Below are 69,439 nucleotides of genomic sequence, written 5' to 3' on the forward strand. Positions count from 1 at the left end.
GCACTAAGAGCAGGTATCACACATTGTTCTCAGATATGGCATAAGAGGTTGGGTCATTTGAATGAGAGAAGTCTCAAGGTACTTGAAGAACAGGGGTTGGTGCATGGATTACCTAAACTAGAAATGTCCCAAAGTGTGTGTGAAGGTTGCATGTTGGGTAAACAACACAGAGACTCATTCCCTTCTCAATCGACTTGGAGAGCTAAAGATCCACTGGAGTTGATTCATACAGATATCTGTGGTCCAATGCAAGTAGAGTCTCATTCTGGAAACAAATATTTTTTGTTGTTTACAGATGACTGCACAAGGATGTCATGGGTGTATTTTTTGAGAAACAAGTCTGAAGCGTTTGAATGTTTCAAAAAGTTCAAGGCAATGACTGAGTTACAATGTGGATATAAGGTTAAATGTCTCAGGAGTGATCGAGGAGGAGAATTCCTTTCTGCAGAGTTTGACAAATACTGTAATGGACAAGGAATTCAGAGACAATTGACTATGGCCTACACTCCTCAACAAAATGGAGTGTCCGAAAGAAAGAATAGGACTGTGGTAGAGATGGCAAAGTCAATGCTACATGAAAAAAACCTTCCATATGCATTTTGGGCAGAAGCAGTGAATACTGCAGTCTATTTGATCAATAGGTGTCCTACCAAAGCTTTGAAGAAGTCAACCCCATTTGAAGCTTACAGTGGTAGAAAACCTGGAATAGCTCATTTGAAGATATTTGGCTCATTGTGCTATGTGCATATACCTTCTAATCTCAGACATAAACTGGAAGAAAACAGTCACAAGTGTATCTTTGTAGGCTATGGTTCAAGTGAGAAGGGCTACAGATTGTTTGATCCCATTTCAAGAAAGATTGTTCTCTCAAGGGATGTCACATTTGATGAGGATAATTTTTGGGATTGGAACTGCAATATAGATACTGGAGTGACATTTCCAGTTATCACTGAACATAAGAATGCTAATGAAATCTGTGAGGTTGATGAAAATTCTCAGTTTGAAGAATACAATGTTTCTCAAAGTGAGAATGTGCCTGAGAGATCTCCAACTTATGATGATACACCGAAGAAATGGAGAAGTATCAATGAAATCATGGCTCAATGCAACATGTGTGTTATTGAACCAGAAAGTTATGAGGATGCAGCTAAAGATGATTCATGGAGGAGTGCAATGAAAACTGAATTGGACATGATTGAGAAGAACAACACATGGCAGCTTGTTGAGAGACCATATGACAAGTCTGTTATTGGTGTTAAATGGGTCTATAAGACCAAACTTAATCTAGATGGCACTGTGCAGAAGAATAAAGCTCGGCTGGTGGCTAAAGGCTATTCACAAAAGCCCGGAATCGACTATAATGAAACTTTTGCCCCTGTGGCAAGGTTGGATACGATTAGAACTTTAATTGCCCTTGCTGCACAGAAGAAATGGAACTTGTATCAATTAGATGTAAAGTCTGCATTTCTCAATGGGGTACTGAAAGAAGAAGTGTATGTTGAGCAACCTCAAGGCTTTCTGAAGGAAAGTGAAGAAACAAAGGTGTACAAGTTAAACAAGGCTCTATACGGCTTGAAACAAGCACCAAGAGCCTGGTATGACGAGATTAATGCATACTTCAATAGTGCAGGGTTTGAGAAGAGTTCAAGTGAGGCAACTTTGTATGTTAAGACAAGTAAGGACTCAGGTATCATTATTGTCTCTCTATATGTAGATGACATTGTATATACTGGTAGCAGTCCACAAATGCTTGAAGAATTTAGAAATGACATGATGAAACACTATGAGATCACTGACTTGGGTTTATTACATCATTTCCTTGGAATGGGTGTGCTGCAAACTGAGAACAGCATTTTTATACACCAAAAGAAATATGCACAGAAACTAATTGAGAAGTTTGGTCTGAAAGAATGCAAATCAGTTGCTACTCCACTTGCAATGAATGAGAGGTTGAGCAAAGTTGATGGAAGTGAACCTGCGGATGAAGGAGAATATAGGCAGCTTGTTGGAAGTCTGCTCTATTTAACTGCAACTAGACCTGATGTGATGTTTGCAGCAAGTATATTGGCAAGGTTCATGCATAATCCCACTAAGAAACATATGGGAACAGCTAAGAGGGTACTGAGATACATCCAGGGAACAATCGATTTTGGTATTGTCTTTGAAAGGGGAAAAAGTACTACCCTAATCGGCTACTGTGATAGTGATTGGGCTGGAAGTGAGGATGATATGAGAAGTACTTCAGGGTATGCATTCACACTAGGATCTGGTATGTTCTCATGGGCTTCAATCAAACAAAATACTGTGGCACTGTCTACTGCAGAAGCAGAATATGTTAGTGCAGCAGAGGCTACATCACAAGCAAAGTGGCTGAGATTTGTTCTAGAAGACTTTGGAGAAGAACAAGTGGAAGGAACTCAGATCTTGTGTGATAATACATCAGCCATTGCTATGGCAAAGAATCCAGTCTTTCATCAAAAGACAAGACACATCAACAGGAAGTTCCACTTTATCCGAGAAGCAATTCAAGCCAAAGAGATTGAGTTAGTGTACTGCAGGACAGAGGAGCAGATTGCAGATATACTTACTAAGGCTTTACCTAAAGATCGATTTGTGTATCTAAGGGAGCTACTTGGAGTTAAATCAGCCAAAGGGTTAGAAGGGAGTGTTGGTGTATAACCCTTTAGCTGAAGCTTGGCAGCAAGAATCATGTCTCTATGTTTTGTTTCTGTTTAAATGTGAGCCATTAGATCATAGTCCACATGGCACTTTAATCTTGTATCTAGCCTAAGTAATAGAATAAGCCAAGTGGCATCATCTCATAGGATGATAGCAATGAATGGCTAAGATTGTATTGTATGTTGAAGAGTGAAGGATCTCCCTTCCTTCTTCATATAACGGTTAGATTGTATTGTGTAAAATGTCAATGAAATTCGAAGAGACATCTTTGCAGCTTCTTCTCTCTGAAACTCTCTCCATCTTTGAAGACAACCTTCATTGAAACACATACTGAAAACACACACACAAACACTAACAGTCTTTTGTGTGTACAATGATCTTGCATCAGCATTGAATGTGATATTGCATTATACCTTCTTTTTTTTCCTGCTTGTGGTTTGATTTACCCGTTTTGTTTACATGTTTGATCTTTTAGGTTGAACTTAAAGGGGAACAGTGCAGTTTATACATCAGGATTTTGCTTTGATGATGAATGTTGGAGATTGTATGAGCAGAAGGTGCAGAGTGTTTTAATTCAAGGGTTGAGTGACAGAGTGAAGACTGTACGTGTTACCTGGAGAAATATTTTATCAGACCACATCATAAAAAATGTACGTCATCCGGTGTTTTACTTTATCATCTTTTATCAAACATATGTTTATGTAGCAGATCAATTTGTTTAAATTTGACTTGTCACTCCAGGGATTGTCAACCCTGAATTGGAATTTCCGAGAGCTCTCTGGAGAAAGCTTTTAGGCTTGTTGATATTGGTCCAGATGCTGATAATAAAGAGGAGGTATATGAGTACCTGTTTGGAATCATATGTCGATTTCTTCTTTTGTTGCATGTATTCAGTTTACTATGTTCTGTGTAGGCTCTCTAATTCTGCAAGTTATGGGGGGAAAAGTCGGAGCTCAGGAGATTTAAAGATGGTAAAATTGCAGAAAGCACAGGTTAGTCATTTGTTTTGGCTTTTTTCGTTCTTCTGTACTTGACCTTAGTTGTATCAGTATCATTTACGTGCTTTCCTTACTCTTGCTAAAATCAATTGTCAAGATGACTAAAATGTTGACACTGTTTCCTTAGTTTGGGAAAGTGAGCAATGGAGAAGACATATTATCTTAAAAAGGATTTCCCAGTATGTGCTTCAGCGACATCTTTCTGTATCAAAAGAGAATATAATGCACATCGTGGATCAACTTGATTTCTCTTTGCTATATGGTGCTGGAGGTAAACTAGAATAATTCGTTATTGTCTTTGTATGTGATTTCAATATAATTCTCATCTTTGTTTTATTTTTTGCTTTATGGTAACATTTCAATTCTTTCAGATCCTATATCATCTTCTGGGAATTTGCTTGGGGTATTTGAAATTCTATTGAAGCGCTTGCGGCTTCTTGAAGACATTCCACTGAAGGTTTCTACTGTGCAGCCCCTAGATTCAGGTATAATTGCATGGCTGGAAAAATCAATTTTAAATGACTAGCTTCAATTGTCAATTCCAAATATTTGATTATGCGTTGTTTTTTCATTATTATATTATGAGATTTGTGGATGTGATATTATGTTTGTTTGGGATATGAAAGTTTTTAACTTCTGCTGCATTTTGCCTTAGATCAGTTTGTTGTTACATGTTGTGATCATTAAAATCGATCCTCTTGTTTTCATAATTTTACTTTGAATTTTTTTTTCTGGAATGCACTCATTATCTTATCCCTTTTCCTTCTCTGTATAACTCGTCAAAAGTTTTGAGAAGAATGATAATATAATTTGATTTTCAACTGGATTTTCCATGACCCTCTTCACCCCTATATGCAGCTTTCAGGTTTTCATCTGTCTTCCCACCTGAACCTCATCTGCTTGCTAATGAGAAGGGTGCTTTTGTAAGCCTACATAGGTTCACTCCTTCCTGCATTCATCCGCTGGAAGTTATGATCCAGGCACGTCACAACACACAATAACTGTTAATAACTTTTTTATTTATTATTTTTCAGTCAGTTAATGAAGCCTTATTACTTGATCTAATTTAGTTGGAAGGTTCTGGAAACTGGTCAATGGATGATGTAGCAATTGAGAAAACTAAATCTGCCTTCCTTCTCAAGATTGGAGAGAGGTGGGCAAACTAGGATTACTAATACTCAATTTGATTTTACTTTCTATTGAATAGTTATCTGATGATACTATTTTACTTTCTATTGAATAGTTATCTGATGATACTATCATATAGCAGTCTCCAGAATAATTGGGGGATGACATGTACAGCTACAGAGGATGATGTGGATGTTTTTGTTTCTGGATATGCATTTCGCCTGAAAATTTGGCATGAGAGAGGCCCGACTTTGTTGAGACAGGAAAGTAAGAACTCTTGACTCATGTATCATTACATATTCACCACTGGGATGTTAGATTCTTTTTCCCTTTTTGAGAAGGATGATGTCTTCTTTTGATGCTGACCCCTTCGACTTCTTACTGGCTACAGCGGGAAATGATCAAGTGAAGCACGTCTATAATACAGACAGAGAACTTTATTTCCGGAGTCAACATTCCAGCATGATTAATGGATTACAGGGTTTTTATGCAGCATATGGGCCAGTTGTTAGGTGAGTTATAGCATTTGCATTCTCATTTATTTCTTATTGTTTTATCTGTTGCTGCATATAACTTTTTTTGGTTTCATGTGAAGGCTTGCTAAGCAGTGCGTAGCTTCACATCTGTTTTCGGCTTGCTTGAGGGAGGAGGCAATTGAACTATTGGTTGCATACGTCTTTTTGAAGCCTTTACCATTCAGTGCTCCGTGCTCACGAATCACTGGATTTTTGAGGTTGATATTTATATAACTCATTTCCAGGGCATTTTGGATAGTTCTCACCGACACTTCTGCTTTAAAAGATGGATTCTCTAAATGGCTTGATTTCACTTTTGAATTATGAACATCAAGTTACATAATTCCAAATTAACTGGCAATTAGATAAACACTATGATGTAGCACATACACTTGCAAACAATAATTATTGTCAAACTTTAATAGTGTATTTCACGCTCTCATATGCATGGTAATTCTGTCAACAGGTTCCTGCGATTACTATCAGATTATGACTGGAATTTTTCTGCACTAGTTGTTGACATAAGCAATGATTTGACTCCCAAAGATATGAAAGAGATAAATGTAAGTTCTTCAGCTAAGTAATAAACTCTGATCCATGTCGATCTCTTGCTTTCTTGATTTTATTATTTTCTTTTTTTGGTTACAATTTTATTATTTTCTTGACTGCTACTATTTGGCGTTCAATTTCAGGAGAATTTTATGTCAAGTAGAAAAACTAATGAAGAAAATGTGCAAAGTGTAAATCCAGCAATGTTCTTGGCTACAACTTACGACAGGGCATCCGAGGCCTGGACCAGATTCTCAGTGAACTCAATGGTAGTTTAATTGGTGTCTTTTTCAACACTGTTAATTTTCTTTAGTAAATTCTTGACGCTCCCTCTAGTAATCAGGCCTGTGATACTTTTCCCCTGAGCCGATCCTGGTTTTTTTAAATTTTACCGGCATTTCAATGCATTCCTTTTCTATAAGAGTGCATTCTCATTTCTTCAGTCATGTCAGAATACTAGTTTGAAACTCAATTCCATGAAATTGTTAATTATTGACATAGAGGACTTTCTTTTGTTATTTTGATGATTGTAATAAAAATTAAGATTTGTTGATACCATTGGTCGACAGAACATTCAAACGAATAATCTCCCATAGAATTTTTTATTGCTGGCACTCTAGAAATCCAAGTGCAGCAACTCCTTTTATAGATATGTTATTTAGCATTGCTTATACATTTTGATCTTGTTGAATACGTAGGAGTTAAAAAGGTTGATGGCTTATGCTGGAAGCAGTGCAAACTTGTTGACCAAACTGATTTCGGAGGATCATAATGATAATTATAGATGGGAGGTGAGCCTGATAAATTTTATTGATAGTGATCCGCGAATTGTTTTACCTTGATGTGTATTTGATGTATGCAAAATATTAATGTTTAGTTTTTGATTTGCAGTGCCTTTTTCGAACTCCTTTGAACAGTTACGATGCGGTTATTCTTCTCCACAGAGAAAAATTACCTTACCCCCAACATCTTCTCTTCCCATCTGAATTAAATCAAGGTATATTCTTTACGTTAACCCCGGTGTTTGCATGTCCTCAGCATTATGTTGTTCTCTCTCCTTTTCTAACAATGCCATACTCAAATTTTAGTATATCCGCAGAGTTTTAATGAGCATATTTACACAGGCACAGGGGTACATGTGGCACGTGGGAATGCGAGCATGGTTTTCCACCCATTTCTGTTGCCTGGAGACATGAAAGGAAACTCGGAGGCACTACGAAATAAGCTATTGGTAGACTTTGATCCACTGAGGTGCTTTGTTGGGGATCTAGAGGCATGTATTATGTGATGCCTTAGTTTTGACCATGACGCCATTGCTTTCAGTTTTATGTTTCTGGTCACTGTCGTCTTTGCTTACATCCTTGTGTCTTGAATGTAGAAAGAGTACCCCAACACCTTCAAGCTGTGGAATGATTCTCTGGGTGGTGATGCTGTTGGCATAACGTGGGCGAGATATGGTTCAAAGGTATAATTGGATCCGTTGTAACTGAATAAATGTGCATTCCAAAACGACATTGAAAGCTTTAAAAAAATCGTTTGCTATCTAGACTTCCTAATCAGTTTTATTTTCGGATCCTAATATTTGCAGAAACGAGGGCGGGAAGAAGCAGAGGAAGTAAAAGATCCAACTGATTTATTAAAAGACATCGGTAAAGTGGGAACAGGGTTTGTGAGGGGGGTTTATCTTCTCAAAGCCCCAAGGCTCACTAGTTAACTCTGTTTATATTCTAAAATGCTCAAAGCTTCACGGGTGACAACACTTTTCTCGTGAGCTACTGCTGCTTTTCGACATGAAGAGCAATCCTCGGTGCGCCCCTACAATACTCGCAACAGAGATAACTTCCCCAGTTAAGGAATCTTGTTTGTAACATGTGTATTATTTGGTTGACTGGTAAATGCAATATTCGTAATGAAAGTAAAGGAAATTATTTGTATAGTTGTATGTGTGCCATGAGAATTGCACTATCTGAAACTGTATCACGTTACAATTAACGCCTTGAGAGCGGCATTTTTGTTGATGAGAAGTTCGATTGAACTGTTCGTTACAAAGGTTATACTCGTATTCTTATTCTTTTTTGAAAGAAGATATTACTCTCTGAAATAATGTATGTAGTCTTTTGACTGGGTAAAGTAGAAAGAGCGTTTACACTAGTACTCGAGGTGGAAAGAGCGTTTACCCTTGCACTCGAGGTGGGCATTTTCACTAACGATTAACCATGATACTCAAGAGAAGAATGATATATAAAAAATGACCGGGTGAAGAGTTTTCGGAAATTGTAGATTCATCAGCAGCAGCCATGTTTCGAATAAGAACCCGATCACAACTCCACCACAATAGTTAGACTGCTTCCTGAATGAGTTTTTCTGTGAGTTGTTTAGGCAATCCCATAGCCGTTTCAGTCGTTCCTATCTGCAGCAAACCAAATGAAGCACATTGCAAACGAATTTGGATGGACAGATGAAGACACAGCTGAGGTCAACTACTTTGATCGACAAAATGGTATATGGAGGCCAAAACTCGAGCATGTTTGGTTGTTAGTTCAATCTCGGAATAAGAAAGAAAATTTAGAACCCATTAGCAAAAGCGAACAAGGCTGAAAGAAAACGTGCTTCGGCCTCAGCTTGAACCATGACCAATTCGTTGGGCTTATCCGTCCTTATACTTTTTTCATCAATATCTGCAGTCTAAAACCCACAAACCAAATCAGCAATTTCAAAAGCTAACCCATTTAACCAAGAAAAAAGATTGATTCTTTGATATAATTACAATGTACCATCCATGACTGTGAACCCGTATCCCATCTCCGCCTCTTAAATTTCAGGTAGACGGGTCATGAGCCCACTCTAACAACACCGATACTGTCCCTACTTGATTACCTGCTCAATCCGTCAGGTGTGGAGTTTTAATACAAAAAGCCTCGGTGTTAGTTAGAGTGGGGTAATTCTATATAAATGGCTTGTTCTCAAGCCTTATGGCCGATGTGGGACAAAAGAATTCTAACACTCCCCCGCACATGAGACCCCATTTTATGGGTCACACGTGGAGTTCCACACATCGGCAACCACGTGGAGCCAAGCCGGGGCTCACCCGTTCGTGTTGGGCCAATGCATGTGGCATCTCTTGGCCTACGTAGAGCCAAGTCGAGGCTCACCCATTTGCGCGAAGCCAAAGGGGACCCACCCGTTCACGTGGATGTATGGATCCGTCCCCTAGCTCTGATACCATCTTAAATTTCAGTTAGACGGGGCATCGGCCCACTCCAACAACACCGATACTGTCCCCACTTGACCACCTGCTCATTCCGTCAGATGTGGGATTTTAATACAAAATATCTCAGTGTTAGTTAGAGTGAGGTAATTCTATATAAATGGTTTGTTCTCAAACCTTTTGGCTGATGTGGGACAAAGGAATTCTAACACCACCAATATTTGCCGACGCGCCGCTGACGCCGACCGGAGTATTATATGTCGCAAAAAAGATCAAAAATTGCCGCTAATTTTCACTTCCCTTAAACACCGAATCTAACCCTTTAAGCTAGATGGCAAAGGGGATTGTCATTTATTCGGGATTTAGCGACGAACCTGAAATGACATATTTGTCCGTCTGCTTTCACTTTCTGCTTTCTCGGAGAGGGAAGAATTTGCAACAGTATTGCCATGACTGTGCACTTTCCGTTTTGGGCCTAACGGGTTCAAGTTGGCCCGGTTCAATTCGAATCTTCCACCGAATATATCCTACAGAAGAAACGACGTCGTTTTTATCCGTTGCCGCCTTTACATTCCGCCCCAAGTCTGCGTCAGTTTATAGTTTTTACCTCCTTTTTAACCTTCTCTCACCTTTCTGCTCAGCTCCTTTGTGCTCCAAACACCGCACCGACGTCGTTTTCGGGTGAAATCAAGGGCGCCGATGAGTTCTTGTAGCAGGAAGAAGAATTTCGGGAGCGGCAGCTTCGTATCGAATTTGAGGGATCACATTCATGAATTTCTTCATGCTTCCTTGGATGAGCACAGAACTTGCTTGAAAGAGACGGTGCGGAAGGTACGATTTTACCCTCACTCTCTCTTGTTTGCATTGCAATGGCAGATTCCTGTTTGTGAATTATTGGGCAATTTGGGAAAAAAATTTGATGTTTGGGTTTTGGTCCAAAGCAGATGTTTGAAAGGGCAAAACTTTACAGAGAAAAGAGTGGCAGCGGACCAAACGAAGGAGAAAAGCCCCTGCCTTTGCAAACCACTACAGATTAGGAAGAATTTGCAAGCTTTTCTATTTTCTGGGTTGCAGAGAAAAAAGAGTACTGTAAGACAAATTTGATATCTTTATCTTTAGCATCTGTATAGGTTCTGTTTGAAACAATAGTTTGACGAATGACATTGAAATGCTAGCGTCAGTTACTCATGCGTTGGAGTTTCATTGATGTAGGTCTCACATTGACTTCATATTTCATTCAATTGCTAGAAATTGTCCATGCGAATGTGAGTGACCGGAGCAAACTTTTTGATGACTCGAATAGTCGTTCGTTGGATGGCATTGAATTTGATTTAACCGGTTATTTACACCCTTGCGATACTAGTGTTTGGTGTGAATCTAATTTATTGTTTTTTTTTTTTTTTGAGCAAAAATTTATTGTATTAAGTTAAGGATTTGGTAGCCACTAGCCAATTATAGTTATATGCTATTTAATGCTTCCTTTCTTTAATTTTTAACCTGAGATTTCTAGCCCCTAATCCCACCCCACCTTGTGCAACTGGGGCTAATGATCATGTGCTAATACATGCTCTCTTTAATTAATGATGATTATAAATAAATAAATAAATAAGCAATTGCATCTGTGGTGATTCTTACTTGTTACATGTGCAAACAAGACAAAGAAAAGTATGCTACATTTAGAAGTTACGGGAAAAAAATAGGAGGGAATGGGAAGGGAGTAGAGATATAGGTTAATTGCTAATTTGCTAGATCCACTTCAAGAGGAAATTGGTGCCGTGTCTACTGCTGGAGGGCGTCTTCCTTTAGAGCTTTAGGGCCTTTAGCCTGTAGAAGGTAAACGGAAGTTATTATACAGGATGCTTATAAATTTTTCTGAATTAAGTGCTTTCTAGTGCTGAAAATTAATTATCATCGGTGCACAGATTTTCTGCCAGTATAGGAACAAATGATATGAGCGAGGGAGAATAGGAACAAATGATATGAGTGAGGGGTAAGGAGTGAGTAGCTGAATAATGTCATTGTCATGTACCCTCATCAAATTGAGAAATAGATATTGGGATTGACATTATATTCATGCTATTACATCATTGGCAGTGAGTTAATAATGCATGTTGATAGTGCAACTCTCCTATGAAGAGTGAGGGCAATGCAAAATGAAGAATGAGAATGTTAGTATCAAATTGTAGCCTGAGAGGTTTATGACCAGAAATTATTATATTTATATTTTGAGTATGGATTTAATACAGAAGTGAGCTTCACTGATTTTGTTGGTTATATATCTCGTGGACATGAATACCTTAAGGTCTGTATATGGTCAATTAAGGACTTACAAGCAGTAATTCTATTCTTCATCTTATCAAGTAATAAGGAGAAAAAAGTGTATTACCTCTTTTCTTCACCACTGATGCTGCTTTCTCTGGCTTTCCTATACTTAGGAAGGGGAACTTTGCCTGACTCAATGCGGTTGATGTCCGCTAGAAGGATCTCATACTGCCTCTTCACTTCCTCCTCAGTCGTCCCTCCAACAACCCTGGCAATATTATGCCAACGATCAGGGGTTTCCCTATCATATGTTGCCAGAGCGATTTCAAATGATTTGTTTTGTTTGGCTGTCCAAGTTGAATTGGAGTGTGGAGAAGAAGGCGTGCTAGGTGCCATTTTTATGAGATATTAGAGCAAGATTAGTAGGGTGGAGCTGGAAGTGACGAGAACCAAGTTTCAGTAGGATATTTAAGAGAGAACGAATTTGGGCGATGAAAGGGATCAAAGAAATTTAAAGAGAAAGCCGGAGGCAGAGAAAACAAATAGTGTAGAAAGTAAAATATGAATAAAGGTAGTATGGTACTCTAAGTCAAGCGATTAGCTAAGATGAGACCAAAGAATTACAGTTCGTACAAATGAGATGATGCAAGTTGGCAAGGATAGCATATTATAAAACTTTATGTGCTTAGAATAAGCAGCAGAAACTAGGAACAGATAGATCTCTAAGGACAGTAATTTGCTTCCCCTTCAAGTTTTTACTTTTTTATGAGTGGAAGTACGATGATCTAATATAAATATTATATAAGCATGTGTGATTTCATAAGTAGAAAGAATCATTAAACATAGTCAAAAGAAGTGAACCCTCTAACTTTTTGAGAATTCTTAGATGTCAGCGTGAAGCCTTTTTTTTATAATTAAAAAATGCAATCCTATATCGAAAACTTGACAGAATAAATTAAAGCTTATATTGAATCATTCTTCTCTTAATCGTATCAAGGTCTTTTGTGATAAAACTCAACATTTGCAGGGATGTGCAGATGGTTAGGTTGGGATAGTATCAGTGTTATTAGTAGTGGGTTGCTTGACTGACTGAAATCTTGAAATTCTTTCCTTAAATTTATATCATTGCAAAACAGTGTTGGTTAAGAGAATTTGGATATACCTGCTTAGTTAATTTCTGATGTCTTAGTTTCCTAGGAAATGAATGTAGAGCTGTAAAATCCAGTTGTGTGTTCCAAACAACTTCTTTCTTGATATTTATTGATACAAAAGAAGCAACTGTTATAAACATGTGTATGTGTGCATCCTTGAAGCATTTGTTTCCAAGACATTTCCACTTCTTAGCTCAAATCTTCCGCATGTTTATGTCATTAAATAACTTCTTCCTGGTTTTCTGGAAGTGGCAGGACCACATTGTGGTTACTTACAAGAATCAAACCACTTCTTTTTCCTAGCTACTATATAAAATTTGATGCACTCTAGTCCTACCTAAACATGTATTCTAGTTTCAGTGGAGAAAGACTTTCGTGCAACAGGGGTACTATTGTAGCGGTAACCCAAGTCAAAAAGGCATTGCCTTGTGGGAATGTTAAAACGCATGGCAGTTCGTGATTGACTTGAATTATGGCATCTCCGTTGCAGGTAAGTTCGATCCTCTTTGTCACTCTACAGCCTAGAATTTGGTTTTTTGATTCACCAATGAGTTTAAAAAAAATGTGGAAGTGGTCCAAAAATGGACACAAATAAAACTTAAGAAAAATGATGTTTCTTTGTCAAGCTGCAGGTTTATAATATATACCATTTGATCAAGTGTGGAACAAATCTTTTAAACCCCATGTGAAGTTTAATCACATTTTGCTAAACTTTTCTTAGCCACCTTCCAAATCGGCGGATTTGGTAAAGGAAGTACTTCCTTTGTGTTTTTAACTTGTTCTTATGGGGTATTTTTATGCTCTTTTGAAGCAAATCGATTAGTTTAATTAGTAAAAGATAATCATGTTTAGAGAAGGTTAATTAAAATTATGTGATATGTCCTTTTGTGCTTATCTTGGGGCAATTCCCCATGAAAGCATCTTTTGGCTTGACTAAACTCTAAACATGTGAAACTGTGTACCCTAGGCGTAGCCCTGAAGGAAACTAAAACCAAAAGTGATGATCTCCTTTGTAATTTACTTTCAGCCTTTCAGGCTTTTTACCAACTAGGAAGATACTTAATGCTTAAGAATTAGTCATTTGATAAGTTCAAACTAAACTCTATGAGAATGCATCAACATTTTCTAGCTCACAAGGAGATTCAAAGGATGAAAAAGTAAGCGGGTCGTTTATCTCGTATCGATTCGCTTTTATTTTCACTCATTCTCATATCTATTCCTTTTTATCCCCTCCATGTGTTGGTAAACGCATGGGAAGTGAAAATTCTAATTACTTTTACGCTCATCTTCTTAAAGGAGAAGGGTTTGTGTTTAAATAACTTTACTTCATACATCCATTTTTACTTCAAACATACCTCTTAATTTTCAGCTGTCAGATTGAATGAATTGAAGAAGATCAATGGCTACAATTAACAAGGGTGTGTGGGAGGTAAAAATTGGTGCGTGAATAGAACTTTCCTTTATAAATTAAGGATAAATTAATAACTGTAAGGCCTACAAATGGTGGATTGCTTCGGTAGATAGAGCGTTTCTCTTCATGTCTGGTTCGAACGCACCTGTCATGGTGTAATTCAGAGTAAAATATTGCTTGTATTAAAAAAAAAGTTATGGCTTTACAGAAGCAAACATAAGAAATACTAGTACCTGGATTGAGTTTGTACTTGTTAACTAATGGATATCATTCAATACATAGCTAGTGTACACAAGAGCCTCCTGGAAGCCTGCAAATTATTCCAAATGCAACATCTTATTGAATCGAAAAATGACGGAGAGATGCGAGGGTATCTGAACTGGGAAGAGCCTCTAGCTTGGGGCAACGACTCATTTCCAGATGCTCAAGACAAGTACAAGACTGAAGCCCGTCAACCGGTAAACGCCTCAAATTTTGAGAGTCATGGATATGCAGCGAGCGAAGAGAAGTACAAGATCGTAGTCCGCTCAGCATGCTTGTGAATCCATGGCACTCTACAATGTTCACACGATGGAGGGATGCGCAACCGTGCAAATATAACTCCTCCTCGTCAAGAAACGTTGTTTGTAGATTCTTTGAACCACGCCAATTCGAAATATGCAACTCGCAGAGGGAAGGTAAGTTGCGAATTGAAAGGGATGTGATCTTTGGACAATTTGCTATTGCCAAATCCTGAAGAGATGTGCAATGTTCAAGACCACTTGGTAGGCTTGATAATTCATCACAACCTTCAATATCCAGTGCAAGGAGGGATGGTGAAATTGGAATGGATGTCAGATTGGGGCAACAACTTATTCTCAACATCTCAAGAGCGGTGCAGTCTTCTAACCCGCTCAGCGAGCTCGACAATGTCTTGCAATCCTCAATCACCAATTCGCGGAGACATGTCTTGCCGCGCGTAACTGGAATCAACTCTAAACAAGGACAATTCCTTACAGTTAGCTTCGCAAGAAGAGGGAGTGTGTCCAGCCCCTTGTGCAATTGCCTCAGCTTTTCACAATTCCTCATAAGCAGTGACTGAAGATTGTGGTTCTCTTCCACCATCCCTGCTGGCAGACAAGTAAGCGCATTGGCGCCATGCATTTCGAGGGAAGTGAGAGTAGTTAGTCGACTGCTTATATTTTCTATTGATGCGACGCTGCCAATACAATCTAACTTCAACTTTTGGAGAGATGGAAAATGAGCAGGAGCATTTCTGAATTCTGTACAAGAAGAGAGTCAACTGCTCGAGGCAGGGAAACACCACTGGCGCTACTTTCTCATCGGTTGGCAATGGCATCACAACAACCGCTTCCTTCCATTCAATCAGAGCTGGACATTCAAGAATGTTTAAGCCTTTCAATGCGGGAAACAAAGCTGCCCCAGTCGTCCTACAACCATAAAATTCAGCTCCCAAAGATTTAAGCTTATGCATCCTGTGAGACTCAACGCTTACAAGATATGGTAAGTGGCCAAGTGCTGGGACTTGTTGGCATTGCCGGCAATTGTCTAGCCGAATCTCTTGTAAATAGAGGGTCAACAAACCACTCATCATCCACGATGCAAATATAGTACCCAGGAAGTGGACGAGCTTCAAGCTTTCTAACTTCGGGTGCGGTTGGAGGCCTACGAGTACATCATTGTAAGCATTTACGTTCCTGAAAGAATACCCCCATTCAAGCGTCAACCTTCGTATGTTTGCTTTCTCCACTGAGTTTGATTTCCTCGCCTCGTCTCCGTCCCTCACATATTCCAAATTTCGAATAGTTAGTTCACCTTTCAATTGGTTTAAGCCACCCAGCTAATCAATTCCATGACTCCTCGCGCTATCCAAAGTAAAGAAACGTAACGTTTGAAGACGAGTCAATCGTCTCATCCCAAACAGAACTTCTAGACCCTCATGGAAATAAACATGTCGCAAGTTGATCAAATTTTCCAGCTCTATTGGAAACATTGAACTCTCGAGATATCACGTCGGAGTCAACATTCTTAAAGTCTGGAGGTTATAGAGCTTGCCAATAGATTTGGAAAGTACCCTGATTTTTGTTCTGAAATGTTGAGATACCTCAAGTATCTTAGCTCACCAATTGAACTGGGCAACTCCTTAAGATCATAACAGAATAGATTTAACACATGTAAAGCCTTGAAGCTTGAGAAGAAGTTACAAAGTTCACCATTTGAAAATAGGGAGCGCACTTTCTCAACATTTCTTTCTGAAAGTCTTTGTTGTATTGAAGGAATATGTGGCTCCTTTAGGAGGTTCAGTTTATCTTCTCGATCAGATTTTGACACTAGTTCTGCAAGATCATGTATGAGATCATGCATCTTGCATCTGATGATAAACCCGTAGCGATCCTTCGTAACATTTTGAAAAAAAGGAGTTCTCTAATAGACTGTTGAAATATTCATTACCTATATCCTCATCTCTCGATTACTTGGAGAGCGGAGCAATCCTTGAGCCATCCACAGTTGGATCAAATCATCCCTTTCAAAGTTGAAATCTTTTTCGAATATGGAGCAATATGCAAAACATTGTTTCAGAGGTGGTGATTTCAGATTATCACAACTCAGCTTCAAAACCGACATGATTCTCTCATCTCCTTCCGGTAATTCGCATATTTTACTTTCTTGAATTGATAACCATTCATGTGCACTTTTTTTAGAACGCATCATGCTTTCCAAAACCTATTTGCACGTGAGTCCGAATTTCAATTAATGAAGATTACAAGAAGGTGCATAAGCAACATATAATTAATGGAGTAGATTCTCTCCCCTCTATTTTTTCCTCCCCTTTCTTCCCCTCATATTTGAACAGTCATGGTTAAGTCACATCAATTATTATATTAATTTTTTATAACAAGAGAAAGACAAAATAAGAGAACATGAGAGGAGTGGATGGAAAAGGATGGGAAGAAGATGGAAGAGAATCATAGTTCATAATTAATAGCAGTAGGAGTAAAAAGTTAATCGAAAGTGAATAATTAATCTGCTTTATCGAAACTATATTTAATTAGTGGTAATATATGGATCAGTGCATACCTTTGCCACTAATGGTACACCAGCACACTTTTGAGCAATCGTTCTTCCAAATTTTTGTAACTCTGAATCTGTTTGAGCATTGCCATCTGAAAATGCTTCACCCTTTAATATGGACCAACAATCATCTGCCGATAGTTGCCCCAAGTCACACCTCAGAAGTGTTTCTGTAATCAGTGCAACGTTTGTATTGCGAGTGGTTACGATCACAACACTGCCGCGAGCAGAATTGAGTTTCGATAAACAACTAATCAAGCTGCTCCATAGTATGTCATTTTCATTCCAAACGTCATCAAGTACTAGAACATATCTCCTCCCTGTCAACTCTTCTTCGAGGCTATTCAACAATGCCTCTTAACTTTCGAGTCTTGTTTTTTTCAAATCAAGGGATTCAAACATTCGGCTTAAAATCGAATTAACTTTTAAGATACACACACCCATATCTTTTTGTCAAAGCATCTGTCGATATCACGCTTGTCGTTGAATATTGATTTAGCCAAAGTTGTCTTTCCGAGGCCTGGCATGCCCACAACTGCCATAACCGAAAGATACTTTTCCTGGTTGTTGGAGTTTGTCAAGGCTGCAATTATACCACACACAACCTCCTCCCTTCCGAAGGTCTTTTCATCAAAATCAAACCGTCAGACGGTTTCCCTGTTCCCCGTACCTGGAGGGGTTGCATCTAATTTTTTTGCAACTAATCCAATGAAAGACGCCTCGCTCTTGAGATCGGCCAAAGATGCGTTGATTTTTTCGATTTTATGGGACTTCTTTTGACGAAATAAGGCAGGGTTGGAAGCAGAGAAGATGTTGAGTAGCTTTTTCTTTGTATCGTTTTGCAGTTCTACTTCACCCCGGAGAATGTCGTAGTTGATTTCTGTTGGAATTTATTAGGTTTATTTAGGAAATTAATTAGAGATTTGTTTTGATTTTGTAGTAGGGTATTTTTGGCATTTACGCATTAGGGTTTCTTAGGTTTATTGCTCTATAAATAGAGCTTGTAATTTAGTTTGAGGAACAAGTTAGTCATAATGTAGTCTCTAGGGTTTTTGTAGCCATCTTGGCATTCTCAGTTTGTTCAATAAAATTCCTATTATTTTGTAACCTTGTTTATTCCGCACTCTGATATTCAACTTGGTATCAAAGCCAGGTTCGATCCTTAGGGTTCAATCCGTTCTTGTTGGTATCAATTTGTTTTGTCGCATTTTGTTTTTGGGTTTACTTTTGGTCTCGTTTAGGCTTCGCTTCCGCTTTGCTCTGTGTCCCTTGTTCTTGGTCACTCTGTTTGGTCTCGTTTAGGCTTTCCCTTCTGCAGTTTGACTTTTCACTAGAGTTGTTCTGTCGGCTGCAATCCCTTTATTTGGCAAAACTTGTTTGCTGCATCATTTGGTTTTGCGATCTGGAGAAGACCCCAGGTCATAAGAAAAGGAAAAAAGTATGGCTGGTTTGAGGCTTAGGCCCACACGGGCAAAGAAAAAATATGGTTTTGAATATGATTTTTTGTTTGTTTGTTCGGAAGTTGGAATTTGCACTGGCATTGGAATCTTGCACTTGCATCGGTGAAATTTCGTATTGAAATTGGCATCGGAAATTGGAATCGGCATCGGCATCGGCATTGGAATCGGCATCGGCATCGGCATTAGAATTTGGAGGCTTGCATCTACATCTGCTTGTTGGCAAACTCATGTCGTGTACCGCCATGAGTTTGACGGGGGTGTTGGAATTTATTAGGTTTATTTAGGAAATTAATTAGAGATTTGTTTTGATTTTGTAGTAGGGTATTTTTGGCATTTACGCATTAGGGTTTCTTAGGTTTATTGCTCTATAAATAGAGCTTGTAATTTAGTTTGAGGAACAAGTTAGTCATAATGTAGTCTCTAGGGTTTTTGTAGCCGTCTTGGCATTCTCAGTTTGTTCAATAAAATTCCTATTATTTTGTAACCTTATTTGTTCCGCACTCTGATATTCAACTTTTCGTCCTAGACATGATCGGCATCTTGAGCTGTGTCCTTAAGCTTGTTCACCCACGCTTCGACTGCCGTACCCTGGCCTTGGAGTGCCTGCTCGGCTGCACCAAGTAAGAATTCTCGCACTGGAAGTAATGATCGACGAAGCTTCGTTAGTTCTCCTTTGAATCCCCAGGCGAGCACGACTTCCTGAGCGGCACGAGAAGCCACCTTAGTTGAATTTACGGGGGATAAATTTAGAGATTATTTTTAACGATTTTCAAGGTAAGAATGATGCCAAATTCAAAATTTATTTTAACTAAAAAGCTATTTTCTTTTTGGAGCTTTTAGATTCAAGTCCAAAAACATAAATTATTTTTAGGAGTAAGTATCTAATTACATGTTTTTATTTCTTTTATACTTATTTTTTATTTTCTAAAAAATTAAAAATCAATTAAATTTTTCTAAAATTATGCATTGCCAACTCCAAAAAATCTAATTAATATTTTATAACAAAAAACTAATATATCTGTAAAATATTCTACCTTAATTCAAGTAACAAATATATGTCTCGAGTTCAAAACCTCTTGTAGAAGCCAAACTTATGGCCAAAGAGGTTGAAATGCCTCTACGAGACTTCCTGGCATCCGAAAAGAGTAGATAGCCGTAGTTTACCATCATTTATTCCTTTAATATATATATGAAAATGCTACTAGTTTTCAAAATTAAAGGTTGAGTTTTCGCCTTTTTGGAACGAAAGCAAAAGCCAGTCCCAGTAGGGGAAAAAAATGTGGCGGAGGAGCTTTAGCAGCAGCAGCAGCACCGGCACCGCCGCTGCTACAACTGCTTTGAAGAACAAGAAATGGGACGCTCTGGTCATTGGAGGCGGCCACAACGGCCTCACAGCAGCCGCATACCTTGCACGCTCCGGCCTATCCGTCGCCGTCCTTGAGCGGCGGCACGTGATTGGCGGCGCCGCCGTTACCGAGGAGCTCGTTCCCGGGTTCAAGTTCTCTCGGTGTAGCTACCTCCAGAGCCTCCTCCGCCCGTCCATCATCAAGTAAAACACATTTGTTCATCTCTTCATTTGTCTATTTGTGCATTTGCATCGTAGAAATGTTTGAATAATTTAATTTTCTACCAAACAATGCCTTACGCCTCCTTCTAACAGAGAATTAGAGCTGCCGCGGCACGGATTGAAGCTGCTGAAGGGGAGTCATTCGTCCTTTACACCCTGTTTGGATGGAAGATATCTTCTTTTGGGACCAAACAAGGACCATAACCACTCTGAGATTTCCAAGTTCTCCAAAAGAGACGCCGATGCTTATCCAAGGTCTATACTTATACTATCTGTATTCCGTATCCTGTATTTTGTGTTTTGTATTCTGCATTTGGTATTCGATTCGCTCTGGTTTGGTATTGAATAAATTGATTGTACAGATATGGGAATCAGCTAGGGAATTTTTGTGAATTTATGGACCCCTTGTTGGATTCAGCTCCCCCTGAATCTTTGCAATGCGAGTCATCTTGCAGTGTTAGTGATCGGTTTAAGAATAAGATGCACAATTCGATGTTTTGGGCTCGGTGTCTGAGACAAGCGGCCGCCTTAGGCCAAAAGGACTTTGTGTAAGAATCATTAATTTTCCTAACAATGTTATAGCTAGAACCAGCATGAATTACTATGGTTATGGAGGTAGGCTAATTGATTTCGGTTTATGATTATGTGATTATTGGGTTTGACAGGGAGTTTACGGACCTTTTGTTATCCCCGGCTTCCAAGGTTTTGAATAACTGGTTTGAGGTGATCAACTCATTTCTACATGAGAGTTATCATTGATGATTCGTCCAAAGTTCATACATTGTGAAGTTTTTGCATATTATTTTGTTGGTCTTCTCTCTTGTTGATTTTGCTGTTTACAGTCAGATGTTCTGAAGGCAACCCTCGCAATGGATTCTGTAATAGGAACTACGGTAAGACTTCTCATGAATGGTGGGAGATTCATCGCTTCAAATTTTTTAGTACTTGTCGTATATACTGGACATTTTGTGTTTTTTTTATTTCTTTTTCTCAAAAGGACTTTCCTACTGTTGTTTAGTCATTTTTCCACACTGTTTCTTATCTAGGGAAGTGTCCATACACCTGGGAGTGGATATGTTCTGCTACATCATGTGATGGGAGAAACTGACGGTGAGCGTGGAATTTGGTCGTAAGTTACTCTATTGCTTGCTTGACATATTTCTGCCCCCTTTTTTTTTTTCCAAAATTAGTTTCACATGATACTTTGATAGAAATTCTTGAGATATTCTTTGTTCTTTTCTTGTCGGCTTTCATTTTCTACTATATCTTTCATTAAACATTTTTGGTTTATCCCTATTTAGACTTGCTCTTAGTATTGGAAACCCAATTTTCCCTATAGGTTTGTTGAAGGTGGGATGGGTTCAGTATCCTTGGCTATCGCTAATGCCGCTAAGGAAGCTGGCGCTCATATTGTAACATGTGCAGAGGTATTTATGTCCAGAAAGGAGCTAGCTTTAGTTTGTGCTTCAGTTCTCAAACTTTTTGCGTTGGACAATTCTTTTATATTGTCTGTCTGTATGACTTTATACATTATGCGGTTGTCTTGTCTATAGCTACCTTTAACTTTTCAATTTTTGTTGGTCAGGTTCAGCAATTGTTGATTAATGACTCTGGCACTGCGGACGGGGTTAGTTTCTTCTTGCTTCCTGAATGAGGTAGTCTTGAAACTTAAATCTAACTTGTTCGATAGTTTTCATGTCTTGTTGTAGGTTTTGCTGACTGATGGCTCACAGGTGCATTCTTCAATTGTTTTATCAAATGCAACCCCTTACAAAACCTTCAAGGTAAAATACTGGGCCTGCATATGTAAATTCAAATATATAGAGAAGACTTGGGCTGTGAGAAATTAGATGGGAAATAACACCTGTGTAAACCTTCAAATTTTTTATAGTAAATGCATTTTTAATCTATAGACTATAGGTTTCCATTATATATGACACAGGAGTTGGTACCAGATAATGCTCTTCCTGATAGTTTCGTCCGTGCAATTAAGTATTCTGATTACAGCTCCGTAAGCTCCTTTTATTACTTCTTTTGCGGGGTCGTTCGTCTTAAATTTTCCATTTATAATCTTCCCCTTAACTTGAGGTTACTTACCTATCTGCAGGGAACTACAAAAATAAATTTAGCGGTTGATAAATTGCCCCAGTTCAAAAGTTGCAAGATGGGTCATCCGGATGCAGGTCCTCAGCATGTGGGCAGCATTCATATTGGTTCTGAGAGGTATGCTTTTATCTCACCATTATCATTTCTTTGATTCCACATGATGTGCTTTCTCATATTGTTTCCGTCTCTATTCTAAAGCATGGAGGAGTTTCAATTAGCCTGGCAAGATGCTGTCAATGGATTGCCATCGAACAGACCAGTTATTGAGATGACAATTCCCTCTGTACTTGACAAAACTATTTCTCCCCCTGGTACATAAAACTTCTTTGCCTTGAACGTGTGTATCATATGTCTCGTTCCTCTAGAAAGCATTCTAGTTCTCATACGACATAATTCAACTCTTTGTAGGCAAGCATGTGATCAACTTGTTTACTCAATATACACCATATAGCCCATCAGATGGCCACTGGGGAGATACTGTTTACAGAGTGAGTTTTTAATTTCTGTGCAAAAAGATGAGGGGGAAACTCTGTAAGATGTCGGAGAAGCGAAATATCTATCTTTTTCTTTCTAGACGAGGCATCAACTCTTTTTGCTTTCTTTTTTGTGGCAACTTTACTTCTGATGGAATACTTTTGTGGGGACACAGAAATCTTGCTCTGGGCCTCTGACTAATTATTTCAAAATGGCATGGTGCCTTTGCAGGAATTGTTCGCACAAAAATGTTTTAGCTTGGTTGATGAATATGCGCCTGGGTTTAGTTCATCAATCATTGGTTACGACATGTTGACTCCGCCAGACCTTGAAAGGGAAATTGGTTTGACAGGTACTTCAAAACTCAAATCTTTGTAGAAATGTAAGCAGAAGGTTCAGCCAAATTTAGTTCACCATAAATGATATTAAGGGTTTTGGCCGGAAATGGCAGCCGTTGAACATCACAATACGGAGATGGGAAGTTTGTCAAACAAGCTTGATCTAACTCAAAATGTAGCGAAAGTGTGAAATGTTAAAATAGACCAAACATTTTCTTCATTCTATGCATAATCGATGAGATGGCTCATCGTCTCAGCATGATTGCAGCACCGAAAAACTCACACCGACTTGTAAATGTTTTTTGACAGGAGGGAATATCTTCCATGGTGCTATGGGATTGGATTCGCTCTTCCTCATGCGACCTGTGAAAGGATGGTATATCTTCTGACATCTGATTTTACCTGTGACAAAATCTTTCCTGCTATAGCGAATCAGCGATGCCTTATGTTGACTAGTGTGAAAAGTCTATATCTGTTTATGTTAATTTGGCATACACGATCCAGGTCAAATTACAGAACGCCGCTGAAAGGGCTGTATTTGTGCGGGAGCGGAACCCACCCAGGGGGCGGTGTGATGGGTGCACCCGGGCGAAATGCTGCACGCGTAGTTCTTGTAGATGTGAACAAGCCATTAAAATGATTACTAATCTGACTGGTTTCAATTTGTAGCGGGTGTGCTCCGAAATTTCCAGGCATACGTCGTCGTGTTTGCATCTTGTATCTTCATCCAGCATAGAAAGCGAACAATATGAGACTGCATTATACCTGTTCGTGTAAATTATCTTTTGATCCCTCAAAATTCTTTGGTTTTCCTGCTAATCATGTTGACAAGAAATAGTAGTTTGAAATAATGGAGCCGAGAAAACCGAGCGCACAACCATACTAAACCGACGCTCCGTTTTGGTGGCATATGCTGCCTCCTTGGACTGTACAAGGTGTCTCCAAGGCTCGAAACCGAAAAACATACATGCTCAACAGCTCAAGAAAACAGAATATATATATATATAACATCGATAACTCAAGCTTGTCACGCGTTTCTTTTTCCTTTTTCCATCAAGCATCCAAATATTCACAAACATCGCACTAATATTGCAAGAGCTCTGCAGTGATTCCTATCAAAGAAACTTGGAGGATCGGTGTGTAATCAAAAGACAGACATTATAACGAATCATTCTAAACTGCAAAGTGCAAACTATCGACTCTGCCAGGCGGAAACAGATTTTGGGACCAGTGAGATGGCATTTGAGGCAGATTCTAACCTGCACCAAAAGTTAAGAGAATCTGTTAACTTTTCAGATGAAAATAAGGAAGCGGACATTCAAAATAGTCAGCAAAAGAATATTGACAGATACGAGGGGAGAGGGAGAGCACCTTGAGATTTCTTCAACGGCCTTCATAACTTCAGTAGAACTTGTTTCCAGCACTTGACCTCCAAAAATGATCTCATCCAATACGGTATGCATCTGTGAAAGAAGAAGAAGATAGTTACCATAAACATATATTGACATTTGGTTTACATAAATGATCATTTTTCAGTAATGACGACATATTAATCATATATCAACGACACAACGATGACTTAATGACAATACATCGATGATATAATAACGACATAGTAAACACTCATCACTTATGCAACAAAATGTCAAAATATGTTTATTGTGGCTAATTGCCCAAAAAATAATTGAAGCACAGTTTGAGGGAAATGGTTTCACGAATCAAAGACCACAAACATTTTGATTCAGCTACATCTCCTAAACAATAATGAAGTAATCTAACACCCACTCTTTTACTCGAAGTATCAAAGTACATGCAACAAATCACAAGTAAACAATAGTCACGCCAAAACAAAGGGAGTAATTTACCTTGCTGTAATTGAGGACCACATCAAGCTCGCATACATTTTTGAAGCATTTGTCCAATGTTTCCACAAAAACTGAAATAATGAGAATCGAAGTAAGCAAATCATTCAATCAAAGCAACCCGTAGCACAAGAAAGCACAAGTATTAACTTTGAGAAATAAGCTAATCATTGCCATGTTCGGTTTTAATATAGGGAGGTGATGACTTAGTCTATTGTTCAAGTCAGGACCATATACACAGTAATCCCCATTTCTCATCGAGTCGCGACAAATTAACTGTAACCATAAGGTTTCTGCAAGCAAATTCTCTCCTATTTCACACATTGCATTTCCAATTAGCAATAAACATCTCGAAATTCCAATTTCCAAAACTAAAAAGCTTTCCCAATGCATTCGGATTTCAACTAAAATTGCAAGCAATCAATTTGAGAATTCTCTACTAGCCAAAGGTGTGGTAACTTGTAAATTCGAAACTTTGCAATTCAGTAGCAGCTCCATAAATAGGGATAACGCTAGGTACCTTGAATGAGGTCGAGCATGGCAAGCTCGTTTTCAGAACTATCGAATACAAAGACGAAGTACAAAGTTGCAAAGTGCTTGTACACAAGGCGAGTATCCTGCACAAGAACAAAAAATGATTCATACACAATTTGAGTAATCATTGAGAAAGGAGTAGGAAGAAACGGAGACATAAAAATTAGGAAGAATTTGAGGGAAGATCAGCAAAATACCGCGCCGAAAATAGACTCGGCGTCCACGAAATTGCTCACATTCTCAGCTCTACTGGATAACACTGCAGAAGAGGAAACCAAACATGAAACCCTAATTTGAATATAAAGATCACAACAAATTGAGTGTCAAGCTAACATCCACATGATTTATGCAGTAAATGAAGCATAAATCACAGTAGACCCAGAGAGAGAACCTCCATAGACGCTGCGTATAAGCTCCTGTTGCTTCTCCACAGGCTGACCTTAAACACTGTAAAGTCAGCCATTTTTATACAACGATCGTAATAATAAATAAATAAATTTTTACAGAAAAAAATAAATAAATATTGAAAATTGGAAGGAGCAGGTGACCTGAAATTCGTAGAACTTGGCAAGGCGAGGCTTCCCCTGCGTGTTTATCACCATCACCGATCGTATCATCTTTTCCAGAAATAATAAGCAAAAAAACGTTTCTTTCTTTTTTTTAGTGAATTTCCACACTACAAAAAATGAGATTTGATTTGAGATCCATGTTGGTCCCGTCCCTTGTAATTATGTAAATATGTAGGGGCCTACTCGTAAATTCGTATGCGGGAACGCATAGCAGGAGATCCAAATCCGCGCAACTAGGTGGTTTAAAAAGTATAAATATCAAATAGTGCGCCAAACAAGCCCTACACCACCCTAGTCCAATTGAAGTCAAACCGCAACCAGAATCGTCGGCGGCGCATCAATGGCGGATCAAGAAGGTGGTGATTCTGAAGACGATGCAATACTGATCCCCGAGACCGCAACGCTCCTTCCATCGACTCAACATTGCCTCCACTCCATCAACTCAGTCGTCTTTATCCGGGAGCTCCGGTCTCAAGGCCTCTCTTTCCAGCTGTGGCCGGCCGCCACCACGCTCCTCACTCTCCTCGACGGCTACCACGGCGACCCTAGCACCAGTCCCCTGGGACCCACACTCTCGGCCTTGGACATGCGGAAGCGCCCTCTCAAAATCCTCGAGCTCGGCTCCGGAACCGGCCTCGTCGGAATCGCCGCCGCAGCCACGCTCGGGGCTACCGTCACGGTCACTGACCTCCAACACGTCATCCCTAACCTTTTATTCAACGTGGAAGCGAACGTCTCCGTATTGGAAGCCAACGGCGGCATTGTCCACGTGGCGGCGCTGGGGTGGGGGGAAGCGGCGGACGTGGAGGTGATTGGGCGGGAATTTGATCTTATTCTGGCGTCGGATGTAGTGTATCACGATCATCTCTACGAGCCGTTGCTCAAAACGTTGCGTTTGCTGATATTAGGTGAGGCGGAGGAGAATGAGGAGGGAAAGGTTTTCGTGATGGCCCACCTGAGGCGGTGGAAGAAGGAGTCGGCTTTCTTCAAGAAGGCCAGGAAGGTTTTTGAGGTGGAGGTCTTGCACGTGGACCCCCCGTGCCATGGCTCCAGGGTTGGAGTTACTGTTTTCCGTTTTACCGCGAAGAAGTCGGGTCGGAAAATGTTGAATTCTACCGGCAATACCAATGTCACGGCCTAACCATCAAATTCCATCTTAGTTATTCTTGCGTTTTTGCACTTTTTAAATTCTAAACGAGTCTAAATTACAGGAGTTGAATTGGAATTCAACCTCATATGCAAAGTGACGGAAACCTGACGTCACTAAATTACAGGAGAGAAACTGAATTCAACATCGGATGCAAAGTAACGGAAACACTGACGTTATTAAATTATGGGAGAGAAACTAGAATTCAACCTCGGATGCAAATTGATGAAACACTGACGTTACTAACTGGCGTAACTCATTTTTGCTTGGGTTTATATTCTCAGTTGCCACAGAAAGCTATAAATAACCAACAAAGAAAGCTCACAACTTCACTCTCACACAATCTACCATGAACCTCTGCCGAACATCGCGCACGGTGGCCACTTAAGCAAAACTAGCGAAACCCAGAATGCTTGGAGTGCCCGGCAAAGTGCAGAGTTAAACCACCGCCTTAAAGCTGAGACTTGTGCATGAATTTCAGCATCTGCTAACCGAAAGTTGAGGAAAGCGTTTCTCTTAGCCACATATGAATGCTTGATTTTCATCGCTTCCATAGCGGCGATCCTCTGCCCACGGTTTTCATACTTTGCGAGTCTCTAAAGCACACAAAGTGCACTAGTGTTTTCCCGTTTGGATACACGGCAAAGACACTTGTTCCTATTTTCTTCCTGCAAAGGGAGCACATGCTATCACTGGTGATCTTCACCACCCCTTTCCTTTGTTCATAGAGTTCATCTTTAACCTGTTTCAGATGATCATTTATTTATTAGTTCAGGTGAACCACGTTTAAAATCGTTGACATAAATAACTCGTTGGGGAATCTCAACCTCATCAAAGAGCAATTTAAATGAGCACTTTAAGATGGGACTAAACAAACGAAAGGACATGCGCAAAGGAGAAAAGGAGACTAAAGTAGAACACAGAACTAGGAGTTCAGTATCATCTGCAACAAGATCAAGCCTAAGATACCTACTCACTGCCGAACAAGATTCCAAGCACGATATATTCATACCTGCAGGTTCTCACTTTGCCTCAAACTCTTGATCACCGAAAGGTTCCTGTACGCTTCACTGGATTTTCTCAACAGAGGTCCCATAAATGGAAGCAAGTGCTGCAGATCAACATAGACAAGCATGAACAAACCAGATTAAAGAGACATCGACACCAATGCGTTAATCGAATATTTAAAAAACAGAATTCAAATATTCATTTCCTCAAACTCTTGATCACTATTTGCAAACACATTGCGTTGTGGTTGATAAAATCATATTCTATGAGAATTAATATGATGAATACCTGTAGCTTAGTTTCCCTTGGCAAAAGTTTAAGTGCCTGAGCTCCATTAATTCTGTCCCACCTTCGGCTCAACAAATCGAGGACCTCATCAAGCATGATTGTTGACCCTCCTTCCTCGCTATATTCCTCTGCATCTCCATCACTCCTGCTACTGTCAGTGCTACTTTGACTGACTCTTATGTCAGGTGCCACCTCTATTGCAGCAATTTTTTTAGCACCACGACCTCCTTTACTTTTAACTGTATTTGCAGAACCAACCTTTGGTGTACCGATATTCTGAGGTGATACTAAATTTGTAATTCGCTTCTCAAAGTTCTTGGTTGTTTTCCTCGGATTAAGATAAATTTGTAATAGAGTTAGGTATATATTGCCGGAAGATCTTGAAGATGGTTGATGAACTAAGGACTCGTACATGCGATCACAATAGGACAGTGCCAGCTCAGGAACATGAAGCTACAAAAGTCAGGAACTTAATCAACTCAAACAGGATTCATATAATATACATACGTATTCTTTCTAGGATGTGAACATATAGAAAATACCTTATGAACATAGAGAGATAAGGCAAGCTCATGTTGGTTCATTTTTCCCAACAAAATTGCACGCTCTTCGTATAAAGCATCCGCTGGAAGACGTTTCAACAAAACCTCCGGACTATATCCTGAGATACTCTCTAAAGCAGACAATAATTTCTTTCTTGTTGAGGAGTAAGTTTGCTCATCCCATTTCTGCTGAGCGCTTAAATCTGCATACCAATCAAGTACTTCTGATAGATAGATATGTACCTGCCATGCAGTTTTGACTGGTAAATACCAGCATACTACTTGCATCACCAATTTACAGAAATTACAACAGAGTAGCTGAAATTGGCAACAGATATTTTGTTTCTGACAACTCTACCTTTTTAGCTTCTTGGCGAATCCAAATGACCCTTAATCCCAACTTATAATTGGTCTTACCATTTACATTTTGTAGATTATATTTGTGCACCATGCGTACATCTTACCATTTCATTTTGCAGATTTCCGGAGACCCCGTTTTCATCCATTGCAAGCATAAGCTCTAAGTATGTGGCCTGCAAGTTTGGAGCATGCTGCTTCAAGTAAGAGTTGACCAGGTCTGCTGGAATATTCCCATTCAGAAAGAGCTGAATTGTTTGTGTTGGACAACTTTCAAGAACAAGCATTGAATACTCCAGGACAAGCATGGGATCAGTCCCACACAGAGGCTGCACATAAGAAAACCGGTCATATCTATTTACGTATTTCACGTATATTTTGGTTCCTAATCCTAATAAAACAAGTAATCTGATCAGATAACCAAGTTCCTAAAACAATACATTTTCCAAAAAAAATAAAAAATTATGCTGGATGCTAAGAAATAAAACTCCATCCGTTGTATGAAACATTAAAATATAGTTCTATACTTCTGAAATAAACCCTACATCACAATTCTCAGTTCTATATTCCAAAGTATATGGAAAAACATCTGATGATAGTAATGCTGAAAAAAATTGTAGTGTCCAGTGATATGAAAAATTTTAAATGGTCCGGCAACTTATGGTTGACTTAGCATTCATAATATACACCACGGATTTCTGTAATGCTACCATCTGGTTCCAGAGTCCAAATTCCAGTTATTGATGAATGTAAATCTTTCAAATCAATAACATACTCCAATTTCTAGAATATGACTAGCATATTCAAGATCAAAGTCATCAAACAGATTGAGAAAACCTACCTTGAGATATTCAACAATTGACTCAGGCTTTAACTTTTGGATCAGTTCAGTTTGCACTTGGTTAGATTTAGAATCTTCTACCAATTGATGCAAAAGTTTTAGAGCTTCATGGTGCATTGAATTGCACCTGTAAAGTTCTAACAAAGCAGCGTAATGATTATTTTTCTGGAGTATCTCCTCGCATATTTTTACTTCACAGTAGTTAAGACCTTTCAGTAATTCCAAAGCCACTGAAGCCTGTCCAGTAAGAAGTAGAGCTTGGAGTAGTACTGTATCCAGGATTGCAGCCATCTCCCTAGCACCAGAGGTAATTGGAACACTGCCGCGCCCCTTACGTACCAAAGACAATGTGAGTTTGTTGATATCACAATTTAAATAAAAGATAGTGACCATATCAATATACAAAGAGAAATTCAAGTTGTGAAGATTCAGACGGGGAATGTACACACACAAGGTCATAAATATTGATCAACTGAGAAAAACTAACTGCTGACATTTGAGTTATGCATGTTTGCCAAAGGCTAATATAATCTAATATAAGGCTAATCTAATCTAATATAAAAATGCATGGTTCCTTTTGATAACCATGTGCTTCATGCGTAACCAAGCTAACTTTATGTAAGTAACCAACACATAGCTTTTTGTATTAAAAAGCATAAAGGAACAGGGTGGTAAAAACATAAATCTTTTGCTCACCAAAAAAGAAAAAGAAAGAACCATTTCTTAGTTTGCAACCAAAAATGTCACAATATCTGAGTTCAGACAAACAAAATCTGGCATGCTGCATTTGGTGACACAAAATTCTGATCACATGTTCATAACCCATATGAAATTTGTGTATCAATACCAGATAAAATATTGAAATCACATATAAAACAAATATAACTAGTTTACCTTGTTTGATTTCTTAAACCTAGATTCATAGGAGACAAAATTGTCTCCAACAGCATCTAAAACAACCTCTTCAGTTCCCTCAGCAGTGGCCTTTTCAATTATGCCATATCTTTTTTTCTGTAAGAACTTTATGAGAGCCATGAGAGTGTTATGGCTCATTTTTTTGGACTCGAGTGCTGCACTCTCCTCAGATTCCAGTACAGACGGAAGAGAGTGTTCCATATCATCTGATAAACCAGACGAACCTCTTGAGAGGTATGATGAATCCCCAGAAATATCCATTAGCTTCTCTGGCACAGCAACCATAGTTGTCTTCGGAAGAACAATAGATGGATACAAAGAAAGAACATAGGTTATGTCTACTTGAGATGCTAAAAAGTGCTCCATGGCGTCTTCATAGGCCCCATTATCAAAAAGATGATGAGCATATCTGTAAACAATAACAAAAAAATCCTTTAACATATAACAAGAAAAGGCATTAAACTAGCATGATTTATATGCATCAGCAAGTGATGAATTCTTTAAATCCACTGACTGATTCGCACAATTAATGCGCTTTTAGTATGCTTTGTAAACTTAAGGTGAAAGTTTACCAAGCATACTAAAAACGTTGTAATTGTGCGAACCAGTCAGTGGATTTAAAGAATTCATCACTTGCTGATGCATATAAATCAAACTTAAGCATTACATTGGCATCCTTACACATGTAAAATATAATACAAAGACATAAATATATTGCAAATTTGGCCCCAATACAATACATCAGTTTATTCACATAAGCAGAAAGTATTCACCTCATATGAATTGAGGCCTCCTTTGCAGCTCTAAGACTTGCTTCTTCTGGAGGAAGCATCTTACACAATGCCAACGCTTCATCAAAATCACCAGATGCTGTTAATTGTACAATCTGCAACGAAAACACACAATTCACACCTCCTTACCAAAGAAGATGGTGCATCTACAATATAAGCTGTAGTCAGTACAGCAAGAGCATCAGGAATACCTGGGCACCAAGAGGAACAGGGAAGAGACCATAAACAGCATTCTCTAATGCAACAATTACAGCATTATTGCTCTGTAGAATACGACGAGCATTTCTAAGAACAACCGTCTGTATCAATGGATAGGGATCCCGGAGCGACCGAACCTGCAAAAGGCACATCTTCCCTGTGTCTTGCAAAAATTTTAAAAGCAGAAATAAGTACTTCTTTCTTTAGGCATATGAAGCCCAACGTACCTCAACATATCTTGGTAATAGAGCAATTGCATATGGCTTCTGAATAACAACAACATTCGGGGGATCCGACCAACAAACCCTGCCTTCTTGACAAAGCTTCCCGTTTTGGTCCACAAAAACCCCGATGTTATCCTAAAACACGAGAACACGCTTATCACTAATCAGTATTGCTTTTAGGAACCCTTCTACTATACATCAATGTACATACAGCCTTAAAATTCAGCAATGTATGCCATACATTGATGTTCTCTAAATTTTTTGCGTTTTTATTCCAAAACACAAACCAAATGGGACACACGGCAAAAGCAAGTACCTTTCCGAGAAGAAGCTCTCCGGAAGGAAAAGAAACCACCAGCGGCGGTGCTATTCTCCCCGAAGGAAACACCTCAGACAATGCACCATTTGTAGAATTCAGTATCATATACTCTCTTCTAATCCCTACGCATATATTTTCTCCACACCATGACATCGACTTCACCACATCCGGGACCCCAAATTCCTTCACTTCCACAAACCCTCGTCCACCTAAACACATTCAATTCCCAAATCATTTCAAAATTCGAGCATTTTCAACTTAAATTCCTAAACACAAAAATAATAAGAATTAAAATTCATGTGAATACCGTCGTGCCGGAAAATACAGACCCGCTTCTGCCTCGCGAAGCAGAGGAATCCTCTGCGGTCGTCCCACGAGTAGACATTGGCGCCCTTCGCCTTCGTGATCACGGCGATGGTGCCCAGGTTCGGGAGGCCGTGAAACGCAATCGACTCCGAGAGGGAAAGTAGGAGCTCTCGGGATTCCAGGACCTCCATTGAAACCAAGGGCTTCTTTGAGAAACCGGCGACGTTCCTCTCAAGCGCGTACGGTTCCTTCTGGAGCTTGTGCGCGTGGTAATCAGACGGCGGAGAGCGGTCGGAGCCGGAGGAGTCCGGAGCATAGATTTTGAGAGATCCATCGGAGCAGCCGAGGAGGAGCTTCGGACCGTAGGATTCGATGGCTTCGATCTTCGTCGGGCAGTCACCGATGAGCTCGAAGGAATCATAGGCACTGTGTACCATGTCGTCGTTGTCCTTTGATCGGAATATTATGTTGGCTGGGAATGGTTATAGTGCTAGTGAGTCGTACGACGCCGTTTCAGTTGTCTACACTATGACAACTAACTTTTAAACGCAGCCCAGTGAAAACTACACATACGTACCAAAATAACAGAATATAGCGATTTCAATTCCGTCCTAAAATATTTAGAACATTTCAAATAACTACGTCTCATTGACATAAAAAACAAACATGAACACATATTTTATGGACCTCTAAATTTTCACTGTCAGTCATTTTATCTAAGCTAAATTTTTAATTTGTAAATAATTATGCACATTATCACTTAACGCTAGTGATTTAATTTTTTAAATCTTAAGTAGTTATTTAAAATATTTTAGAAAAATAAGAATTTATTTACAATTTCTAATAAAAATTAAATATTTATCTGTACTTAACCCCAATATTTAGTTTAGATTTTTTTTTCTCAAATACATTTCTAACACCACATCTCCCATAAAAATAAAAATAAAAAAGAATTTTGAACACCAAGTTTATTGTTTTAGTTGGTTATGCTTAACCGTCTCAGACAAGTGTAAGAGGGAATCGGCTTTGAAAAAAAAAATTAAATTAATTGCTTTCTAATCCATCATCTATGGACGTGATTTCCACCCAACTGGATATTACTTGGGTTTACCAAAGTTAGTAATCAAAGGCCAGGGGAGTTAGCTCAGTTAGTAAGGTCTTTGCTTTGTATGCCGCCGTAACTAAGTTTGAGTTATGCTGCTAGCAATTCTCATTGGTACACAATCTATAAATTCTTATGTAAACTCGTATTGCTGGCAACTGGCAATTAGGTGTCACGCATAAGTTCTTCAGACTCGAGGTTGTGAGTATGTGCCCTAGCTCTAGTGGTGAGAGTAATCAATCTCCCTATAAACTTTATGTTACCCAAAAAAAAACAGTTAGTAATCAAAGATACTTCAAATAGGGACTGGGTGAAAATAGCAAAATAAAAGTGGGGAAAATGTAAAAGGATCGTAATCAAAGATATTAGCATGTGCATGGAAGAAAACAAAGTTTAAAAATACTTCCAATAAAAAAAGGGATTGTGTGAGAATAGCAGAATAAATGTGGGGAAAAAAAAAACAAAAAATAGACAAAAAAGTGGTCCCGGCGGGGCTCGAACCCGCGACCTTCGGCTCATAAGACCAATGCTCTAACCAACTGAGCTACGGGACCATGATGTTAACTTTTTACACAATATTATTAATGTACGTTTTCTTTTGTTCTGGTCCTTCTTCCCACCTATGGTAAATTACCAGTAAACGTCAATTACCAGAAATTTCTAAACGAACAATGCATTAAAAATTAAAGAAAAACTAATGAAAAGTTAAAAAAAAATTAATTTTAATGAAAAATGACAAATAAAGGTGTAGTGAATAGTATCAAGAAAAGATAAAAATTTAGTTTTTCTTTAAAAATGAACAGTACCGAGAATGTTTCGTTAAACTCTTTAATTAATAACAGAGCTAAAGTAAATGCCCAAATTTACAAAGCTTTTAACTTAGCAAAGTTAATTCATGTATACGAGGGAGATTCTGCCGTATAACTGTTTTTTATTCTTTCACTTTTATTTGTTACTAATAATAATATTATAAACAAAGTGATATGAGAAATAAAAGGATAAAATAAATAACTGGTTACATGCAATATTTTGTTGATACTGCAAAATAATTCTTACCAAATTTCCCAACTTTTAGTCCAAAAATTTCTTCTTTACATTACATGTGGTTTAGTTGTTATGTAGAATGATACATTTTTATATTGAGAAGTGAAAAATGAATTAGTTATGAACTTGTCATTTATGAGATTCAAATCTAAGACTTCTTAAATGATGACCAATACTACTTAGAGAATAATAGAATTAGCACACGTGACTTATATTTAATTGCTTCTTATTGAGAAATTTGGAAATATAATCATTTTAAAGAGCACTTATTGAATATAACCTAATTTTTTCAATTCTTATAAAACTAACTAAAATTGACATTTAAAAGACTTAATTACCCTTGGATTAAAATTCTATTTTTCTCCTAAAGTTGTGATTTTTTTCTCTCAACCCCATTGAACCGCTATGGTCCAAATACAACTGCAATGCTCTGTTGTCTCTACGAAAAAATATTAAACCAAGAGAACAACACACCAATCCTTGACCCTAGACCTGTAAACGGGTCGGGTTTATTGGGTTTGGGTCGGGTTCAACCCGACCCGTTAAGTTAACGGATAACCCGAACCCGACCCGTTAAGCTAACGGGTCACCCGTTTCACCCGTTAACACCCGTTAACAATTTTTTTTTGTTGCATAAAGTTTATTTTTTGTTATTAAGACTTTACTAAAATTACTAAAATATTCTCAACTAACGGGTGCTAACGGGTGTTAACGGGTCCTAACGGGTCTAACGGGTTGACCCAAAGTGACCCGTTATTTAACGGGTTGTTAACGGGTTCACCCGTTAGCGACCCGACCCGTTAAGCATCCACCCCAATACAAATATTAACGGGTTGGGTCGGGTCGGGTTAACGGGTTGGGTCCAAAATGCCAGGCCTACTTGACCCCATGAAATTAAGGCCCTCTACCGCATGATGAGACTCACGATTGCTACCCGATTCGTAATACAGTAGTTATTGAGCGATGTATGAGTTTGGGAGAAGTATTTAAGACCTCGAGTTGTCACGCCCCGAACCCAACATACGTCCAGGATCGACGCGTGACGTCACCCAGCATCCATATATCTAACAGATTCCGCCTCCGAGATATGTACAAGGCATAACTCAAGATCCAACTGCATAATAATTTTTCGTAAGCTTTATGGCTGCATCTAATCTCTTTGTTAGACTGCCTACGTACCCTCAATAGGGATCAAGTCATTCGTAGTTCAACTTTGCTATAACTCGACATATAACACAGTCTGTTCAAGCCAAAATGCATAACATTCCTCAATCAAACATTTGGACTTGACGAACATGAATTATTCGATTCAAACTACATAACAACCCGCATAACAATCAAGGTTTCTATTTCATCCATCATATACATCATTATGTTTCAACATAAAATCGCTATTCATATCATGTAATATATCAAAGAATCAATAAAGCACAATAATATCCTCTAGTTGTATTGATCACTAATCTAATCATTTTAATAACAATCATAGTCAACATCCTTCCACAATCATCTCAAGTAACCCATTCCATGATATCAAGGAGGCACGATATTAACATTTAATTATGTTGATCAGTCAATCAAATCACATCTCAACGCACAAAATTAATAAAGGACTTCTATATAATTCCATGCCTGGATTTCAAGTAATAACTTGATAATTCTAATTTATATTCACAAGATTTATTGTGGGTAATTCTCATTCACTTGAATCCAGGGTACAAGTCTAACTTATGGAAATGAGCAAGAGTAGGGATTTCGGACCACTCAACGGAATCCAAATCAGGATACGATTCCGGACCACTCAACATAATCCAACCACATCGGGTTCCGGATCACTTAACGGAACCAAAGTTATCAATCGGTTTCTTGCATGCAAAATTAGTGTCATCGATCACAATCTACAAACATCAAGTATAAAATCATGCTTTATGAAATCATAATCAAGTTACTGACAACTTCGAAGGAGTCACCTAGACATCCAACGACTTTTCTAATTCAAAAAAATTCTCAAAATCCATCGTTCATATGTACATTAAAAACTAGGGCTAGAGGGACGCAGTTTGGCCGAAGCCTACATCTTTGAAGCTATCTCAATCCAAACTCAATGAAACCAGAGGTGGATACGATCCCGGACCATCACTTAACGGAATCGCGGAAGGCCAATAACCATATATACAATGGCTCAAAGAAATGAGACGAGCACAAGTTACTTAATTTACCAAAAGCTCAACCAAAACAAGGCACAAATACTAAATTTAGAATGAATCAATGAAGCAGAAGATGAAACCATATCGAAGCAACAAATCCCCATCACCACGGGTTAACGGTCTAACACTAGTCCTCACATTTCATCACAACATGCCAATCAAACCAATCAAACCATATTTCAATATATACATGTCAAATCTCATTTCATAAACTTAAATCAATGGCTAAGCATTAAAAATAACAATTCAATAGAAAACATATTTATAAAACCAAGTCATATCCACATAGGATAACAATTACGAAAATAGGGTAATCACCAATATCACATATATTAAAGTCACTCACCTGAGGTCCACACTAATGCACTCTAGCATGGAATTCAAGGCATCAAGCTCTATCACCGCCAAAAACAAAGCACAATTCCACATTTAGATTTCTCTCGATAAATTCACATGCCCAAAACTCTCATAAGTCTCCCACAACGACATTTAATGAGAATCAAACCGTCGATCATAGGTATGGTCCATGATCTTACATCACTTTGCTCCGTAAGATCCAACCACTAGATTTTCACTAGTAAGTTCCTAAGGTCCAACAACTGATAACTATGGTGCTCACAAAATTGTAGAACGATCCAACGATCGAATTGTCATCAATCACACAAACAAGTGGTGGTCAAATTTGATTACCACACCAAACAATTGAATTTTGGGAAACCAAGCTAGACATAGGTTCATAGGGTCACTAGAAGGTATTTGGTACTTAAACAATACTTGTGGACGGTCCCACGCACCACCACACGCGATGGTAACCATGGTGAAGGGTTTGAAAACCCAATTTTTCAACCTTAACCACAAGGGCTCAAATTTACGTGGTAACTAGAGCTCAATAAGGGAAACATTATTCACAACTAGGCCAACAACAAATTCTAATTGGAAACCATCCAATTTCATCGGGGAAAACCGGGTTTCTAGGGTTCTACACACCCAATTCTAAAACGAATACGAAAGCACAAACCACGTATACCAACTTGAAGATTATGAAGAGTAGATGAAGTTTCATACCTCACTTGAGGGAAATGGTTGCCGGAATCGCCGGAAAAATGACAAAACCGCCGGAAAACCCGTGGGACTTTGCTGCCTCGAACTGGAAAAATGGATAATAAAATGGAAAATCTAACATTACAGAGTTGTAGGGCTCGTCAAGAGCTTTCCATGGACACCAAGATCACCCAAAACGAAGATCGGATAAAGGAGATATGAGCGGATCAAGTTTGTGGGTTAACGGGTTTAATTCGCCCCAAAACGGGTTTTTTTTTCTTTCTTTCTCTCGCCACACTCCCGTGGCTTTCTTTCCCTCCCTTCTTTCAGCCACTCCCGTGGCTTTTTCTTCTTTTTCATTTTTTTTTTAAGTAACAACTTCAAACGTCCGTAACTATAACGTTATAATCCGGACTCGCAAACGATTTTTTCCTATGCGTTCGTGATCTCGATATCTATTCAACAATATAAACTGTGACCTCGAATGGTCTACGGATTTTAAATAATTAATTTCCCAAAAAATAATATAAAATCTCTATAATACCAATACGTAAATTATAATAATGAAATCCATAAACGGGATTTCACATGAGTAGTAAATTCAATAATTGAAATAGAGATGAGGGGTTTAGAAAGGAGAGACATGGAAGTTATTGAAATATGGCTCAAATGGAGAAGTATTTGAGACCTTGAGTAGTAAATTCAATCTTTGTATTATTACTTACTTTTTTGAAATTTTGGAATATAGCCATTTAAGAGAGCAAGCTTTTTAAAATATGGAGTTTTAACGAAATTGGCCTGGCACTCTTCATTCTTAATCAAAATGATATTTTGTATATAAAAAATCCATAATAGATCAAACTCTTTTCTTTATTTACTCTTATGTCATTATTTCATTATTGTAGAGGGGTCCACAATGATGTTGACATTTTTGTATGATCAAAATACATTATTTTGCATGATGCTATTCAACTTATGTTAATTTGCTATCAGCTCTTCATGCTTCTATCATGTTGTCGATGTTATACAGCTCTTCTTCTGTCAAATTGTTCCAGTATTGTTCATCGTCTTCTACTAGCTATGCATATCTTTCTCTATCTTATTTCACCTTATAATACATATCTTCTATTTCTCCTTTGAAATTTTGAGGCTTCCAGTATGGCTGATGTCGGGCTTTTGACTAGCTGTAAATATGCATTTCTTCTTCTTCTGCTACTAATATCATATCATACCTAAAATCTTCAAACTCATATAAGGCAAACATTTGGATCCCTCAAAATTTTAGAATATTTTTGTATGAAGGAGTCCACCTATGTGAGAAGATAGAGGATAATCTAAAGGACTTTTCATTAATCATGGTTATATGCCTAACTTTCTCCTTATGTATATGTACATATCAATCTGGATGACTATTAATAAAACTTATACAAATTTCTTTCCACTTTTCCAGATAATCTTCTGCTACTTTTATAAGTTTTTCAGGAAATGATTCTAGTTGGAAAATATGGTTAATGAATATTTTATCAAGATAGCCAAACTCTAATAGTAAGGCCGATGTAACTTCTACCACATTATGCTTTTTCTGATGCTCATAACTAAAATGTCATGGTCTAAAATCTCTCATGTTAATCCTGGCCACAGCTATGCTAACCTCTGGTTTACAAATACAATTCTCTATACTATCACAAAGACATGGTGGATACATTCTTGTAATAATATTCATCCCTGGTTTTGGATCAAAGATGGACTGATACAAAGCACATTGTAATTGTAACTCTTTCATGGACTGTGATACTCTGCTCATGATCTCATTTTGCATATCTGGTGACATTATTCTTAATTTTGCTTTTGAAATTTCTTCTAATAAAATATCATCTAATTTTAAGTCTAAAAATATGTTCCTAAGTAAACTTTAATATCTTTCTTGTTTTTCTTTATCACTCAAGTGCTAATGCTACTCATTATTTTGATGCTGCTCCATTTCAAAGTTTTCTTCTAATAGCTCAATCTTAACTTCTTCTATGGACTCATTAGCCTTTTGTTCTATGGGTTCAATAATCTATTTTTCCTTAATTTTATGCTGATCAATTTCTAAACCTATTTTCAATTCTCTTTTCAAAATGTCACTTGCATTTTGCTGCATTCTAAGATATTTGAGTTCTTAGTTCATTTTGGTAAACTTACCAAGTAATGGCTCATGGTCTCTAGAAATGGCTTGAAGTTTGTGCTCAAGAGAATGAATATGTTGCTGACTTTGATGAAAATTAAAATTAAAACTATCAAACTTTTGTTCTATGGCTCTAATTAATTTTTCATAACCTAGCCTCATGTTTGGCTGTTTGATTTGGATATTCCAAAAATTATTTAGGAGAACTTGTTGCCTATTAGAGAGTCATGGTACTCTTAGCCTATATCTCAGAGTTGGATTTCCGATTCCTTCAACAATATTGCCATTAAAGTTGAAAGTTGGTACTGGTGGTGATGGTGGTCTGCTTATGCTATTTTGGAATCTATTGAATGGTGGAGGTACCTGGTGCATCATTATGCTATTGAAAGATGTCATTCTGCCTTATGGTCTTGTGCTATGTGAGGATGATGGTCCACGATATTCCACTCCTGTTTAACAAATTAATCTTGATAAGATATCGGCTAATGTATTGTCATTACCTTTTATATGTTCAAGAATTGGTTTAAAACCATTTCCTGTAATTGAATCAACAAAATTAACCCATTTTCGAGCTGCTTGTTTATTAGCATGTATCTTTTTATAATGAGAAACTATATTTTGACAATATATTCTAATCGTAAATACTTCATCATATAAAAATAACGAAAATGTCTCAAGTGAGTTAATTATTCCTAAAATTTCTAAATTTGTTGATGGTAATCTTGATTGTACTAGTGTAAATACTTTAACCGTCGAGGAGTGTATCTGTAAAAAATCATCAAAATCGGAGCTAAAATAACCGTTAAATTGTGATTTTTCGTTTATAACCGTCGAAAACTTTTGTTCCGTTACGTAATCTCTGAATGTTTGTTTTTTACGATTTTTTATGTATGCGATCTCAGAATGTGTATAAATAAGTTTGACGGTTGGATCGTTGAAAAAAGTTTCGTAGAATGCATATTGTGTCAAAATAGTAGATTAAACAAACACTTAGAGTTAATATTATACTTCTATTAAGTATAAAATAAGTTTTTGTGGTATCTACTAGTGTAAATACTTTAAATTAAAGATCAAATTTATTCATTACATTCTTATAGGGTCGAGGAGTGTATCTGTAAAAAATCATCAAAATCGAAGCTTAAATAACCGTTAAATTGTGATTTTTCGTTTATAACCGTCGAAAACTTTTGTTCCGTTACGTAATCTCTGAATGTTTTTGTTTTACGATTTTTTATGTATGTGATCTCGGAATGTGTACAAATAAGTTTGACGGTTTGATCGTTGAAAAAAGTTTCGTAGAATGCAGATTGCGTCAAAACAGTAGATTAAACAAACACTTAGAGTTAATATTATACTTCTATTAAGTATAAAATAAGTTTTTGTGGTATCTACTAGTGTAAATACTTTAAATTAAAGATCAAATTTATTCATTACATTCTTATAGGGTCGAGGAGTGTATCTGTAAAAAATCATCAAAATCGGAGCTAAAATAACCGTTAAATTGTGATTTTTCGTTTATAACCGTCGAAAACTTTTGTTCCGTCACGTAATCTCTGAATGTTTGTTTTTTACGATTTTTTATGTATGCGATCTCGGAATGTGTACAAATAAGTTTGATGGTTGGATCGTTAAAAAAAGTTTCGTAGAATGCATATTGCGTCAAAACATTAGATTAAACAAACACTTAAAGTTAATATTATACTTCTATTAAGTATAAAATAAGTTTTTGTGGTATCTACTAGTGTAAATACTTTAAATTAAAGATCAAATTTATTCATTACATTCTTATAGGGTCGAGGAGTGTATCTGTAAAAAAATCATCAAAATCGGAGCTAAAATAACTGTTAAATTGTGATTTTTCGTTTATAACCGTCGATAACTTTTGTTCCGTTACGTAATATTTGAATGTTTGTTTTTTTACAATTTTTTACGTATGCAATCTTGGAATGTGTACAAATACGTTTGACGGTTGGATCGTTGAAAAAAGTTTCGTAGAATGCATATTGCGTCAAAACAATAGATTAAACAAACACTTAGAGTTAATATTATACTTCTATTAGGTATAAAATAAGTTTTTGTGGTATCTACTAGTGTAAATACTTTAAATTAAAGATCAAATTTATTCATTACATTCTTATAGGGTCGAGGAGTGTATCTGTAAAAAATAATCAAAATCGGAGCTTAAATAACCGTTAAATTGTGATTTTTCGTTTATAACCGTCGAAAACTTTTGTTCCGTTACATAATCTCTGAATGTTTGTTTTTTACGATTTTTTATGTATGCGATCTCGGAATGTGTACAAATAAGTTTGACGGTTGGATTGTTGAAAAAAGTTTCGTAGAATGCATATTGCGTCAAAATAGTAGATTAAATAAACACTTAGAGTTAATATTATACTTCTATTAAGTATAAAATAAGTTTTTGTGGTATCTACTAGTGTAAATACTTTAAATTAAAGATCAAATTTATTCATTACATTCTTATAGGATCGAGGAGTGTATCTGTAAAAATCATCAAAATCGGAGCTAAAATAACCGTTAAATTGTGATTTTTCGTTTATAACCGTCGAAAACTTTTGTTCCGTTACGTAATCTCTGAATGTTTGTTTTTTACGATTTTTTATGTATGCAATCTCGGAATGTGTACAAATAAGTTTGATGGTTGGATCGTTGAAAAAAGTTTCGTAGAATGCATATTGCGTCAAAACAATAGATTAAACAAACACTTAAAATTAATATTATACTTCTATTAAGTATAAAATAAGTTTTTGTGGTATCTACTAGTGTAAATACTTTAAATTAAAGATCAAATTTATTCATTACATTCTTATAGGGTCGAGGAGTGTATCTGTAAAAAAATCATCAAAATCGGAGCTAAAATAACTGTTAAATTGTGATTTTTTGTTTATAACCGTCGATAACTTTTATTCCGTTACGCAATATTTGAATGTTTGTTTTTTTACAATTTTTTACGTATGCAATCTTGGAATGTGTACAAATAAGTTTGACGGTTGGATCGTTGAAAAAAGCTTGTCATTACGAGTGTTTATATATTTTTTCTATATTTTTTTACACTTCTACATTAATTAAAAAACTATTAAAGACTTTAGGTAAGCGAAAATATACTTAAAACAAAATTGCATTTTTATGTTTTGGATGTGATAATATGGAATGTATATACTTATTTAGTATTATGTTTTTCATTTGATTATTTATTGGTTTAAAATATATTTTCCTTAATGGGTAACGGGTCGGGTCATATTACCTGTTAATATTATCGGGTCGATTTCGGGTCGGGTCATTTTATCCGTTTATTTTAACGGGTGTTACACGACATGACCCGTTAAGATATCGGGTATGACACGAAAACAACACGAACACGGAAAACACGACACGAATGCCAGGTCTATATACATGCTCATCCTAATGATGAAGCATTTGTTTCAACTATTTTATAACTATCATCTAGTGATAATGTTAATGGCTTAAGTTTAATAATTTCTTCTTTTATATTTTGAACTAATTTAATATCTTCACTATTAAAATACTTTTGTCCTATTTTGCTAGTTTTACTATGTAATACTGCTATTTTTTTGCCTAAATCAAGGATAAAATTTCTTTCATAATTTAACAATCCTAAAAATGCTTGTAACTGTTTTTTATCTTCTAATTTGTCTAGAAATTCTAAGACCTTTTTAGCTATATGATCTTGTAATTGTATTGTACCTGACTTGATATATATTCCTAAAAATTCTATATCTTGCTTTTCTAATGCTATTTTATTTTTGCTAATCACAATTCCATTATTGATAAATACTTGTAAAACTATCTCTAAGTGTTTCCTATGTTCATTTCTATTTTTACTATGTACTAAAATATCATCTACATACACACTACAAAATTTATCATATTTCTTGAAAATTTGATCCATCTTTCTTTGAAAGATCGATGGAGCATTTTTAAGTCCAAATGGCATAACAAGCCACTCAAAATGTCATTCTGGACAAGTAATAGTTGTCCATTCAATTAATTCTTCTACTAATCGTATTTGCTAAAATCCTGATTTACAATCAAATTTACTAAAATATTTACTCTTTTGAATTTTATTTATGAGCTCATCCTTATTTGGTAACTTATAACTATCTTCATATGTATTATCATTTAATCTATGTAATTATAAATTATTCTAGTCTTACCTCTCTTAAGCTCTGAATGTTTTCTCACTATAAATGCTGCTGATCTATGTCTAGACTTTGAGGGTCTAATGACTTTTAAATTTAACAACTATTTTATTTGTTGCCAAACTCTTGCTTATCTAATAAACTACAAGGCATATCAACTGTCTTAATGGTTAAATCTGGATTAATTATATCTAATTTTGCTAGTATTTTATTTTTATTCCAATGTAATTATGGGTCTTCTCCTATAATCATAGTGTGTTCTGCTAATTGCAATAAATCTTCTAAACTCTTTGGTTTATTTAACTGTAATATTTCTATACGGGTTCATTCTTCTAAAATCGGATATTCATGTTCAAATATGTCTTCATCAAACTCTTCTACGTTATTATGTTCATCATTTTCTTTTTAGTTTTCTAAACAATAACCATCTTGACTATTAGACTTCTATACTTATGCTTTTGTATGTTTCTACAGTATTACTTTGGTCAGTTATTGTAATACCTCTTTTGAAAAATGTTATGTTAGGATTCATAAATAAAAAACCTTGTAAACTTTTCAAAAAGTTTAATATTAAAATAAATAGATATGATCCTACTGGTTAAACAAATGTTAATGGTAAATTAAATTGTTGTTTTTTACTTTAATAGACTCATTATTAATACAATGTGTTAAATAAACTGGTCTCTCATCAAATTGTGTTAGTCTTACTGGTTTTGCTAATTTTTGTCTATATTTTTCTGGTACTAACACTCTTATGATACTCTTTGTACTCCATGTATCTATCATAACTGTTGTTTGTATCTTATGTTCTTTTGCTAATTCTATTTCGCAATTTATGGTAATTAAAGAACTATTTTTTTTACTTTTCTACACTATGAAAAATATTTCCTTATATTTCAATACTTTCTTTTGATTATGCTGAATTAACTTCTAATAACCCATTACTATAACATTTTTCACATAATATTGAATATGTATTATAGTACTTATTTGCAACTAATTTACTACACTTATGACATTTTTCTGGCCAACCTAAATTAATGTATTTATATTCTTCTTCATGTTGTTCTTCTATGAATACATGCATATACTCTTCTAAATTACTATTTGTGCTACTTGAATTTTTCGAGTCCGAATCTATCATATTTATACTTTCTATACTATAAATATTCTCATTATCACTTAAATCATCTAAGTTATATATTTACTGCATATCTTCATCTTCTTCTAACTTAAACAACTCCATCAAATGTACTTTTTCTCTTGATTGTTTTCCTAATTTTGGACATTTAGGTCTAATATGTCCAGCTTCTTCACATGAATAATATTTACAACTACTCTTATCTTTTGGTGCTTTATATTTTCTAATCCAAGGTCTACCACTTCTTTTCCTAAATTATTTTGGAATATATTTTCTCTTCCTATATGTTATTGAAGGTCTTATGCTGAAATTCTTATGTGGTTTGTACCGTTTGTATAACTTATATTTTTTTTTGTATATTTTCTTATACTTATTTTTCTTATGACAACCATACTGTTGTGGTAAATCTATATTTTTACAACTCATATAAAATTGCTTCCTAATTTGTTTCTTAACTTTTATTTGACTACACTCTTATTTAAGTATATCATATACATGTTGAATTCTAGATCCTATTGCAATATCATTTTTCTTTGGAAGCTTTTGCCATTCATTCCAAATCTTTTCACCTATTGGTCATTTTATTTTTGTCATATAAATATCTAATAAATTAATATCACTAATTCTACATGTTCTTCCTAAATATTTAAAGAAATATGTGGTATACTCAGTTATATACTGTAAATCACAAATTTGTAATTGTTCTAAATTTCTAATTGCTCTTATTTGTTCTTGTTCGCTTCGGCTATCTAACCTATTATGATCTAAAAATTCTTGTTTAATCAAAGTAACAAAACCATCAATATTAAAATGTGTTTTGGCTGCCTGATGATGTTCTGGATTTTGAACTTTCCATGATTGGAAATAATAAAAAAGTAAACCATCTAAAGTATGTTCAAAATAATCTAACATATTTTGTGAATTACAAAAATCTAACATTAATGATGCATGTACGCAATATTTTTCTCATCTCTCAATCGTTCTTTCCCAATCTTGTGGATATACATTATGTAAATTTAATATATTACCAGCTATATTAATTTGTTCTAACCTCCTCAAATATGGAATCCTATTTTTTCTAGGTTGTTTTATCATGTTTTCTTCTATATAATCTACTTTTGCTTTTTCATTATATTGTTCATTTATTGGTCTCAAAAATTGTTAATCAGTTCTACTTGCGTGTCCTGGATTTTCTACTCATGATGTACTACTTTCTTCTGCTGGATTACATTTTTCTTTTAATTCTAATAAATTATTATAATTTTTTTATCCTAAAATATATTATACTCCTATTTCTAAATCAAAATTTTCATCTCTTCATTTGAAATTATGTGTAGTCTTAAATCATGTGTCTTGTATTTTTCTAAGTACTCTTCTTCATCTAAATGATCAATATCTTCTATAAGCTTATCTACAATATGATCAAAAAATTTCTCAACTAAATTAATATCTAAATTATCAAAAGCCATATGTATACTCTCATTTTCGATCTCACTCTCATCCTCTTCTATTTTTTCAAGTTGTTTGTAATTACTAAACCTAATTGTTGCTTAACATGTACTAGTTTCATATATATATATATATATATATATATTTGTACTTTATCTGGTTGCCTATTTCTTGCTACTTGTAAATTAGGTAATGTTCACTGAATTCCTTCTAAAAAAACTATTATTTACGGGTTTTATTTTTATCATATTTACATGTTTACTATCAAATGTTTGAACTAAATTTTGAAATTCTAAATTAAACTTATGATTATAACTATCGGGCGCTTTACCAATATACATTAAGCTAATACACAAATTTTTATACTCTCCTTTCATATTATAATTTTTTTTCTTATACTTACTTTAATATAATTACTAAATTCATTAATTGTCATAACATAATTTGGAATACAACATATGACTGCTAAGTTTGAACTTAAATCTACTTCAGCTGTTGCTATTGCTGCTTGTTGATAATTATCTTATCTAATATTTTTGTTCCTACTTGTACTCTGGTTACTCCTGCTATTCCAAATAATATTGTTCCTATATGAATTTGACTGAAATGTGATTTTCTCAAATGCATAACTACTTCCTTACTAATTAAATTAAGTGTAACTTCTTTATCGATATAGCTAACTTCAAGTTGATTGATGCTACTTACAATTCTACTTTTGTTTTCAAATAAACCTAATTGGTACAAGTTATATTTATTTTTCTGTTTCTCTCAAAACCTATTCGAATAAATTCTTGTGCTTCTTCTTCATTTGGATAAATATATTCAGCTCTAACTACTTCTTTTCCCTTTTTCCTAAGGAGTTCCATCTTCTATTATCAAAAGGATTTAGTTTAGGTCTTCTAATATTACTATTTGCACTTAAAGTTAAATTTTCTAATTTATCTAGCAAAGATGGTGGAAGTGATGAAGATGCGTTATGTAAAACTTAGTTTATTTCTGCTATTTGTTCTTTAACTTGATCTATTTTTTTCAGCCAAACTTAAAACTAATTGAATATTTAAATTATTTTGCCTAATGAGAATAGTACTACTGGCTACTTATGTTGAAAAATTTGTTAAACCTACTGGTTCTTTATCTAACTTACTAATTTCTTTCAAAGATTGGATATATTTTCTGTTAGTTCTAGAATTGGTCATTAAATTAATAATTTATCTATTTTATTATGTGACTTATCTACTTGTTCACTCAACTCTTTTTGCACTAATTGAATTTTTTGAACTTCTAATTTTAACTGCTCAACTACTTCTAATAATCTAAGTTCTACTAGCTTCAGCTTACTATCTATGAGGTCAACAAACTCTTTTATCTATCTTTTGCTAGCCTTTGAATATTTTTATTATTATATTCTAATTGAGATGTAATATAGTCTAAATTTTGTCTAATTGTTTTTATGGAATTTTTTTGAAAATGCTTTAACAACTGGTTTAACAAATGATTATATTTATTATTTTCTAATTATATATTTTTTGCTTGACTAATAATAAGATCTACAATACTATTGTTTTGTGGATTTTCTTCACTATGCAAAACATGATTATGCTTTCTGATGGAAAATAACAAACTAAACTATTTTGGTTTAAGGTTATTTTTCTTTTTTGAGGTTCACTAATTTCTAAATTAAGGTAATCTATCATAAACTAAAGTCTACATTTCTCAATAGAAAATAACAAACTAAACTATTTTGGTCTAAGGTTATTTTTATTTTTTGAGGTTCACTAATTTCTAAATTAAGGTAATCTATCATAAACTACAGTCTACTTTTCTCTAGAGTTACGGCTAACTGATTTCTTAGAAACTTTATTTCTTCTCTCAAGGTCTCTAAAACTTGATCTGTTGCTCTTTTTGCTTCGAAAACTGTATGCTGCACTTCTGTATTATTATATTTACTAATAAATAAAGGATGTTCAAGATAACTAAGATAAAACTTCTGCTTCTTCAAAGTCCTACTAATTCTTTTGGATATATATGTTAATCTTCTCTTTATGCTACTTATAGTTGGGTATCTGGGACAATAAATACCTAGTGGCTGTGGTTGACAAGGTTTACAAGGATAATAATATATGTTGTTCATAAAAAATAAACAAGTGTGATATCAGTTGTATCAATGACTTCCATCCTTAAAATACTTTACTGTTATAATTATACTATTAAAATGCTAAAGTTGGCTCTGATACCAGATTACCACAACAATGCCTGGTTAAATAGTCGGATGACCATTCTAACAACTAGACACAAAACCTTGCATATGGAACTCGACATGTTTTAGCATGACGGCCACTCACAATGCAAGTATAAGGCCTTAACGGTTGAACTCAGAGGTACTCTGGTTAATGTCTAGTTATTTGTACGACAAGCATTCAACTATAACAGAGTGCTCGAACAAAGTATGATCGTCAGTTTAGCAGGTTAATAATATAACTACAATAATGTTTCCCTGTTTGGGATTAGAAGTCTAATTAAACAAACACACTAAAGAAATAAAAGAAAATTTACTTAAGACTTGGAGATTGCTTAAATATGTACACTTTAACTTTTATTGATATATAAAACGTTTACAAAGATAGTTGTTTACAAGAAAGTGTTTACAAGGATGCAATGAAGGCTACAAGTGAAGATGATGTGAGTATATGGTGAGAGTAGGGTGTGAGAAGATGATGTTCAGGTGTTGAGATATTGAGAGATTGAAAGGTGGTTTTTACAATGAATAGAATTCCTCTTTACATACACTGAATGAGGATACTAAAATAAAAAATTCTTTACAATTGAATGGTGTGCCTTATCTTCCCTTTTTGGCATTTTTTCTGAATTTGTAGACATTGTTTCTGATTCTGGCTGGATCTTGTATTTTCTTTCTTTTGCTTTGATAAAGGCCATGTGAACCCATGTGAATCCTCCTGCATGGTTATCCGTGCCCTTACTTTATCATTTTGCATTCAATTGTTGTGTAAAGATTTTCAAGGGTTGCTGCATGTTTTGCCTCTCTGGAGCCCTCCTTTGTCACATTTCTTATGTCCAGTTTGGGTATTATAAAAAAAAAAAATTGTCCTGATGATTAAAAGGAAAGATTTTTGGAGGTTTTGGTTAGTTTTCCATTTAAATATGGCTTATTTTTTCTAGTTCTTGTAAAACTAACCAAACTTGCAATTCAAAAGACTAAATTATTCTAAGTCTAAAACTTTCTCTTTAAAAACATGAGGTCTCGAGTAATAATACAAAGATAAATAAAAAAATCTCGGCAACTTGAGCTCTTGACCAGGTAAAGCTGTGAAGCATAGAAATTAAAAAACTTGGACCGCAAACTGTAAAGAGGAGGAAGAAGAAGAAGAAGATGACGTTGGGTCTGATCAATGCGAACCCCGTGGTCCACGCTAAGAAGGAAAGGGTTGCTCGCACCGAAGATCTCCACGCCGACGACGCTGTCGATCCTCTCGATATCTATGATATCCTTTCCAATTCCTTTATTTATTTATTTATTTTTATTTTCTGATTTAATTTTGTAAAAGCTTGGTCAAACCTTTTGCGATCCTTGACTGGAAATTGTAAATTTCGTGAGGGATATTAGAGATCCGGAGCACCCCTATTCGTTAGAGCAGTTCAGTGTGCTTTCAGAGGAGTCGATCACAGTGGATGACAAGCTCGGTCGTATTCTGTGAGTATTATCATTTCTCAGTTTTCAGCTTCAATTTTCTTTTGTTCTTATGATGTGGATTCTGGGGTTTTAGAGAAATCACCAAAGTTTGGAATTTTTTATTTTTATTTTTAAATTTTGCTTGAAGGATAACTTTTACGCCGACAATTCAGCATTGCAGTATGGCAACAGTGATAGGTCTGTGCCTGAGAGTTAAACTAAAACACTGCTTCCCTCCTCATTACAAGGTGAGTTTGCTTGCTATGTAAGAGATTTTGGTGTACTTAGCTTTCAACCAATTAGCCGGGTTTTCAATTTAGGTTTTGACGGATTTTAATGAATTCGTTAAAAGCTAAGTACACCAAATTTTGATGGAGTTGGATTGATTTTTAGAGATTCGATGTAAAATTTTGAGTTAATTCGCTCAAATTCTCGGTGAGATTTGAGAATGCTTAAAATACACTATAAAATCTCTCGAATTCCCTTGAATTCCCCAACATTTAAAAATCCTTCAAAATCAATTTCTAATTGAATACTCCTAGAATGTTATAAACTCCTTTAAAATCCTGATTGAATACACTTTGACGTAGAATAAAATCCTGATTCAATACACTTGGATTTGTAAAAAGAATTAAAATCTCTCAAAATCCCAATTGAATACATCCACCCTTAATTTATCCAATGCCTTCTGATTTAGTTATGCGAAAATTCTATCGTGCCTTTGGAGTGTACTAGAAAATCCCTTAGTCTTTAGTTATGACTCGATCAATTTTGGTAGTTGCAATGGGGACCAAAATTTGTTGCTGTTTAGTACAAACTCTCATGGTGCTAGATGAGACACATCATTCTCTATTTTTCTTGGATAGTTCTCACTCAATTATTTGCTAGTTGATTAATGTGATACTTGATGTGTACTTGTTACATTAATATGACGGTTACGATCATCTGTTGTTTGGCACCTAATGCAATTAGAAAATGTCGTCCCCTTGCACCACACGCTACGTGTTCACTCCATTTTCTGATAGGGGTTGGAGAAATCAATACTAGGGATCAGTACAAATTAGCCTGTGACTGCCAACTTAGTTGTCCCATTTGGAGTCACTAAACTATATTCGGCGTGTTAAAAGTGTCCCAAGTTTTATCTTAATTGACAACCAATTTAATCCAGAACCAGTGCCAAAGCCGGGTTTTATTTTCGTAATTGGTCTATTTTGAGAAATAAGTTTGAAACGATAATGAGAAATAACATACAAATAGACTTGTTCTGGCGTTTATGTTTTCGGATGTTAGATATCTAGCTTTTCTTTAGTCAGAGATGTTAGATATATCATTGATTTGCTTTGCATTGTAATTGTTTAGCTATTGTCTTAACCATACGTTTGATGATGCATTAAAACAGGTTGACATTAAAGTATCTCCAGGATCTCATGCAAATGAAGAATCAGGTAATCTCTTTTCCCCTGTTTAGCATCAAAAAATGACTTAAGAAATCTTGTCACAATATCATCTTCAGAAAAGGGCTGTTGTAAGTAACTTGGCTTCCTGTCCTGGCTAGTTACGTGGCATATTTGTAACTTTGTATTGTGCGTAGGGAATTGTTGGACCACTCATTTCACTTAATATCTTTAGGCAAGAACAGAAATGATTGGGTTATATGTTTTATGAAAGCAGGGAAAATAAATCCTATATACTTTTAAGTAGTTTTGACAAATGTTACCACTTACCAAACCGGTTTTTGGTGCCTCAAGACGTTTTTGCTTAGATACACATGATCCATCGATGACACATATCTTGGCTTCCACTGATAACATGTCAAGTATCAAGAACGCATCAAACATAGTTTGTGAATTTCCAGTGTGCGAGGAGTAACTTTTCTTCATTGCATTTTGACATCTTTCTTGTGAAAAAATATTCAAGACTCAGATTTGAAATTTGTTTCTTTCCATTTTTCTAGTTAACAAGCAGTTGAACGATAAAGAAAGAATCGCTGCTGCACTGGAGAATCCCAACCTTCGCCAACTTGTGGACGAGTGCCTGTATTCTAATGAACTCTGACCAAGTAAACTTCACAGCTCAAAACCCACTGTACAAAAGGAACCTCAGTAATGCATATGCTATAAGTACTTCTTGTTTTGTTGTAATATTACTCAGCATGTTCGTCTCTATATAAAGGAGTTGCTTTGCAGTGAGTGGCCTTGTTATGTCTACATGAAATTCAACTGCAAAGCTTGTTCGTAATATTACTTGATTTAACACGGGTACAAGCTTGTGATCGACGTACAGTAATATTACTCAGCATGTTCGTCTCTATACAATTGCGTACAAGGCTACAAGCTGAAATTCACTGGTATGTTATCGACAAGTGAAGTTTGCCTTGTGATGGATGTGAAATATTGCAGCAATTGGGATGTAAGGGGAGTTGTTAAATCAAGTGAAAATATTAAAGAAGTCCATTAAAAACTATTGAATGTCGGGAAAACAACACACAGGTTACGATTTCCTTCGTAATTAGCAGTTAAGCACAGTAGTTCAAATGCTTAATAACCCGCAGAGAGGAACTGAACCACGAATCCTCCCAGTCCTCATTCAGAATATAAAACAAAGACAAATATAAGTAGGTTCAGCTTGTAGCCTTGTACTCAACTGTATCTCTTTAAATTCTTACTGTACGTCGCTGGACCGGGCAGGGTTAATCAGCTAGCCGCAGGTGCGACGGGGAGAGGCTCCGGTGCCACCTCTGCTCCAGAATGCCCATTTGTTATATGGCAAGGCTTCTCGTCAAATCCCCAGAACTTGGCAGTTTTCACATCATCCTCCGCCATCATTCGTGAAAACTCCTCATGGTCATACTTGAGGGTGGCTTGTCCCCCAAGCTCGCTCGGAAGATTTTCAACATCAAAGAATGTCTTCATGAGCTCCACACTTTCTTTACCTTTAGGGTATACAAACTTCACCTTCTGAAAGGTCTTGGGATCCAGGAAGTACTTGACAGCCTACACAAATGAAAGGCAGCAGGAAGTTCATCAAATGACAGATATAGCTGTTAAGCGACAAATATTGTAGCGCTAAATATAAGTGAACTCAAACTTTAATGAGATCTCACTAAGTCACGGCCCTGACAGTAATCCCAACGAAATCTCACTAAGTTGCCTTCCAGTGTTCTATTAACTAAACGTTTATATTCTGAAAGAAAAATTTGAAATATTGATACTTCGAATTAAGTTCGTACCTTCCAGAATGCCTGAAAAATTCTTGGCGGGTTATACAGGAATGCAACCGCAAGCCTCTCGGGGTAATGGTTCTGTAGAATGTTAATAATATCCCGGGCTGTCTTGACGGTGACATTGGTGTTGATTGAGAATCCAGTGAAGTCAACCAACCACGACATTTGTTCTTGACCTTCAGGAAGGTTGAGGATACCATTTTCTATAAGATAGACTAAATGGCGGATATTATCTTCGGGCGAGTTTGTGTTCTGACAGAACAAACAAAAAACGAAAAAAGAAAGGCAACGAGTTAAATCTATTCACTATAGGCTTACTGAAAGTGTAACCATGTTTTGGAGGGTGGGGGAGGATAGCCTACTACAGACCTGCTTTGCTGGCCTCATTATAAGCACGCTTCTCCCAAGTCGATCATGGAAAGTAGCTCTAGATACTTTGCCAGTCTCACCTTCATGCGCTATTTCATGCTAAACAATCGCATGTTTAGATGGTAAGTACGAACTTAAATCAAACCCAAAAAGTGAATTGAAATTTTCATAGTAAACTAGAATTTATCATCAAAAAGTATGACGGGCGATAACCTATGTGCAATGCACAGAAGTAAGTTGCAGAATAGATAAGGGAATTAAATGAACAAATTCATACGCAATGTGGTTAGAGAATACCATCCGACTCCATATTAAGTTTTTATTGTGCTATATATTTGATGAAAACAAAATACACAAGCTCAGAGTCCTACAAATATGTTCAAGCAGAATTACCAACATATGAAGAGAAACAAACAGTCCTACAAATGATCGATTTCTAGTTTGTGAATGTCATAAAAGTTCATTTAACTTACCCAACGGGTTTCTTCCGGCTTATAAGTTGCCCTCCACCTCAGTGTCTCTTCAAGCATTTTCTTCGCCTTATCAAGGTTCCAGCTCCGAGCTTCCAAATATCTCCGAAGGCATGCATCAGTGCAGTACTTCAAATTACGTCCAGATAGGGGGCCAAGTGCAGCCCTGAGTTCTTTGACCTGATTGTACATTTGTGTCATTCAACATCAGATTTCTATAGCGCACACTGCTATGTTTTTTCAATAAAGATTGGAGGGAAAGGTTTAATTTTTCTAGCTAACTTAACAATTATGATCATGTGTACGCCGGAGAGGCAGATCGATTTACTTGAGATACAAAACCCCTTTGGATTGCAAGTTGTACACTTTTGATATTACTACAAACCAGAAACGTAATTGGATTCGTTACCTTGGCATCTTTTTGTGCAGAATCATCCTCAGGGGTTGGTTTTTGAGATTGTCTTCTCAAAAGATACATGTTGCTCACCAATTGACCTCACTTTTCACCCTACAGTAAATAATTAAAAAGTTCAAAAATAATATAACAAAAAATCCTTTTTCAAATACAATTATACAACAAGTGAATCCAGAACAATGTATTAAAATAAGAAAAAAAATTCACCAATTACTCTGAGTTAAAACTGAAAAACTTAAAAAATCAAAAGCATGAAATAAAACCATTTGGGTTTCCTTCTTCTCCGAAAATATGGGAAAATTACATGGTCTTCAAGTTCAATGTAAAGTTCACCAAATATTTAACCGCATGGTCAACTCCCTCTTGGTTAAAGCGATCACACTAATTTCCAACACTAATATTTTACCAAAAAATAATAATTTCTAACACAATCAGGTAAAATCATTAAAGATCCATTCGGAGAAATGGAGAAAGGGGGTGTAGCTACAATTATTGGATCATCATTCGGGAGTGACAGATCTCCTAAAACATCACAGAAACATGATGAAATACAAAATGGCAAATTGAGTAAGTGTTGGGCAGCTGTGTAATTGCAAAAACAGCCGAAAAATCTCATCTTTTTTTGTTGGGGACAGAAGGAATTGAATAGCCTTGAACGTACCTTTGGTTTGATGAGAGGAGAGAGTGAAATGCAAGAGATCCCTCTGGGCAAGCAATTAGGTAGAGCTTTGTGCTTATACTTTTATGGCAATTATAAATGTTTTAGAGAGAGAATGTGTTTGGCTTGATGACGCTGATTTTTGACCCTGTAGGGGGTGGCATTTGGTGAGATTTACCGGATGCGAGGAGGATTGAGGTTGATGGGAAGAAGAAGGGAATAATGGTTGGGATTTATAATGTACTGGGAAGTAATTGGCGTGCTTCTGTGTGAGAGTCGAGAGTCGAGGACACCAAAGTTGGCTAATTGTGGATTTTCAAGGCCTGCGACAGACTGCGACTGCGACTGATTTTATAAAAGTGGGGGACTACTACCTACCTCTCGCTTGGGCCCATTGCTTCCACCATTCGTTTCTCATTCCTATTTTCCTCTGTGTTTTCAGTTTTTTATTTTATTTATTTATTAGTAAATTGTATTTAAATACTGGAATTTAATTTCTTTATAATTATATTACTTGCAATGCAATGAATCCTATTTAGTTTAGGGGTGTGATATCCACACACCCCATTCTACTTCTCACACACCTTTTTAATTTTCAGCCGTTGGATCGGATGAATTGAAGAAGATCAACGGATATAAATTATCAAAGGGTGTGTGAGAAGTAAAATGGGGTGTCTGGATAGCACACCCCTTAGTTTATTACAAGAGCACTTCCAGTGTAGGAAGGTTTTCATGGGCAATAGGCAACTCAATTCCTTAAATAAACAATAATTGTTCAAGTACATTTACACCCCTAAATTGAATAGTCCAAATAAATCGTATTGAAATATTAGTATTTTTTATTTTATAAAATAATAAAAGATAACTTTATTTAATTTTGGATAATAATAAAAGATTGGTTGAAAATATTTGAAAATCTTGAAATGTAGTGTAAAGTGGAAGAACATGGTTAGGTAATTATTGAAAAAAAATATATATTTTTTTATCTCTAATTAGTTTTTTTTATAATTTTTTAATAATTCAAATTATGGCTTACGTCAGCCTTGCATCACATAGGCAAGGTGCTGGGCTAGGCAATTATTGCCTAACTTTTCAATCGGGCTAGCCTTGAGCCCAATTGCTCGAGTGGGCTGTAGTGTTTTGGGGAGGGGAAAAGTAGATTGGATTGCCTATCTTCTTTCCTCTGTTGCACCCTCTCTTCCTTCAATAAAATAGGTTACAAAAGTTTCTCATTATAAGTTCATTTATTTTTCGTGTGAATGTTACATTTATGATAATCATACGCTTATTTTCTCTTATATTTATTTATTTAAGGCTTTTGCCAAACTGGTCACCTAGAGTGACATAACTTCTCACATTAGTCTCTGAGATTTAAAATTGATTGAAGTAGTCCATAAATTTTTCCACCATTAATAAGTTTTTCAACTGTTAATCATTTTTGTGACAACCCATCCCTAATTTTACGATTTTATAAATTTTAAAAGAATGATTTGACGAAAATGCCTTAGAGGCGAGATTATTGACTTCAGTTGACCACCTTTTCTTGACGCATACAAGTTGTTATTTTATCATATTCTCAAAGTACTCGACAGTACAAACGCATAGGTGCAAGCAGAATTGAATTGGGAGTTACGACAAAGATTTTACAAACTAAATAGCGTAATGGGCGTTTTGGTAAATTCGTGTTACGGGAGATATTTCTGTATTTTCATTGGTGACTTTGAACTGTGTGTCACGTGGGGCCCACACCCCACTCATTCCCTCTCTCTAGTGTCTTCTAATCTATATAAATCCCTTTTTTTTTTTTTTTTTTATCAATTATCCACTCATTGGTTGCCACCTCACTTCTCTTCGTCTCTCCCTCAACTCTCTCAGCTCTTTCTTGTCTCCCTCAACTCTCTTAGCTCTTTCTTGTCTCCCTCTATCTGCAAGTATAGAGAAACCTGCAAACCCGACCATTACTCGCCATCTTCAATGAGCATCACCACCCAGATCCTCACCTCACCCCGCTTCCTTCTCTCTCGAACCCTAACATCTTTAACTTTCTTTTCTCCCTGTAAGCACCGATAGGGTGCAATGACCTCACCACTCTGGCGGGATTGCAACATCCTCAAACCTGTCATCACCACCCATATGTGCGGCTGCAGATGAGAGGCAGAGCCTTGAGCTCGCCTGTTACTTTCTCTATCTCTATCTCTCCCTTGTCTTTCTCAACTGCAAACCAAAAACCAACCACTGCCGGCACCTTGTTTTCTGGTGAGTTCTTAACGACTTCGACTAGGTAAGCCTCAAAACAGATGTGGGTTGTCCTAGATCCCAATTTTATGTTGTTTCTGGCCTCATTATAACGTTTAACACAAAGAAATACCTCGGGGGAAAGTTCCCTAGATTTATGACGAGAAACCCGGCCTTTGCAAGCTTTTTTCAGTCGATCCCGACCTCGACTCAACCTCATGCCCTTGTTCATGACCTCCTAAGCTTCAGTTTGACTTTTATTTAATGAAAAATAGTTAGGAATCGAGCTCGAATAGAGCTCGGGAAGTTTCCCAACCAAACTAGCCGATTCCAGCTTTCTTTTTTGTAGAAACCGGTGATCGGATCTAAAAAAAAAGGGCCTTAGGCCCAAAACCTGGTCCAAAAACTTTAGCCTAACCGGCCAAAACCCTTGGGCCGATGTTCTAGCCCAGCCCAGTTCCAAAATGGGCTTTGAATATTTTGGGAATATTCTTTGAAATATTCTTGTTGACTTTTTCGGAAATTTTTTTCGGAAACCTTTCTAGGCTAATTTTGATGCCCCGAGTCCGTTTTTGACATCCATTTAGTGAAATTCTGAAGTTTTAACGTAGTTGGCCACTGGGGTGTCTTGGTTGACTTTTTAGGGTTAACTGTTGACTTTTCTTTTACTTTTTACGAAAATTTCTCGAGACCCTTCTTAGCGTATTTCGACGTGCTGATTCCAAATTTGCCATCCGTTTCTCCAAATTCAAACATTTTAATTGAGTTTTACTAATGGGTCCCAATACTATGCTTAGGTGTGATTACTATCGGAAACTCCGGCTTCCTAGCTCGAACGGATGTGATGTCGCAAGTAACTGTGAGTGGGTCTTTGCTTTTAAATATTATATATTTATTTAGTTTCCATTCATACATTTGAAAAAGAATTTCCTACGTATGCCTGGATTGGACTAAAGTTTATAAGCGAAATAACAAAAATTACAAAATTATCCTAAATCCTACGGGATGCACATGTATGCGTACTTTTATGGAAATTTAAGTACAACCATGATTAATATTTTATTTATTACTATTATGTTGTGAATTTTCGATTTACTGTTAAGTGATCATATTTATGTTATTTGCTCATACGAGATTATGTGATTATGGACGTTGTGTGTTTACTTATGAAATATTGTGATGTATTTAATTCTTGAGATACTGCAGGCTACGGTAAGTATTTTCTTACCATACGTAGTATGTATATTTTGGAAACTATACTTATTTTACGGCGAGAAGTTATTATGTTTTCGAAAAGGTTTTTACAAAGCTTTATTTTAGGCTCACTCACCCTTGTTTTTCGCCCCTTCAGGTTTTAAGGCTGAGCTTTCGTGTCAACGATGATTCTTGGCAACTCTTGGTATTGGACATTACCTTCGATGGTGTAATTCTCAATCCACTCTACTGTATTTTACTTACGCTCTGACATCACATGTGAAATAGGTTCACTCCCGCTCACTAGCGCACTTAAGGGTGGGCATAAAAGCTACATCGAGCCGTATAAAAAAAACCAAAAAGAACCATGTTGACCAAAAAAGTCAACTTTGAGTCAAAAACCGAACCAGACCGTTCAAACCAGTTTCTTTTCCGGTTTCAAATGACCAAGAACCGATTAGGGCTCACACAGCCTCACCCTCACCTCTCTCACATCCCCATTCCCCCATTTCACACAGCCGACCCTTCTCTCATCCAAAAATATCAACAATTCCTCAGGCAGCCCACAACCTCAACTTTCTGCGACGGCCCTCATCATCCCTCATTCGTGACAGCTCATGACTCTTTGTCCTCCGTCCTCCTTCCTTGGTTTTTTCTCTATCGTTTCTCATATTTGAGATTAGGAATATGGTTGAGTTCCACTGGTTTTCCATTCTCTTTTACCTGCACTATATATGTGTGATTAACACTGTCTAATTGAGTTTTATGACTCATGTCCTGCAGACAGGTTCCTTGCCGATGTCATGAGTAAAGGTACGTAACATGATTTGTTCCCTTTTTTTGTTCCATATTGTTGGGTTGATTTCTATCACTTCATGGTTGGATTGTTTCAGTTTTTTTATACCTGTGTTTGTACCATACTTAGGGCCTCTGTATTTAGACCTCGTATAAATACTCAGGGGATTCAAATGTAATTATGTAATAAATAAAGGGGTAAATATGTAATAAGTGAGGAGCCCTTATTATATAAAAGGACATCCCCACCCTCACAAACCTCAGGCTCCCATCCTCACATACAGAGGCCACAAAGCTCACAAACAAAGAGCTCTCTCAAACTCTCACTTTCTCTAGGGGACTCATCCTCACACTTGTAATCCATACATTCATACAGAGAAGAGAAATACATCAGTGTGGACGTAACCCAAACATTGGGGTGAACCACGATATATCTTGTGTTCTTGACTTTCTTGCAGATTCACGGTCTAATTTACGTTGTTCCAAGACCTCTCTGGTTTTGTGCATAAACATTTGGCGCCGTTTGTGGGAAACGACATGAAAAGCTATGTCGGTTCTCTTTCATTTTTTTCATCTCACCACCATGAGACCTCACCACAATATTCACCGTGAATCTGCAAAAAAACCCAGGAAACCAAATACTCTATCTCTCACTCTGCTATCCTCTTACAAAAAAAAAAAATCACAAAAAACCAAGAACACCACACTCTCTCTAAAAATCCTGAGATTCTCTATAAATACCAAGAAAAGCCCATCTTTCTTTTTTTTTTTGAAGAAGAAGAAAGCAAAAATGTAGCTGTGGATGCTTTGATGGGTCCTCGTCGCGTCACTATCCAACATGAAGCTACGCTGCCGCTGCCGCTACTGCTTCTGCTGCTCCTGCTGTCCTTGCTATTTCTGCTCCTCCAGCTCATGCTGCTACACACTATAAACCATGGCTAACACAAATAGTATCAGTGGTTCAAATACCTGCAGTATCACTCCAAGGCATTCCAAGATTGCATCAACGAATTTTTAAGTGTGTTTGTACCATACTTAGGGCCTCCGTATTTAGATCTCGTATAAATACTCAGGGGACTCAAAATGTAATTATGTAATAAAGGAAGGGGCAAATATGTAATAAGTGAGGAGCCCTTATTCTATAAAAGGACCCCTCACTATCCTCATTACAGATGCCAATTCTTAAGCCCTCTCACCCTCACAAAGCTCATCTCTCTCAAGCTCTCATGCTTACAAACAAAGAGCCCTCTCAAACTCTCTCTTTCTCTGGGTGACTCCTCTTCACCCTTGTAATCCATACATACAATCAGATAAATACAGTATCAGTGTGGACGTAGCCTAAACATTGGGGTGAACCACGATACATCTTGTGTTCTTTACTTTCTTGCAGATTCACGGTCGGATTTACGTTGTTCCAAGACGCCTCCGATTTTATGCATCAACATTTGGCGCCGTCTGTGGGAATCAACATGAAAAGCTATGTCAGTTCTCTCTCAATTTTTCACCTCCGCCATGAATCTGCAAAACCCAAGAGCCCAAAAACCTCACTTTTGGATTTTTTCCAGAAAACCCTCAATCTCTCTCTCTCTGGGTTTTATTTATTGGTGTTGTACTTGGTGCATTTCTAAAAAAGTTGGCGTACAACACCAGATCTGCCCTGTCATTCCTTCAATTCAAGCTATGCTCCATTAAGTTTAGTCACCTCCGAAATGTCCAACTCCGACCCCAAAACCTGAGATTTCTCCATTCAATCTCATTGTACCTTCATACCAACAACAAAGAAACAGATCTTTGAAAAGTAACAAAAATGGCGCTCACAAGTAGCAGCTCTCTGATTCCTACCAAATCTGCCTTCCTTCAATGCTAGTCTCTCGTACCCTCTTCCATAATTCACCAACCCTCTCTGCCCATCAAGTCCGTCCAGCCAATCATCGTCGTTCATGCTGCAGATCTAGCCAAGAAACCAATTGTCTTCGATAAGCCGATGAAGCAGCAGGCTACTCAGACAACGGTTTCTTCTTCTTCGGCGATGACCCACAATACGGTGCCGGTGAAATGGAACCTGGAGGAGCGTATCGGAGAGGCTGCTATGGGAAACACGTTTCTTCGGGATTTTGCCTTTAAAAATCGGTTCCTCTACGGTTCTGACATTGCAAGTAGTTCGGCACCTTCAAAATAGGGTTCTGCTTTCAAGATGTCGGATCTTGGAACCCCACTGCATCCAAATTGGAAGACAGCCTTGGTGGACTTTTTTGTTCAATTCCGATGGATTGTTGTTATCTTTGTTGTTCTCCCCATCTCATTCACTTTGTACTTTCTCACGTACCTCGGGGATGTAAGATCTGAGATGAAATCCTACAAGAGGCGTCAAAAGGAACATGATGAAAATGTTCAGAAGGTTGTAAAACGACTCAAAGACAGAAACCCATCAAAGGATGGGCTTGTTTGCATAAGAGGGCTCGTCACTTTGAGGTTGATTTGTCTGCATTCAGAAATGTCCTTGAAATCGATCAAGAGAGAATGATTGCGAAAGTTGAGCCTTTAGTCAACATGGGGCAGATAACCAGGGTAACGGTTCCATTGAATCTTGCCTTTGTTGTGGTTGCTGAGTTTGATGATCTTACTGTTGGTGGTCTTATTAATGACTATGGAATTGAAGGAAGCTCTCACATCTATGGACTGTTCTCTAATACTGTTGTGGCCTATGATTTTGTTCTTACAGATGGCCGAGTTGTCAGAGCCACTAGGGATAATGAGTACTCTGATATTTTCTATACTATTCCATACCTATTATATCTACAAGGTGGACCTGGATTTCTTCAGAAGGAGGGACGAGTAGAGGAAGCACCCCGTGCTTTCCAATCAGCTCCTCCACGCCACTCCCGACCTTGGCATCGCTCTCGTTGCATTTGGTGGCGAGCAGATCTACGACCGCCTCATATCAGCGTTTTGAGGCACCAAATATCAACGTTTTCAGAGACCCGAGATAGGGAGAGGGCAAGACACACTTGGCGAAGATCCAACGGTCGCCGAAAGGTACGAGGTGTTGTATGTGAGAGGGGTTTAGGGCGACTTGTTTTTTTTAGGGAAGCATAAACTTGGTGCTGGTGGTCGTCTTCAAGCTTCAGCTTGCTGCAAGCATTTCACAGTGTACCCTTCTCCCCAGGTTTCTACATCTATTGTGGAGCCTTACAACAGTGTTCTCTCAACCCATTCTCTGCGATAGCAAATGGGGGACAACGCAAAAGAAAAAGAAAAAGAAAAAGAAAAAGGGGCCTCGGGAGCACATGAGAAGCAAAAGCAGAAAAGAGAAAGTAAAAGCAAAAGAAAGCAGAAAAGGAAAAGCCGAAAAGAAGATGCTCCACTATTCCACTATTCCACTATCCCACGGGATAACATGATTAAAGATAAGAAGATGCCCACCAAGGTTCCCCGTCTCCACTTTCTGTTGGACCAGAAGATGCCCATCAACATGTAATTTATTTTTCTTATCTTTCGGAGACATCTGTATAACCCCATCAAAGGGTAATAATAATAAAATAAAAATAAAAATAAAAATAAAAATAAAACAGCAAGCCCAAAATTAATGGGTTGGAATGTTATATGGAGGGCAAAGACCCATATGCCCAAAAGAGCCAGACCTTCTATTATCACCAACCAGGTGATCAAAAGTACGTCCAGTATTACAAAAAATTATTCGGCAGCCTGCCGCTATTACCACCAACCAAGTGATCAAAAGTAATCCTAGTACTCCAAAATTATTCGGCAACCTGCGGCTATTATCACCAACCAGGTGATCAAAAGTACACCAGTACTTCAAAATTATTTGGCAGCCTGCCGCTATTATCACCAATCAGGTGATCAAAAGTACGTCCAGTACTCTAAAATTATACATGAGCATCACTCATGTCAATCATACATAAACATTCATGAGCATCACTCATGTCAATCATACACACACATTCATGACCATCATTCATGTCAACATTCATGAGCATCACTCATGTCAACATTCATGAGCATCACTCATGTCAACATCCATTAGCATCACTCATGTCAATCAACATAAACATTCATGAGCATCACTCATGTCAATCAGCTTCGAAAGCTTCATTTACAGAGCTCCAGCTTCAAAAGCTTCATTTACAAAGCTCAAACTTTAAAAGCTTCACTTGCAAAGCTTCACCTATAAAGCTTCAGTGCAGGGTATACAAATACCGCCTCCGAACAATAGCCACTTCGGCCCATACATGGATTCAATTTGAAGTCTCCAGCCAACAGACTTTATTGATTAAAGACTTGGGGGACTACATTATGTACCATATATTGGGCCTCATGAAAAATACTTGGGGGACTCTAGCCCATTATTTATGTACTGAGGGCGAACCCTTATTTTATAAAAATGACTCTCTCACTTTCATTAGAGAACGCTAATTATTCATGTACTGAGGAGCGATCCCTTATTCTATAAAAAGGACTCCCTCACCATCATTAGAGAGCATCCCCGCCTGATGAGCAACCGCCTCGCCGCGAGCATCACTCCTAACCCATCACTTATGTACTGAGAAGGGAGCCCTTATTCTATAAAAGGGACTCCTTCACCTTCAACGCCACAAGCCGAGCCAATAAAGGCAACATAAGCCACAAGCCGAGCAGCCTCGCAACATGTGCTATTCCTAGTTTAGCATCATTTCACTTTGAGCACCGCTTCATATCAAGTATCAGTTCAAGACGACATTTAGTTACTTTGGCCCATACATGGATTGAATTTCAAGTCTCCAACCAAAAGACTCTCTTGACTGAAGACTTGGGGGACTACTATTTGTACCATACTTAGGGCCTCCGTATTTAGATCTCGTATAAATACTTAGGGGACTCAAATGTAATTATGTAATAAAGGAAGGGGCAAATATGTAATAAGTGGTGAGTCCTTATTCTATAAATGGACCTCTCATTCTCCTCATTATATAGGCCAATTCTTAAGCCCTCTCACCCTCATAAAGCTCATCTCTCTCAAGCTCTCATGCTCACAAACAGAGAGCCCTCTTAAACTATCTCTTTCTCTTGAGGAATCCCCCTCACCCTTGTAATCCATACATACAGTCAGAGAAATACAATATCAATGTGGACGTAGCCTGAACATTGGGGTGAACCACGATACATCTTGTGTTCTTTACTTTCTTGCAGATTCACGGTTAGATTTACATTGTTCCAAGACCCTTTCGGTTTTGTGCATCAACAAAGTGATATCAGCAAGTGTCAGTGGTACATGGATAACGATAAGCTGTACAAGTGCAAGAAGAACTTCAGCATGTTGAATGCTTAAGCATTGCTTCCGTGCAAATGAATTCATGTGCCTATCATGATGGTGAATTGGGCGTCTATTTGTAGGGGAAGGATTTATATAAATCTTTATATTAGTACCTTTTCTTATTTGAACTTGATCGATGTGCTTGTTTCTTGCGTTTATATTCATAAACTAATGTTTCATTTGCAACTATTTGGTGGAGGCGGGTCGGCGGTAGCGGTATTGGTTGTTGGCAGTGGCGTTCTTAGTCCTCCATTTCAAGAATGTGAATGGGAAGTTGCGTAGCGGCGGCTTCACTGACACTGTCGCCATTATTCCTGATCAATCCGCAGAGCTCAAGCCTTCAGAGTTTCAAGCCCACCAAGCGGCTATACATACAAGACAACTTGGTAATTTAATGGCGTGAACCTGAGGGCTTGGTATCTTTTCCGGTCAGAGTAAGCATGTGCTCTCCTGATCTCTTCACATCACCGTCAGTGTATGGCACGGCACGCGACGCTATTGTCGATTGTCACTCTTTTAGTTGCTGCTCGGGTGGGCCCAACACCACCAGCCGGCTGCTGAGCTATGAGATTTACCTCAGAGATGTGGCATCCCAATGTTTACGCTGATGGAAAGTCCATACAGTACTGTTGGCGAGCATGGAAGCCAAGATGCAAGCTTGTGGTGGAGCTGCAATGATGGGTTATCTTTAATAACCCACTTGGACAAAGGGAATAACTTTTCCCAACAAAGGACTTAGCTTTACCAGATATTCAAATGGGCTAACATGTTGATGCTCTGTCGCCTGAGGCTAAAGAAAAGTTGAATTTAGAGTTTCATGACGCTTTGAATAAAGGACCGATGACTTTGTCGACCATATGGAAAAAGATAAGCGCTTTATCTTTTGTTTGATTGATTTAAAATTATCATTTGTTTATTTAATATCTTATTATTTTTGTCATGATGACTAATTATAAAATAATAATTTTATTATTTTTATGTCATGATGGCTTATGATTAAATAATATAATTATTATTTCTAATATCATATGATTACTACTACGTTATTGATTTATACAACATGTGATTTATCAAACAACTGAATAAATCATTTATTCATGATTATATATATATACACACACATTTAGGCAATACTAATATATTGTTAATTTATGCAACATATCATTTATCACACAACAGAATAAATCATTTATTCACAAAAGGCACATAATACAATATTTTGCCTTGACAAACTTTGTCAATTTGATTTATTCATTATAGGGTCGTACTTATACTGTCATTTATTGTTAGGAATTATTGAGCAACTAGATCCACTGATCAACATTGTTACTGATTAAAGAAGTCTACTAACTTATAGATTAATAAGCCACATGCTCATGGTGATCTCTTGTCTGACCAGACATCCACTTGCTTATCACCAACCAGGTGATCAAAAGTACGTCTAGTACTCCAAAATTATTTGGCACCCTGCCGCTATTATCACCAACCAGGTGATCAAAAGTACGTCCAGTACTCTAAAATTATTCGGCAGCCTGCCGCTATTATCACCAACCAGGTGATCAAAAGTACACCCAGTACTCCAAAAATTATTCCGCAGCCTGCCGCTATTATCACCAACTAGGTGATCAAAAGTACGCCCAGTAGGTGATCAAAAGTACGCCCAGTACTCCAAAATTATTCGGCAGTCTGCCGCTATTATCACCAACCAGGTGATCAAAGGTACGCCTAGTACTCCAAAATTATTCGGCAGTCTGCCGCTATTATCACCTACTAGGTGATCAAAAGTACGTCCAGTACTCCAAAATTATACATGAGCATCACTCATGTCAATCATACATAAACATTCATGACCATCATTCATGTCAACATTCATGAGCATCACTCATGTCAACATCCATGAGCATCACTCATGTCAACATCCATGAGCATCACTCATGTCAATCAACATAAACATTCATGAGCATCACTCGTGTCAATCAGCTTTGAAAGCTTTATTTACAGAACTCCAGCTTCGAGAGCTCCAGCTTCGAAAGCTTCATTTACAGAGCTCCAGCTTCAAAGCTTCACTTTAAAAGCTTCACCTACAAAGCTTCAGTGCATGGTATACAAAGACCACCTCCGAACAACCACCACTTCGGCCCATACATGGATTAAATTTGAAGTCTCTAGCCAACAACCTCTATTAACTGAAGATTTGGGAGACTACACTATGTACCATATATTGGGCTTCCGCAACTGGGCCTCATGAAAAATACTTGGGGGACTTAGCCCATTATTTATGTATTGAGGAGCGAGCCCTTATTCTATAAAAGGGACTCCCTCACCATTATTAGAGAGCATCAACTCTAGCCTATTATTCATGTATTGAGGAGTGAGCCCTTATTTTATAAAAGGGACTCCCTCACTTTCATTAGAGAGCGCCCATTATTCATGTATTGAGGAGCGAACCCTTATTTTATAAAATGGACCCCTTCATCTTCATTAAAGAGAGCACCCATCATTCATGTATTAAGGAGCAAACCCTTATTCTATAAAAATGACTCCCTCACCATCATTAGAGAGCATCACCGCCAGCTGAGCAACCGTTTAGCCGCGAGCATCACTCCTAACCCATCACTTATGTATTGAGGAGCGAGCCCTTATTTTATAAAAGGGACTCTCACACCATCATTAGAGAACACCACCGCCTACTGAGCAACCGCCTCGCAACGAGCATCACTCTTAACCCATCATTTATGTATTGAGGAGCGAGCCCTTATTCTATAAAAGGGACTCCCTCACCTTCAACGCCACAAACCAAGGCAACATAAGCCCCAAGCCGAGCAGCCTCGCAATATGTGCTACTTCTAGTTGAGCATAATTTCACATTGAGCACCGCCTCATATCGAGTATCAGTTCTAGACAACATCTACTTACTTCGGCCCCCACATGGACTGAATTTCAAGTCTTCAGCCAAAAGACTCTCTTGACTGAAGACTTGGGGGACTACTGTTTGTACCATACTTAGGGCCTCCGTATTTAGACCTCATATAAATACTCGGGGGACTCAAATGTAATTATGTAATAAATGAAGGGGAAAATATGTAATAAGTGAGGAGCTCTTATTCTATAAAAGGACTTATTGCCCTCACAAACCTCAGGCTCTCATCCTCATATACAGAGGCCACAAAGCTCACAAATAGAGAGCTCTCTCAAACTATCTCTTTCTCTGGGGGACTCTCCCTCACACTTGTAATCCATACATTCATACAGAGAAGATAAATACATTTGTTAATGCACAAAATCAGCGAGGACTTTGGTACAACAGAAAGTGTTAAGTTTGTGACCTTCGCTATATTGCTCCGGTCACTAGTGTGGATAAGTAAGTAAATGGATAGGGACAGGGAAGCAAACACAAGATGTACGTGGTTCACCCAAATTGATTACGTCCACAGAGTAGAAGAGTTCTCATTAATTGTGAAGGGTTTACACAAGTACATAGGTTCAAGCTCTCCTTTAGTGAGTACTAGTGAATGATTTAGTACAAATGACATTCGAAAATATTGTGAGAGAATGATCTCTATTTATAGAAGATAGTTTCTAGTTTCATTCTGATATTGACACGTGTCGTGTTGTGATTGGCTTCTGATGTTGACACGTGTGGCACTATGATTGGCTTCTGATGTCGACACGTGTCGCGCTATGATTGGCCTCCTGGTTGGAGGGAAATTCTTCTGGGTCCTTGACGGTATAACGTTGACCGGTGCTCAGTAGTTTCAGGATTGGTCAAGTATGGTACAAACAGTGCTCCCCTAAGTTCCTGAGTGAAGGAAGCTCCTTGGTTGGGGACTTGCAAGATCCAAGCTATTGAGTAATCACAAAACTTCTAAGTACCGAAGTGTGGTATCATTTTCACTTGCCTTATCTGTCTCATATATAGATGTGGCATCT

General features: G+C 37.1%; 8 protein-coding genes, 2 long non-coding RNA genes and 1 other non-coding gene across 12 annotated transcripts; 6 read left to right on the forward strand and 5 right to left on the reverse strand.

Annotated features, from left to right (window-relative positions):
* The first annotated feature begins 3,494 nt into the window (after window positions 1-3,494).
* Window positions 3,495-7,918, forward strand: LOC103401197 (uncharacterized). The gene is made up of 16 exons (XM_070812790.1): window positions 3,495-3,514; window positions 3,637-3,671; window positions 3,805-3,948; window positions 4,049-4,162; window positions 4,536-4,657; window positions 4,748-4,830; window positions 4,948-5,072; window positions 5,197-5,317; window positions 5,401-5,538; window positions 5,787-5,883; window positions 6,013-6,138; window positions 6,568-6,660; window positions 6,761-6,866; window positions 6,994-7,142; window positions 7,248-7,334; window positions 7,458-7,918. Exons 1-16 carry the CDS (start codon window positions 3,495-3,497, stop codon window positions 7,581-7,583), a joined length of 1,686 nt encoding a protein of 561 aa, XP_070668891.1. The 3' UTR covers window positions 7,584-7,918.
* Window positions 7,919-9,689: 1,771 nt separating this feature from the next.
* On the forward strand, window positions 9,690-10,341 carry LOC108171180 (uncharacterized). The gene is made up of 3 exons (XR_001787621.3): window positions 9,690-9,908; window positions 10,022-10,166; window positions 10,290-10,341. It is a non-coding gene; the product is annotated as an uncharacterized lncRNA (long non-coding RNA).
* Window positions 10,342-12,147: 1,806 nt separating this feature from the next.
* LOC139192286 (uncharacterized) lies at window positions 12,148-14,198 on the forward strand. The gene is made up of 2 exons (XR_011576334.1): window positions 12,148-12,980; window positions 13,860-14,198. It is a non-coding gene; the product is annotated as an uncharacterized lncRNA (long non-coding RNA).
* Window positions 14,199-14,237: 39 nt separating this feature from the next.
* Window positions 14,238-15,044, reverse strand: LOC139191775 (uncharacterized). Its single transcript, XM_070812791.1, has one exon. The coding sequence runs from the start codon at window positions 15,042-15,044 to the stop codon at window positions 14,238-14,240; it is 807 nt and encodes a 268-aa protein (XP_070668892.1).
* A 4,582-nt stretch (window positions 15,045-19,626) lies between these two features.
* LOC103401156 (uncharacterized) lies at window positions 19,627-23,737 on the forward strand. 2 transcript variants are annotated; one of them, XM_029094531.2, is made up of 16 exons: window positions 19,627-19,982; window positions 20,094-20,255; window positions 20,363-20,548; window positions 20,666-20,723; window positions 20,843-20,893; window positions 21,047-21,129; window positions 21,340-21,427; window positions 21,586-21,627; window positions 21,710-21,784; window positions 21,943-22,011; window positions 22,108-22,223; window positions 22,305-22,417; window positions 22,515-22,594; window positions 22,812-22,932; window positions 23,228-23,294; window positions 23,423-23,737. In XM_029094531.2, the coding sequence occupies exons 1-16, from the start codon at window positions 19,711-19,713 to the stop codon at window positions 23,556-23,558; spliced, it is 1,719 nt and encodes a 572-aa protein (XP_028950364.2). In that variant the 5' UTR covers window positions 19,627-19,710; the 3' UTR covers window positions 23,559-23,737. The 2 variants fall into 2 exon arrangements, with proteins under 2 accessions (XP_028950364.2, XP_028950365.2); XM_029094532.2 differs by lacking the exon at window positions 21,943-22,011.
* Window positions 23,738-23,897: 160 nt separating this feature from the next.
* Window positions 23,898-26,117, reverse strand: LOC114821612 (AP-3 complex subunit sigma-like). Its single transcript, XM_029094533.2, has 7 exons — window positions 25,863-26,117; window positions 25,706-25,748; window positions 25,512-25,573; window positions 25,301-25,397; window positions 24,784-24,854; window positions 24,290-24,381; window positions 23,898-24,177 (listed from the first exon to the last, which is right to left on the reverse strand). Exons 1-7 carry the CDS (start codon window positions 25,929-25,931, stop codon window positions 24,111-24,113), a joined length of 501 nt encoding a protein of 166 aa, XP_028950366.2. The 5' UTR covers window positions 25,932-26,117; the 3' UTR covers window positions 23,898-24,110.
* A 106-nt stretch (window positions 26,118-26,223) lies between these two features.
* LOC103401157 (uncharacterized) lies at window positions 26,224-27,050 on the forward strand. Its single transcript, XM_008339869.4, has one exon. It carries the CDS (start codon window positions 26,224-26,226, stop codon window positions 27,022-27,024), a length of 801 nt encoding a protein of 266 aa, XP_008338091.3. The 3' UTR covers window positions 27,025-27,050.
* Window positions 27,051-27,189: 139 nt separating this feature from the next.
* LOC103401199 (vacuolar sorting protein 39) lies at window positions 27,190-33,445 on the reverse strand. The gene is made up of 12 exons (XM_029094530.2): window positions 32,821-33,445; window positions 32,511-32,722; window positions 32,198-32,329; window positions 31,964-32,107; window positions 31,755-31,867; window positions 30,961-31,390; window positions 30,067-30,396; window positions 29,333-29,554; window positions 28,869-29,111; window positions 28,327-28,779; window positions 28,043-28,141; window positions 27,190-27,772 (listed from the first exon to the last, which is right to left on the reverse strand). The coding sequence occupies exons 1-12, from the start codon at window positions 33,254-33,256 to the stop codon at window positions 27,572-27,574; spliced, it is 3,015 nt and encodes a 1,004-aa protein (XP_028950363.2). The 5' UTR covers window positions 33,257-33,445; the 3' UTR covers window positions 27,190-27,571.
* A 956-nt stretch (window positions 33,446-34,401) lies between these two features.
* On the reverse strand, window positions 34,402-34,475 carry TRNAI-UAU (transfer RNA isoleucine (anticodon UAU)). Its single transcript has one exon. It is a non-coding gene; the product is annotated as a tRNA-Ile (tRNA).
* A 15,840-nt stretch (window positions 34,476-50,315) lies between these two features.
* Window positions 50,316-53,028, forward strand: LOC114821491 (protein AE7-like 1). The gene is made up of 5 exons (XM_029093780.2): window positions 50,316-50,651; window positions 50,755-50,860; window positions 50,988-51,087; window positions 52,239-52,284; window positions 52,794-53,028. Exons 1-5 carry the CDS (start codon window positions 50,540-50,542, stop codon window positions 52,892-52,894), a joined length of 465 nt encoding a protein of 154 aa, XP_028949613.2. The 5' UTR covers window positions 50,316-50,539; the 3' UTR covers window positions 52,895-53,028.
* A 238-nt stretch (window positions 53,029-53,266) lies between these two features.
* LOC114821490 (uncharacterized) lies at window positions 53,267-56,317 on the reverse strand. The gene is made up of 6 exons (XM_029093779.2): window positions 55,978-56,317; window positions 55,311-55,409; window positions 54,905-55,081; window positions 54,432-54,530; window positions 54,069-54,314; window positions 53,267-53,832 (listed from the first exon to the last, which is right to left on the reverse strand). Exons 2-6 carry the CDS (start codon window positions 55,377-55,379, stop codon window positions 53,533-53,535), a joined length of 891 nt encoding a protein of 296 aa, XP_028949612.1. The 5' UTR covers window positions 55,380-55,409; window positions 55,978-56,317; the 3' UTR covers window positions 53,267-53,532.
* Between the last annotated feature and the right edge of the window lie 13,122 nt (window positions 56,318-69,439).

This window comes from Malus domestica, chromosome 15 (assembly GCF_042453785.1).
Source record: "Malus domestica chromosome 15, GDT2T_hap1".
Lineage (NCBI taxonomy): Eukaryota > Viridiplantae > Streptophyta > Magnoliopsida > Rosales > Rosaceae > Malus > Malus domestica.

Excerpts from the sequence above, each read along its gene's own strand:
- LOC139191775 (XM_070812791.1), bottom strand. The coding sequence starts at position 15,044 with ATGCATGGCGCCAATGCGCTTACTTGTCTGCCAGCAGGGATGGTGGAA.
- LOC114821612 (XM_029094533.2), bottom strand. The coding sequence starts at position 25,931 with ATGATACGATCGGTGATGGTGATAAACACGCAGGGGAAGCCTCGCCTT. Across the intron at positions 25,749-25,862 it reads CCAAGTTCTACGAATTTCAG|CCTGTGGAGAAGCAACAGGA; the intron begins GTCACCTGCTCC and ends GTTTAAGGTCAG. Across the intron at positions 24,855-25,300 it reads CATGCTCGACCTCATTCAAG|TTTTTGTGGAAACATTGGAC; the intron begins GTACCTAGCGTT and ends TCATTATTTCAG.
- LOC103401199 (XM_029094530.2), bottom strand. The coding sequence starts at position 33,256 with ATGGTACACAGTGCCTATGATTCCTTCGAGCTCATCGGTGACTGCCCG. Across the intron at positions 29,112-29,332 it reads GAAATCTGCAAAATGAAATG|GTACATATCTATCTATCAGA; the intron begins GTAAGATGTACG and ends ACTGCATGGCAG. Across the intron at positions 28,142-28,326 it reads CAAGGGAAACTAAGCTACAG|CACTTGCTTCCATTTATGGG; the intron begins GTATTCATCATA and ends GTTGATCTGCAG.
- LOC103401197 (XM_070812790.1), top strand. The coding sequence starts at position 3,495 with ATGCTGATAATAAAGAGGAG. Across the intron at positions 5,539-5,786 it reads CGAATCACTGGATTTTTGAG|GTTCCTGCGATTACTATCAG; the intron begins GTTGATATTTAT and ends TTCTGTCAACAG. Across the intron at positions 6,867-6,993 it reads CCCATCTGAATTAAATCAAG|GCACAGGGGTACATGTGGCA; the intron begins GTATATTCTTTA and ends ATATTTACACAG.
- LOC103401156 (XM_029094531.2), top strand. The coding sequence starts at position 19,711 with ATGTGGCGGAGGAGCTTTAGCAGCAGCAGCAGCACCGGCACCGCCGCT. Across the intron at positions 20,724-20,842 it reads TTTTGAATAACTGGTTTGAG|TCAGATGTTCTGAAGGCAAC; the intron begins GTGATCAACTCA and ends TGCTGTTTACAG. Across the intron at positions 22,418-22,514 it reads CAAAACTATTTCTCCCCCTG|GCAAGCATGTGATCAACTTG; the intron begins GTACATAAAACT and ends AACTCTTTGTAG.
- LOC114821491 (XM_029093780.2), top strand. The coding sequence starts at position 50,540 with ATGACGTTGGGTCTGATCAATGCGAACCCCGTGGTCCACGCTAAGAAG. Across the intron at positions 50,652-50,754 it reads CGATCCTCTCGATATCTATG|ATTTCGTGAGGGATATTAGA; the intron begins ATATCCTTTCCA and ends TGGAAATTGTAA. Across the intron at positions 50,861-50,987 it reads GACAAGCTCGGTCGTATTCT|GATAACTTTTACGCCGACAA; the intron begins GTGAGTATTATC and ends TTTTGCTTGAAG.
- LOC114821490 (XM_029093779.2), bottom strand. The coding sequence starts at position 55,379 with ATGTATCTTTTGAGAAGACAATCTCAAAAACCAACCCCTGAGGATGAT. Across the intron at positions 54,315-54,431 it reads TAATGAGGCCAGCAAAGCAG|AACACAAACTCGCCCGAAGA; the intron begins GTCTGTAGTAGG and ends TTGTTCTGTCAG. Across the intron at positions 53,833-54,068 it reads TTTTTCAGGCATTCTGGAAG|GCTGTCAAGTACTTCCTGGA; the intron begins GTACGAACTTAA and ends TCATTTGTGTAG.
- LOC103401157 (XM_008339869.4), top strand. The coding sequence starts at position 26,224 with ATGGCGGATCAAGAAGGTGGTGATTCTGAAGACGATGCAATACTGATC.